At 45.1% G+C, this 72089-nt stretch overlaps 2 protein-coding genes across 9 annotated transcripts; both read left to right on the plus strand.

The window, feature by feature from the left end:
- Positions 1–16679: 16679 nt before the first annotated feature.
- Positions 16680–38312, plus strand: LOC142497859 (uncharacterized). 3 transcript variants are annotated; one of them, XM_075606241.1, is made up of 14 exons: positions 16680–16779; positions 16909–16968; positions 24521–24728; positions 25381–25599; positions 25914–25939; positions 26032–26326; positions 26431–26499; positions 27682–28499; positions 28586–28662; positions 28743–28850; positions 28928–29136; positions 29219–29284; positions 34698–34793; positions 34907–38312. In XM_075606241.1, exons 4-14 carry the CDS (start codon positions 25397–25399, stop codon positions 35178–35180), a joined length of 2241 nt encoding a protein of 746 aa, XP_075462356.1. In that variant the 5' UTR covers positions 16680–16779; positions 16909–16968; positions 24521–24728; positions 25381–25396; the 3' UTR covers positions 35181–38312. The 3 variants fall into 3 exon arrangements, with proteins under 3 accessions (XP_075462356.1, XP_075462354.1, XP_075462355.1); XM_075606239.1 differs by lacking the exon at positions 24521–24728; XM_075606240.1 differs by lacking the exon at positions 24521–24728 and having other exon boundaries at positions 16719–16779; positions 16913–16968.
- An 11542-nt stretch (positions 38313–49854) lies between these two features.
- On the plus strand, positions 49855–71872 carry LOC142497860 (uncharacterized). Of its 6 annotated transcripts, XM_075606245.1 has the most exons (14): positions 49855–49959; positions 55678–55772; positions 58376–58492; positions 62964–63187; positions 65201–65229; positions 65304–65598; positions 65692–65760; positions 65862–66679; positions 66768–66844; positions 67561–67668; positions 69408–69616; positions 69699–69764; positions 71346–71441; positions 71555–71872. In XM_075606245.1, the coding sequence occupies exons 4-14, from the start codon at positions 62985–62987 to the stop codon at positions 71826–71828; spliced, it is 2244 nt and encodes a 747-aa protein (XP_075462360.1). In that variant the 5' UTR covers positions 49855–49959; positions 55678–55772; positions 58376–58492; positions 62964–62984; the 3' UTR covers positions 71829–71872. The 6 variants fall into 6 exon arrangements, with proteins under 6 accessions (XP_075462360.1, XP_075462358.1, XP_075462361.1 ...); XM_075606243.1 differs by lacking the exon at positions 58376–58492; XM_075606244.1 differs by lacking the exons at positions 49855–49959; positions 58376–58492 and adding an exon at positions 49966–49993.
- Positions 71873–72089: the final 217 nt, after the last annotated feature.

A 72089-nucleotide genomic window follows, 5' to 3' on the forward strand; every position in this document is an offset into this window, starting at 1 on the left:
CCACCAGTCTCCTTATGTCTCTAACTCTATTCATATATCTCCATCTCTCCTTTCTTCCCCACTTCTCAGTTCACATGAACTCCTTTCTTACCTGCATCCTCTGTCACCACACAGCTATACACCCTGCACTAAAACACACCCCTATAAATCATCCTCACACATCCTTTTTCTGTCCATGCTTCTACTCCTTGCTTCTGGGGATATCTCTCCCAATCCTGGTCCCTGCCTTATTTCTACTTGCTCTCGTCCTCGCCTCCCACATACAACTTCTACTCCTTCTGGTGTTAACCCCTCCAACCTCATACCCATCCTCTGCCACCCTCCCTCCTCTCTCCCTTTCTCCTGTGCCCTTTGGAATGCTCGCTCCCTCTCTAACAAGTTCCTCTCTGTGCATGACTTCTTTCTCTCTCACTCTCTGCTTCTCTTTGCCATAACTGAGACCTGGCTCACTCAGTCTGACTCTGCTCTGGAAGCTGCCCTCTCTTATGGTGGCCTTTCCTTCTCCCACACTCCGCGCCTTGATGGCAGGGGTGGAGGTGTGGGGCTCCTGCTCTCCTCTCTCTGCCGTTACCGAACTATTCCTATTCCCCCCTCTCTTGCCTTTCCCTCCTTTGAGGTTCACACTGTCCAGATCTTCTCTCCTCTCCCTGTTCATGTGGCGGTCATGTATCGCCCACCTACCTCTACTCATCCCCCTTCTGCCTTTCTCTCTCACTTTGAATCCTGGCTCTCTTTCTTCCTCTCCTCAGACTCCCCTGTTCTTCTCCTTGGGGACTTCAATTGCCACATTGATGACCCCTCTCTCCGTTGGGCTTCCCGCTTTCTTTCTCTAACCTCTTCTTTTGGCCTTCAACAGTGGACTGCAGCCAGCACCCACAAGGATGGCCACTACTTAGACCTGGTTTTCACTAAAAACTTCTCTCTCTCTGATTTCTCCATTTCCCCTTTTCCTCTCTCTGACCATCACCTCATCTCATTCTCTCTATCTCGCTTCTCCCCTTCTCCACCTCCATCTACCCCCCGGTTCTGCAGAAACCTGCGCTCTATTCACTTACCTGACTTTGAGTCCACGTTACACTCCTCCCTCTCCTCTCTAAGCTCTGCTACAGACCCTGACAAACTGGTCAGGAACTACAACTCTGCCTTGTCCTCCTCTCTTGATCTACATGCCCCGCTTTCTCTCTGCCGCACTTGCCCTTTTAACCCTAGACCCTGGTTAAATTCCCACACGCGCATGCTGCGTTCCTCCACTCGTTCCTCTGAACGCCTCTGGAGGAAATCTCATACTCTCGCAGACTTCCTTCACTACAAATTTATGCTATCCTGTTTCAACTCTGCCCTCTTTCAGGCTAAACAAACCTACTTTTCTTCACTAATCAACATGCACAAGTCTAACCCACGCCGACTGTTCTCTGTCTTTGATACTCTACTCAAACCACCCTCAGCTGCCTCTCCTTCCTCCATCTCCGCTCAGGACTTTGCTGACTATTTTAAGGAAAAGGTGGAATCCATACGTCAGAACATCCCCTCTGTTTCTTCCTCCCATCCTACACTTCTTCTTAACTCTCCTCCTGCCTTCCTTGACTCTTTTTCCACTGTCTCAGAGGAGGATGTGTCGCTGTTAATCGCCTCTTCTCCCTCTACCACTTGCCCTCTTGACCCCATTCCCTTCCATCTCCTAAAACCTCTTGCTCCTACTATAATCCCTACGCTCACGCACATTTTTAACTCCTCCCTCTGCTCTGGAACCTTTCTATCCTCCTTCAAACATGCAACAGTCATACCATTACTCAAAAACAGCAAGCTTGACCCTACCTGTCTTTCTAACTATCGGCCTGTCTCCCTCCTGCCTTTTGCCTCTAAACTCCTTGAACGTCTTGTATTCGCTCGCTTGCTCCATTTTCTCAACACCTATTCTCTCCTAGACCCTCTACAATCTGGCTTCCGTAATGCTCACTCTACGGAAACAGCCCTCACTAAAATAACTGACGACCTCCATGCTGCCAAAGACAGAGGTCATTACACTCTGCTCATATTACTCGACCTCTCTGCAGCATTTGACACCGTGGACCACCCTCTTCTCCTTCACATTCTCCATACTCTTGGCATTCGGAACAAAGCTCTATCCTGGATCTCATCCTACCTCTCCCATCGTACTTTCGGTGTCTCTTCTGCTAATACCTCCTCCTCCTCTATTGATCTCTCTGTGGGGGTACCCCAGGGCTCTGTCCTGGGACCTCTTCTCTTTTCTCTGTATACACTTTCTCTAGGTGACCTAATAACATCTTTTGGGTTTAATTATCACCTCTATGCTGACGACACACAAATATATTTCTCAACACCCGACCTTACACCTACTGTACAAACCAAAGTTTCTGAATGTCTCTCTGCTATATCATCCTGGATGGCCCTCCGTCGCCTTAAACTCAACATGGCTAAAACAGAGCTCCTCATACTTCCTCCCAAACCTGGCCCTACTACCTCCTTCCACATTACTGTTGGAACTACGATCATTCACCCAGTAGCCCAAGCACGCTGCCTTGGGGTCACACTCGACTCCTCTCTCACATTTGCCCCTCACATTCAAAACATTTCTAAAACCTGTCGCTTTTTCCTCCGCAATATAACAAAGATACGCCCTTTCCTCTGTTGCTCGACTGCTAAAACTCTGACTCAGGCCCTCATTCTCTACCGTCTTGATTACTGTAACCTCCTGCTGTCCGGCCTTCCTGCCTCTCACCTGTCTCCCCTACAATCTATCCTTAACGCTGCTGCCAGAATCACTCTACTCTTTCCTAGATCTGTCTCAGCATCTCCCCTCATGAAATCCCTCTCCTGGCTTCCGATCAAATCCCACATCTCACACTCCATTCTTCTCCTCACTTTTAAAGCTTTACACTCTTCTGCCCCTCCTTACATCTCAGCCCTAATTTCTCGTTATGCACCATCGAGACTCTTGCGTTCTTCTCAAGGATGTCTTCTTTCTACCCCCTTTGTATCTAAAGCCCTCTCCCGCCTTAAACCTTTTTCATTGACTGCCCCACACCTCTGGAATGCCCTTCCCCTCAGTACCCGACTAGCAACCTCTCTATCCACCTTTAAGACCCACCTTAAGACACACTTGCTTAAAGAAGCATATGAATAGCACTGTGGCTATTCTGAACACATGGCACATAAAGCTTGGCCCCCTGCAGATGCACTTACCAGAACTCCCTCCTACTGTCTCTGTAAGTTCTCCCTACCTACCAATTAGACTGTAAGCTCCTCGGAGCAGGAACTCCTCTTCCTTAATGTCTAAAGCACTTATTTCCATGATCTGTTATTTATATTATCTGTTATTTATTGGATTACCACATGTATTACTGCTGTGAAGCGCTATGTACATTAATGGCGCTATATAAATAAAGACATACAATACAATACAATACAATGCTTAGAGGCAAGATTTATTTATTTATAAAATGTTTTACCAGGAAGTAATACAGTGAGAGTTACCTCTCATTTTCAAGTATGTCCTGAGCACAGAGTTAAGACAAATAATACATGGTTACAAATACAGTTACATAAATGAACAGGGTATACATTATATACAATACATTGCATGCACAGTTACAGATAATATATATTATAGGCTTATATAACAGTTACAGACCAGATTAAAAATGTGAGACAGCCTTAGATTTGAAAGAACTTAAACTGGTGGTGGATGTGAGAGTCTCTGGTAGGTTGTTCCAGTTTTGGGGTGCACGGTAAGAGAAGGAGGAGCGGCCGGATACTTTGTTGAGCCTTGGGACCATGAACAGTCTTTTGGAGTCTGATCTCAGAGGATAAGTGCTGCATGATAGTGTGAATGCTCTATACACTTTGCACTTTGTAATGTTATTAAATACTCCAGTCACCTCGGCTGTCTTTGTTTGACCTGATCCAGTACTGATCCGGTACTGTGATTTCCTGGCTCTGTCTACATGTTCTGGATGGAGTCCTCAAAGTTGTGCTGCTGTTCTAAGCATATTCAGTAGAGATTGGGCCAATCCGCCCAAATCCGTTTCCCAGATTTTCGCTGGCGTTATCCCCCAAAATCTGTTTTGCGGTGTGAAATCCGCCAACAGATTTGGTTGTCTTTAATCCGCCCGGATTCATCAAAATCCGCCTTTGGATACAACCCGTAGACGGATTTGTGGAATCAAATCCATGGATTCAGCGATCCGCCGACGGGTTCTAGAGCGGATTTTTAGGGACGCACATTGCACTCCGTAAACAGGCAGCATTTCCAAAGCTGCGCTTGGACCTTGAACTCTTGTATCAGTCTCTGCTTCAGCACAGGTGGCCCAATCAGAGGCTCAGTCAAAGACTGAACTTCTGATTAAGCCACCTGTGCTGAAGCTGGGATATGATGACTGATGACTTCAGTTGAGCGCTGTAGTAGAGGGCGGGCAGAGGGCGGGCAGATGTAGAAACCTCATTGCTCCATCCTCCTAACTTTGTAACTAGAAATAAGACAAAACCGTGCTTTCTTATCTGGTACAGATAATAGCACAAACTTCTCACGTTGCCTCATTTGCCACCAGAATAAATAAAGCCGTCTCAAACATTAAGTACAGCAACAACCATGGAAAATGTGAACCCCTGCAGGCTCAAATTCATTTTGCATATATTAACGGCAGCTAGGTGCGCTGTGGCAGCGGCGTGGAAACAAACACGCCAGAGGTTGGGCTCAACTTGCACCGTCGCCACCTGGCCCGGGACACCTGAGCCGGCTGTCCCCCCCCTGTCGGCGGCCCAGGGGAAAGCCCTGAAGAGCTTACAATCTAAGTACAATCCAATTAAAGTTGTATCCGTGCCCACTTGATTTCCTGATGCAGCTGTGTGTCCTGCAACAAGTCTCACTTTTTTAGTTATGAGAGGAGACGCTCTTTTTAAATGTAGGGGAAATGTACTGAAGTCCTGCAGCCGCTGACCCCCATTAAGTGACCCCTGAGAAATTATAACGGTTACTAGGAATACGGTGCTTATCCTCGTTGCTGGTAGTGGTGCGACGACGACAATAGTAATTTCAGGGCCGGCTCGTCCATTAGACGCACCTATGTGGTCGCCTAAGGCGCAAAGGTCCTAGGGGCGCATTAATAATAAGAATAATTTGGGCGCATTAATAATAAGAATAATTTTTTCCTCTTGTAATTTATTTATCTTTTTTTAATTATCTTTCTTTTTTTTTTTGTCCGGTATTTTGGCGCCCTATTTTTATTTTGCGTCGGGCTGGGGTGCGGTCGCAGCCCCGATAGCTACGCCACTGTTTATTTTTTTATTTTATTTATCTTATTATTTTTTTTATACAACTGGGGCGCACATTTGAAGTTTCGCCTCGGGCGCACGAAACCCTTGCGCCTGCCCTGGGTGCGACCGCCGGGATTACTGGCGTATTGTATCCTTTCTGTAAATCATTCAATACTCGTTCTGAATAGTTTTATTGGCGCCTCAAAGCTCCTGTATTAATTAAAAAGGTAATTTAAACAATATTGAAATCTTAAAGGGTCAGCTCTTGATATGGAACCCACGGGCACATCTGAGACATCAAGTATTACTTCAAATCAAAAGGTAGGATTCAGGCAGCGTGGTTTCATATCAAGTTCAGGTGATTGGAACGAGAAGACTTTCTAGCACAGAATGTACACACGTGGTCTGACATTAATCAAGGCCATACTTAATAATTTAGCAATTTGTGGAATGAAGCTTGAATTATATTACTCTGAAATAAGCTTTGGGGTCATCTGACTTTAAAGGGGAAATAGTAGCTATTTGCTGCATCTCTATATTGGTAGAAGTAAATGGCTTGTAAGAATATTTTGGGGTATGTATCAAAGGCGGCAATTTACCTATAAGGGTTTTATAAGTGTAGCCCCCTGTAAACAGCACAGGCTATACCGATCTCCCTTCTACTGTGGTAAGTCCTGTTAAGATCAGGCACTAGTAATCATCATGGGTTTTCCCCCTTCATAGCCCTGCCCTGAGTGGTAGATGCAGGCCTGGACTCTGCTGCAGGCGTGAGCAAGAGGGGAGGTTCTGCTGACATCATGAGAGGCGGGGCTAGCTCTATATTTAGCAGCCAACTCCTGTGAGTAGAGTTAGTTTTATGCCGAGAGCCTGGAGTTGCCGGTATGTTATGCTGAGAGTCTGGAGTTGCCGGTTAGTTATGCCGGGAGTATGCAGCTCAGTTAGTATGCCGTGAGTCGAATAGTCCTGCGGATCGGTCCGAGGAGTTGGAGGAGACCGCGGTCTCCCCTGCGCAGAGTGCAGGAGCAGAGAGAGAGGAGCGGAGAGATTCAGCTTCCTTTAGTTGAGCTGATAGAATTATAGACTTGGTGGACCAATGCCCTCACCCCACTGCCAGGGGTGATGGGGAGAATCCAAGACCCACCACGAGGATAACCTCGGGGGTGGGCCACGGGGTATTGAAGCCCTAGCCCAGACCATCCTGTCGGAGGAGAGACTTGGAGGGAAGGAGAGGAGGAATTATCTGTGTGGGAGGAGAGTGGAGTAATAAGTACAGCGTGGCTGTTGTTGTTGCGGCTACTGGACACCACTACCGTGGGGAGTTGCTGATCTGCTAATAAAAGAGACTATCCTTTGTTACCAAAGACTGTGTGTGAATTGGAAGCTATTACCCTGGGACCCAAGGGGTTCTTCTATACAGGTCCTGTCCCATATTCCTGGGAGTATAGAAGATGGAGGCGCTGCACCACTAAGAGATCATGGAGGCTACCACCCCAGAAGCCCGTCCTGGCTCCCCAATACCATCGCTGGAAGCTCAGGCCCTCCTGTTCCTCACAGGTATGCACCACACCGCATGTAATCTGCCCTCATGCACCTTAGACACCACCGTAGAGTCTGGGGGGAAGCAGGGTTACATTTGGAGGCACTGCTGAGATTTCAGACCTGGGGTGCCCCTCGAACCTAAATTGTGATCACCATGGCTTTGCCCACCCGTCACGAGATACGAGACTGGGCCTGTCAAGTACGCACGCCTACTCGTTGCGCCATAGCGCTGGCCCGAGTGCCCATGGCCTTACCCTTAGAGACTTTACAGACGGCCTTGCAACAACTCCTGTGTTTTGCCAAAGCTCGCCTGGTAGATGTAATGGTAGATCACGACTCCAAGTGGAATACCTTACTTGTGGACTGTCGGCGTAACCTGTTAGCGCTCAAACCTGCCGTTCCGCAATCCCTGGTCTTGCCTGATGCACCGCCCGGCGGTAGTCCTTTTGTTTACTCCCTGCGAGATCCCCTCGTACGTCCGTTGGATGAGGACGACCCCACCCTCCCTTTGATTCACTATGCCGCGAGTGAGGTCTGTAGTTGCCGCTCCGTGTCCAGTGACCCGGGATCCAGCACCTCCGTTGAGGCTGGAGTGAGTAGTAATATGCTGCAAAAGCTAAATGACAAGATAGACCAGTTATCTAGTCCCACCAGTTTGCCGCCGCTAGTCGAAGCGCTTACCTTAGCCAACCCACGCCCAGAACTACCAGAAGCTAAAAGCCTTCTCGGGGACCCTCCCTGTGCCTACCGGGGAAGATGGGGTAGAAACGTGGAAAGAGTACACGCGGGGGGTAATGGAAGAGTGGTCGTGCACCGATGTAGTAAAAAGACAAAGACTCATGGAGTGCCTGCGGCCCCCAGCGGCCACTCTGATCAGTATACACCGCGAACAGCACCCCGATCTAACCTCTCGCTTGATGATAGAATTCCTGGCCGAAGCCTATAGCGCGAAAGAGGATGACGGGGCATTGTGGGCCAAGTACTATGCCATAAACCAGAAGGAGCGGGAAGAGCTGTCTGCCTATATACACCGTGTGCAAATATCTCTCGGGCCGCTGCAGCATTATAAATATGTGCTACCCTCCCAGATGAATGAATATCTCCGGAAGTAGTACATCCGCGGATCCAGTCCTTCTCACCCCATAGCCAGCATGATTGTGATCACCTCACCCGGGGGACCCCCCTTCGTTCATCCAACTACTGCAACAGGTGAAGGAACACGAGACGCATCTAATGCTACACTCCCCTCAGAGGCCGAAAGCTAGCAGTAGCACTAAATCCAAAGGAAGTACGGAAAAGAAAGAGGAACCACCGGACCAGCCTGGCTCCGAGAAACCGCCTTTCGCGGGACGGTCGTCCCCTCCGCCTGATCGCCGGGCTACCCCCAGAGATATGTCCTGCTACAAGTGCGGGAAGCGGGGGCATCTATCCTACGATTGCCGCCTGGGCACTTCTTGACCCCGGAGCACCTCACCCCAGAAGTTCCCGTCCCAGGCTATGGTCTGCGGGGTGTATGCGACGGATGCCGACACAGATGGGACCCCGTCCGGAGGGGCCGAGCCAGTAGAAGATGGTAGTCGGGTTGGACCGGTAGCGTTGATCCGAGTTTTGGTGGATGGAATCTACTCTTCTGCACTACTAGACACCGGATCCCAGGTCACCATCATATACCGAGGGTTCTATGATCGTCATCTTCAAAAGCGTCCACTGCGACCGGCGGACCACATCAAGGTACGCGGGCTAAGCAACGACGACTACCCCATCGATGGGTTAGTGACCGTGGATCTGGAAATACAACAGCTCAACACGGGAAAATCTCACCCCGTGAAGGTGGACGTCTTGGTGTGTCCGGAACCCCGAGACACCCCCAAGTACCCTATTATCCTTGGTACCAATGCTGATATTGTACAAGCGGTCATCCGGGCCTATCTACATGAGACTAAAGAGCTCCCCATGTCCAGCCTACAGCTGCAATTGGTTCAAGCCGACCCAGCCCAGCCTTCCCCTCCTTCAGATGCCTACGGGCTGTTTTCTGTGGACGGAAGGGGTGGACGAAGCTTTTCCCCGGAGAAACGCAAAGAATTTCCGCTTGGTGTGCTTATGCGGAGCGCCTAGCCGAAGACCAGCAATTCTCGCTAGAGAGTACCCCCGGGGAGGATGTGAGGCGAGGGTATCGGCTCATACCCGAATTCCACCATTGGCGGGGCGCCATTCCTAGACGAATTGATGTGATGGTGCAGAATCTATCGCCCTTCCCCCTGGCCATCGATGTGGGGCAGCGGATAGGAAGAATCTATCCTGTTAGTTCAGTGGAAGAAGCCGTGCAAGTAAACACGACCCGAGTGGAAGAAACAGGGGCGGCCCTGGACTTCGATTTTGGGTCGTCCGAATTGCCTGGAGCCTGGAAGGAACGGTTACGGGTGCAACTGGAACAGAGACGATCCGTATTCTCTACCGAGGAGATGGATGTGTGGTGTAGTCGCAACGCCCAGCACACCATTCGCATGATGGATGAAAAGCCCTTCAGAGAGCGTTCGCGCCGACTCGCTCCCAGGGATGTGGAGGATGTGAGGGCCGCTATCAATGACATGGAAGCCGCCGGGATTGTCACAGAATCCCGAAGCCCCTACGCCTCTCCTATAGTGGTGGTGAGAAAGAAAAATGAAACTGTGAGACTGTGTGTAGATTATCGGACACTGAACAATTGGACGGTGCCGGATTAGTACAACCTCTCTCGCATAGAAGAGATCCTCGATACCCTACACGGAAGCCAGTGGTTCAGCGTACTGGCTCTACGGTCTGGTTACTATCAAGTCCCTATGAGCCCAGTGGATCAAGAAAAGACAGCCTTCGTCTGCCCCTTGGGGTTTTATCAGTTCACCCGCATGCCCCAAGGCATATGCGGGGCACCCGCCACCTTCCAGCGATTAATGGAGAAGATGTTGGGTGACCTCAACCCCCGAGAATGCCTGGTGTACCTAGATGACATCATAGTCTTCGGGAAAACCCTGGAAGAACATGAGAACCGTCTCTTAAAGGTACTTTATAGATTGTCCCGAGAAGGCCTCAAACTCTCTCGGGACAAATGTCGGTTCTGCCGGACCTCAGTAACGTATGTAGGACACATAGTGTCCGGCGCCGGAATCGCCACTGATCCCGCTAAAATAGAAGCTGTTGTTAACTGGCCTCGCCCAGAGAATGTGGGGGAGCTGCGCTCATTCCTGGGTTTCTGCGGCTACTATCGGCGATTTGTGGAAGGGTACTCATGTAGGGCCAAAGCCCTCAACAGCCTGCTCCGCATATACCCGTCTGAAACGGGCCAGAAGAACCACTCTGACAAACAGCCCTTCAGGGATAAATGGACCCCCGAGTGCGACCAAGCCTTCCACGACTTGAAGCAGAGCCTGACGGCTGCTCCGGTCTTGGCCTACGCCAATCCTGACCAACCCTACATCCTACACGTGGACGCCAACCTGAGTGGCCTAGGAGCAGTGTTGCATCAAAAATATCCCGAGGGGTTGCGACCCGTAGCATATATCAGCCGTAGTCTCACAGTCAGTGAGCAGAACTATCCGGTACACAAGCTCGAGTTCTTGGCCCTTAAGTGGGCAATAGTGGACAAACTTCGGGACTATCTGTACGGGGTGTCGTTCGAAGTACGCACCGACAATAATCCTCTCACGTACATCATGACCTCAGCCAAACTTGATGCGACCGGACATCGCTGGTTGGCCGCGCTCTTCAATTACAACTTCACCTTGAAATACAAACCTGGGCCTTTGAACATTGGAGCTGACGCCCTGTCGAGGTGACCGGGGTTGATCCCTACCACCGACGAAGATCAGTGGGAAGAGATTCCTGGGCCCGGAATAAGAGAACTCTGTGGCACGGCAGCCATCATAGATGAGCAAGTAACCTTTTCGGAATTATGGGTGGCTGACTCCCTAGGGTGCACCTCTACCGCTATACCTGAAGCCTATCGTGACCCGAGTGGGATGCATGTTACCCCCGATCAAATCATTGCTTGGGAGGACATGGTACGTTACCAAGAACAAGATCCGGTCGCAGGGACTATCTGTGATGCCAATCGACAAAAGCGACGGGGCCTGCTTCGCCAGACTCCGGGGGATGTCGGAGGTATACTGATGCGGGAGGCGGACAAATTTGAAATCCAAGATCGGCTGTTGTACCGAGTGGTGAAGTATCATGACCATCCGGGTCGCCGCCAACTAGTGTTACCAAAACGACTACAATACTTAGTGTTGAAAGCTCTCCATGATGAACACGGACATCTGGAGGTAGACAAGACTTTCGGACTAGTGAGAGATAGATTTTTTTGGCCAAAAATGAGAGAATCCGTGGAGCATCACTGTCGTAGGTGTGTGCGGTGTATCCACCGCAAGACTCTACCCACTAGAGCTGCCCCCATGGGCCATCTAAAAAGTACGGGACCTATGGATTTAGTCTGCATGGACTTCTTGTGCATCGAACCCGACACCCATGGTATAGGGAACGTGCTGGTCATCACTGATCATTATACTCGCTACGCCCAGGCCTTTCCGACCAAAGATCAAAAAGCTATTACGGTGGCTAAGGTGCTCTGGGAGAAGTATTTCATGCATTATGGGCTACATAAGCATTATTATTATTATTATTATTATTTAGGGATTATAGCCACGAACATAGTGGGAACGCAATGAATCTTCTTTTTTAGGCTGTGAGTGGCTCTGTGCATTGTGAGGGGTTGATCCGTGCGTCACAGTTTTGACATACAAAGGAAGGTAGAAGCGATACCTTTCACAGCTAAGCTGAGTCCCCCGTGCCACTGACTGCGCTGACCACGCAGTGCTTGACGAGGTAAATGCTCGCTATTTAAATTTGGCTGTCCCCGCTCAAGCGGGGTTCACGCAGGCACGAACGCTCACCCACGCTTGCCGCTTGCGTAAACAAAAAAACTGTCTTTGAACCGCGCTCATGTTGCCTGCAACGCCTTCCCGCGCGCGCTTGCGAAATAGCGCAGATACCCGTCGCTCATGCTTGGAGAGCTGGTGACGTCACCATGAGCGGTCAGCCCTCATTGGCTGAACCACTCACGTGACGCGGCCGGCGCCTGTGTAAACATTTTCATGTGTTTTCACCAGTCTGCCGCTCTGCAGTTCGGCGCTGCGTGGCCGTCGCGATAGGTATGTTTGGTTTCATTGGATTCATGCTCTTTGGTTTTCAGCCGCCAAGCGATTTTAGGTCACGGCCTAAAGCTACCGCCCCAGTGATCATTGCTGCACGCACGCCGGGCAGGCTGGCGGCGCGTGCACGGGTGAAAGCCGCGATCTGCGGTCTATTGTGGAGAGATCGCATGTGCTGAGGGGGCGCGGCCATGATGGGGGCATGGCCATGACGGGTGGGGGCACAGCCATGATGGTCTACAATTAGGTTTGTCAGGTGTCCGGTTTTGAAACGGACAGGCCGGTAATTGTGCAGTGTATCCGGTAAAAAATTTGCGGTAATGCTGGTACTGAGGGGGCGGGCTGCGGACGGTGGCCGGGAGCAGTGAGGAGACAAGTGCTGAGTGGAGGAGAGGATGACCAATCAGAGAACGGTGGGGGCAGAGACCACACCTCGCTGCCGCCGACACCAGAGACTCCTGCAGGGACGGGTTCCGGAGCAGTCTGCCAGGAGATAAGGCAAGAAGAAACACAATTCGGGTTGAGGAGATGATGATATTGGGGGGGGGGTGAGATGATGATGATGATTATGGGGGGGATGATGATGGTGGGGAGGAATGAAATGATGATGGGGGGAAATGAGATGATGATGGGGGGAATGAGATGGTGATGATGATGAGGGTGGTGAGGAGTTGATGAGGGCGGTGGTGGTGTGAGAGGACGATGAGGAAGGGGTGAGAGCATCAGTGGGGGTGAGAGGATGAGGGGGTTGTAAGGGGGGTGAGAGGGAGGATGAGGGGGGTTGCAACAATCTTGCAAGTAGTGGGAGAGAAACATTAAGATGAGTATTGCTCGCCATGTATGACTGCAGGTATGTTATTTATAGATTATCTGACCGTTATGTAATTTTTTCCTAAATTTCACTCCACATGTGCACCAATTTGCTCCATTTCATATTCTATTTTGTAAAACATGCTGGGAGGCTCAGTCCCCAACCCCCTCCCCAGAATATTTTACGAAACAGAATATGAAATGGTGCAAATTGATCGCGGCAAGGAAAGACAAAATTCTTGTCTTCCCTGCCATCGGAAGCGTCATCACGCTTTGCGCGCTTACACACGGCGACTGGGGCCCGCCCCATAAAGGGTTGTGTTGTGGTGCGTGGCGAGCACCACGTAGCGCGCGCTGCAGCCGCCACTGGGGACCTGGCTTTAGAACTGTGCTCTGGATTGCCTGACCAAGCCTGACCATGTGATACCTGGTTCTTGGTAAGGCTGCGGCCAAGGTGACACGATGAAACACATTGCGGCAATGTGTGTGGCCAGTATGAGCAAGCGCCAGACCATGCGCGGAGCTTACCTGCTTGCCAAGCAAGCAAATTTGAATGTGCCGCTTGCTTGCGCCGCCGCGCATGAGCACCTGCACGCTCAGCGCCACCCTGGCCGCAGCCTAAGACGTTATTCAATAAATCATAAACTGGTTAAGCTTGAGTTGAAGAACAATCATTCCGCGTCTCACCTTCATTCTGGCAACATATATAACTAATGTATTTATTGGGAGAAGAAAATATTCCGTCTGTTGCTGTGTAATCATTTTAAAGCAGCAGTTCCACCTGGTCACTTCTGTTTTTCCATTGATTGATTTATGTAAATGGGGGGGGGGGGATCTCCGGATGTACCCGAAAGCTGAAATTAGTGCGGTTCTGCTCCGGTGAACCCAGAGGTTCCAGTCTGTAAAAAAATCTATGTACAATTTTGCTAGGATTGCGGCTTTACAGGAATATTCACAAATCAATACTATAAATCCCTCATTGTTTAAATAAAGGTCCTAACATGCAGGTTACAGTCTTGTAGATAGAGAGGGGGGAGAAAGACAGATAGTCAGGGGGCTACTGTGCAAGGAACACCGAGACATGGGAGAGTTAAAGTGCGCAGAGAGAGCAGGAGATGGGAGAATATTTATTAGACTGCTGGAGAGTAGGAGCTGGGAGGGATGTGGGGAATATTTATTAGACAGCTGGAGAGTAGGAGCTGGGAGAGATGTGGGGAATATTTATTAGACTGCAGGAGAGTAGGAGCTGGGAGGGATGTGGGGAATATTTATTAGACGGCTGGAGAGTAGGAGCTGGGAGGGATGTGGGGAATATTTATTAGACTGCTGGAGAGTAGGAGCTGGGAGGGATGTGGGGAATATTTATTAGACTGCAGGAGAGTAGGAGCTGGGAGGGATGTGGGGAATATTTATTAGACGGCTGGAGAGTAGGAGCTGGGAGGGATGTGGGGAATATTTATTAGACTGCTGGAGAGTAGGAGCTGGGAGGGATGTGGGGAATATTTATTAGACTGCAGGAGAGTAGGAGCTGGGAGGGATGTGGGGAATATTTATTAGACTGCTGGAGAGTAGGAGCTGGGAGAATATTTATTAGACTGCTGGAGAGTAGGAGCTGGGAGAGATGTGGGGAATATTTATTAGACGGCTGGAGAGTAGGAGCTGGGAGGGATGTGGGGAATATTTATTAGACTGCTGGAGAGTAGGAGCTGGGAGGGATGTGGGGAATATTTATTAGACTGCAGGAGAGTAGGAGCTGGGAGGGATGTGGGGAATATTTATTAGACTGCTGGAGAGTAGGAGCTGGGAGAATATTTATTAGACTGCTGGAGAGTAGGAGCTGGGAGAGATGTGGGGAATATTTATTAGACAGCTGGAGAGCAGGAGCTGGGAGAATATTTATTAGACTGCTGGAGAGTAGGAGCTGGGAGAGATGTGGGGAATATTTATTAAACGGCTGGAGAGTAGGAGCTGGGAGGGATGTGGGGAATATTTATTAGACAGCTGGAGAGTAGGAGCTGGGAGAATATTTATTAGACTGCTGGAGAGTAGGAGCTGGGAGAGATGTGGGGAATATTTATTAGACAGCTGGAGAGCAGGAGCTGGGAGAATATTTATTAGACTGCTGGAGAGTAGGAGCTGGGAGAGATGTGGGGAATATTTATTAGACTGTTGGAGAGTAGGAGCTGGGAGAGATGTGGGGAATATTTATTAGACTGCTGGAGAGTAGGAGCTGGGAGATGTGGGGAATATTTATTAGACGGCTGGAGAGTAGGAGCTGGGAGATGTGGGGAATATTTATTAGACTGCTGGAGAGTAGGAGCTGGGAAGGATGTGGGGAATATTTATTAGACTGCTGGAGAGTAGGAGCTGGGAGAGATGTGGGGAATATTTATTAGACTGCTGGAGAGTAGGAGCTGGGAGAGATGTGGGGAATATTTATTAGACTGCTGGAGAGTAGGAGCTGGGAGAGACGTGGGGAATATTTATTAGACTGCTGGAGAGTGGGAGCTGGGAGAGATGTGGGGAATATTTATTAGACTGCTGGAGAGTAGGAGCTGGGAGAGATGTGGGGAATATTTATTAGACGGCTGGAGAGTAGGAGCTGGGAGATGTGGGGAATATTTATTAGACTGCTGGAGAGTAGGAGCTGGCAGGGATGTGGGGAATATTTATTAGACTGCTGGAGAGTAGGAGCTGGCAGGGATGTGGGGAATATTTATTAGACTGCTGGAGAGTAGGAGCTGGGAGAGATGGGGGAATATTTATTAGACTGCTGGAGAGTAGGAGCTGGGAGGGAGTGGGGAATATTTATTAGACTGCTGGAGAGTAGGAGCTGGGAGAGATGTGGGGAATATTTATTAGACTGCTGGAGAGTAGGAGCTGGGAGAATATTTATTAGACTGCAGGAGAGTAGGAGCTGGGAGAGATGTGGGGAATATTTATTAGACTGCTGGAGAGTAGGAGCTGGGAGAGATGTGGGGAATATTTATTAGACTGCTGGAGAGTAGGAGCTGGGAGAATATTTATTAGACTGCAGGAGAGTAGGAGCTGGGAGAGATGTGGGGAATATTTATTAGACTGCGGGAGAGTAGGAGCTGGGAGAGATGTGGGGAATATTTATTAGACTGCTGGAGAGTAGGAGCTGGGAGAATATTTATTAGACTGCAGGAGAGTAGGAGCTGGGAGAGATGTGGGGAATATTTATTAGACTGCTGGAGAGTAGGAGCTGGGAGAGATGTGGGGAATATTTTTTAGACTGCTGGAGAGTGGGAGCTGGGAGAGATGTGGGGAATATTTATTAGACTGCTGGAGAGTGGGAGCTGGGAGAAATGTGGGGAATATTTATTAGACTGCTGGAGAGTGGGAGCTGGGAGAGATGTGGGGAATATTTATTAGACTGCTGGAGAGTGGGAGCTGGGAGAGATGTGGGGAATATTTATTAGACTGGTGGAGAATTGGAGCTGGGAGAGATGTGGGGAATATTTATTAGACTGCTGGAGAGTAGGAGCTGGGAGAGATGTGGGGAATATTTATTAGACTGCTGGAGAGTAGGAGCTGGGAGATATGTGGGGAATATGTATTAGACTGCTGGAGAGTAGGAGCTGGGAGAGATGTGGGGAATATTTATTAGACAGCTGGAGAGTAGGAGCTGGGAGAGATGTGGGGAATATTTATTAGACTGCTGGAGAGTAGGAGCTGGGAGAGATGTGGGGAATATTTATTAGACTGCTGGAGAGTAGGAGCTGGGAGAGATGTGGGGAATATTTATTAGAATGCTGGGGTTGGAAATGTTTGAGTGTAAATCTGTGCAAAAAGGCAGCAGGACTACAACTCCCATCATGCTCTGAGCACATGAAATCACAAGACGTACCTCAGCCTATCAGAGTGCAGAGTGAGAGAGAGGCTTGGAACACACCCGACCTCCATGGTTAAAATCTGGTGCTCCCTGCTCGCGGCTGCACACAATGAACAGGTAGGGAAGTGTGTGGTGTGGTGTGGTGTGGTGTGGTGTGGTGTGGTGTGGTGTGGTGTGGTGTGGTGTGGTGTGGTGTGGTTTATCAATCCTTTTTCAAATAAACTTCATTTTTTTCCTCCCTCCCAGACAGGGTTGTGTCAGCTTTCACCTGTCTGTCGCCTAATCTTTTCCAGCTAATGCACCCAGGTAAGTAGTGCTGTGCAAACCTTGGTGTTCACTTTCTACATACTAATCATTATACAGTGTGGCATCTTCATTATCATTGTATAGATACACTCAATCATTACACTGCACAGCATGCTCATTATTAGTATATAGATACGCAACACCATTATACAGAGCGGCGTGTTCATTCTCCGCATATTATCCCCACACCGCCCCCCCCCCTAATCTCCATAACACAGACTCCCCATACACTCTCCTTTCCGCTCCTCCGACTTTTCACCTTGTAACCTTTGAGGTCTCTTCCCCATTACCCATACTCTGACATCATGCCAACCCACATGAACACAACACTGAGCTGCCAGTAAAACGGATACAGCTTTATTAACCTATAAGTATATTTTTTAAGCAGCAGTCCAAGCTGATGTTTCCCCCCCACCCCACCCCCTTTAGTATGTGCATCCATACAATCCACACAATGATAAGTAATTAGCTTAGTTGCTGATCGATTTGTTCTCCTGTTATCGATCAGCGAAGATTCGGCTCGGGGGTTCACTACATGACTGCAGAGGAGTATTGACTCAGTATCTTTGACTTTGTAAATGGTTGCTATAGAAACAAAAAAAGGCTTTTACATTTGTAACCCCCTCCTTGCCAGGATCTCTTAAAGGAGGGTCACAGGTGTGTGTGTGTGTGTGTGTGAGAGTGATGTGTAACACATTGAGACTCCTCTGTCCTCCAGGAGCCTGGGCTCTGAGAGCTTCTACAGCTCATTTTATACCCCTGAGGATGTCACTATCCTGCCCCTGTAACTGGGCAAGCAGCAGACATCACTGATCAGATCTTCCAGCAGCAAGTTCTGGAACTAGTGAGCGGCTGCTCACCTGACAGGGACTGGTCGGCAACATCACTGGTCACCTGAAATATGTTACATGAAATGAGCTACAAAGAATTGGTTACAGTTAGTTGGGGCCTTTCCTAAACATTAACCTGCTAACTCCCTATTAACCCTTGCTATGGGCAATAGTAGTAATCCCTCTAGGGGGCGTTACACATTATAATACATAAAAAATGTAATTCAGAGTGTGTGTGTGTGTGTGTGTGTGTGTGTGTGTGTGTGTGTGTGTGTGTGTGTGTGTGTTTTCATGGCCACATCAACCCTCCGCTCAATGGCTTATACCAGGGGTGCACAAACTTCTGGAGCTGCGCCCCCCTGCCCGGCAGCCGCACCATTTGTGCGCCCCCTCTCCAAGGACTCTGCGTCAAATGATGCCGCGGGTCATGTGACTTCACGTGACCCTGCTGCGTCATGTGACGCACGTTGCCATGGCGATGCGTCACATGAATATGGCGACGTGTCGCAGAAGACCCGGCAGAGAGCAGGTAAGGGAGTTGGAGCCTCACCCAGCATTTCATTTAAATGCTTTGGGGAAGAGCGTGGGTACTCTGTAACTGCCACGCCCCCCCTAGATATTCTCACGCCCCCCAGTTTGCGCACCGCTGGCTTATCCTACGCCGCACCTTGTAACTTAATCCACTCTCACAGGGTTTTATTCTACCAAATGTACCAAAATTGTCCTTGTATGTATGCATGTCTTTATTTATATTGCGCCATTAATGTACATAGCGCTTCACAGTAGCAATACATGTGACAATCATAAATAACAATGTAAATAACAGCTCATGGGAATAAGTGCCTCAGACATAAAAGTAACATTTAGTTAGAGGAGTCCCTGCTCCGAGGAGCTTACAATCTAATTGGTAGGTAGGAAGAACGTACAATGACAGTAGGAGGGCATTCTGGAAAGTGCGTCTGCAGGGGGCCAAGCTATATGTATCATGTCTCGAGTATTATTCACGGTGCTACTCGTATGCAAGTGTCTTAAGGTAGGTCTTAAAGGTGGATAAGAGGGTGCAAAATTAGGCCTGCTGCCTCCAGCTCCCTAATTGCATTCTCTAACACCTCATGAAACGTTATATTGAACAGATCCAACCCCAGGTCAGCAAGGTGAAACCCATCTGACCTATAAAAACCCACGTTTCCAGACTCAAATTCTGAATGTGCAACCACCAGACATTCCAATTGCCAAATATGTTTACCAATTACGTTATTGATCTTACACCTATCCGCTCAATTGGCCTTGTATCCCGAGCACCTCGCCGCACCCCTCCGAACACCATTTGAGACCAAATCAACTAGCCCCTGAAACTTAACCTGTAACTGCGCAAGATCCCTCTAAATTGAATTAATTAAATCCAATGACGGAGCTGACACCACATCGGTGTTCCTTAAATGGACTAGGATCGCCCACAGTGGCTTCCTATACCTTGGAAAAATTAACAACTCTGGCAACAACTGCCGCCACGTCATGCCCCTCTTACCCCACCAAAGCAACTCTGCTTGTTCCTTCCTTTGTCTTAAGGGCAAACCTGCCGCGTAGTCCTCACCAGGCCTTCCAACATTTTTGGCATGAGCGGCCTCCCATGCCGCGAGGCTGACAATCTCCATAATCCCACCACTGCTCTCCGAACCCTAAAGGTTTTTGATACATCTTCCAATCCCAATACTGTACTTTCAGTAAAAATAACACGTCCACCATTTTCTTTTCCCACTGACCCTCCAGTTGGTCCCTTAACCCTTATTCTCAACATAAAACTCAGCGCAGCACCCACACTATCTTATACCTCGCCCTTTTCCTGAGCCAACCCTACATATTCCTCCCAAGCTGCCACATGCGCTCTCCACATACCTGGAGTGACAGAACCCGCTCTGGAGGACACTGCTGACTGCACTGCACCATGTCTGGCTCCAGCTTTCTGAACTCAAATCAGCTATAAGCTGGACAAAGAAACAGCAATCCTGTTAGCCACCCCAGAACCTAACCTCACTGCTAGCTAGCTGCTCGCCCCACGGCTCCACTGCCACCACAAAGGGAAACGGCTCCAGAAAAGTCAAATTCCTAACATGCCCCGTCTTCTCCTAGAGGGCCGGCCGCGCCGCTGCACTCATGACCCCAGAAAGAACACCCCATAACTCACTGATCCAGCCGAATTATTAGTGAATAGATGGAGCACCTTATTATCCAACGCCGGGGCCTCCATGGGGTCCTCTCGTTATGGGAATCCAAGAAACCTTTCCAAACCCCTACATTTATACGGACATCCAAGACATCACTAGCATTATAATACAAATATGGACTTTTGTTTATGGGATATAAATAATATATGTTCCCATTAGGAATCCCAGCAAAGGATTTTGGGACTGACATGAATCTTGATGGATATTATGGCAAGAGAGGATATATTAGATACCTGATGATAAATATGTATGTTATAAAATGGAAGATGTATTTGTATATGCACCACCCTGAGGAAGATCCCCCTGTGGGATCGAAACGTTGGAGTTATGTGCTGTATTTAATACATTTATTTTCATTCACCTGAGTGCTGTCTCCCTTTTTGCTGCTATGCGGTAATGTATACTTTTTTTGAATATATATATATATATGATTTTTTTTTTTTACGTGTAGCTGTTGGTTACCATATAGTTCTGCAAGCTGTTGTGGGTAGAAAAGTATTTAGATGTAAGGTAAATATCTTAAAATATATAGGCCTCTGGGACACTGAGTGATTGCTGGGGATTATTAAGTGGTGAACCTATTGGTTCAGGGTAATCGGGTGATGTGGGATGACGCAAGTGCATACAGGCAGAAGAAATGTTTTCGCTTGATTGCGCCTGCGTGACCCAAAGTATGAAGTCAGGCGCCGTATCAAGAGGGTATATAAAGAGACGGCATGCAGAGTGCCGCTGATAGGACTATGGAAAGGACAGAGTGAGATCCGGGGCGCTAGTCCAGGGTTTGAGTGAAGCTTTCACGATCAGGTGGAGGTGTGGTCTCATATGATTGTATAGTGATTACTACAGTATTCTGTTAATACATTTTATAGATTTTTTTTTTTTTTTTTTTTTTTCATATCGGAGTACTGGAACTTCTTGATAGTTTTTAAGATTATTTGGCTATTCTTGTGGTGAGAGAATCTGTCCCTTGTCACCCTCCTTATTCAAGATCTCTCTCTTCTCTTTCTCTCTCTTTCTTTTCTCTTTCTTTTCTCTCTCTTCCTCTCCTCTCTCTTCCTCTTCTCTCTCACTCTTCTCTCTCTCCATCTCCTGCTCTTCCAGATGTGTATCCGCTTCAGACCAGCTGAACTCTCTGCTGGCTTCCTATTAATTTCCGTATAAACTACAAAATGATCCTCCTTTCTTTGGCTCTACACCTCCCATATATCTCAACTCTGATCTCTTGTCTCTTGCACCTTTTACCTCAACATCCTTCTCCCATCAAAAAACTTTTTACTAATCTCTCCCTACCTATGGAATATTCTTCAAGCATCTTCACTTTACACATTCAAAGCCCAGCTGATAATCTACCTCTTTAAAAGAATCATCTCGTTAAACGTTCTACGCCTCTTGAATGAACTCTAGATGCACTTGCCCTCCCCTGACTACACTTCTAATAATGCACTTTTACTCCTACTGTGATTTTGACAGCAATAATCAAGGTTACAGTCCATTATAGGACCTTCATCAGAGCTCCGCTCACCACGCTGCCCTTGATGATGGTCCCTTCGGGGACCATAACGTTGGTTATTGCTGTTTGGATAATGCAGTCTTTTGATGGGATTTTCTGCAATGCTGTGCCTTCTTCATAGAACCTGGTTTTGGGTAAAGTATTTCTGTATTATATTTTTTTTGACCCATTCACTTGATTTTATATCTTTAACTTGTCCCTTTTATTCTTGTACTTTTCCATCTATTTTCAAACTAGTTATTATTTGACCAATTCTTAAGAGTAACACCCTAAACCCTACCTTCCCTTCTAACTATTGCCCGGCTCACTCTTGCCTTTTGCTTCTAAACCTTGAACAAATTATTTCTCCATGTATACTTCACTTTCTCAACTCCCATACCCTACTTGACCCTCTCTAATCAGGCTTCTGCACAGCATCCTCAACAGAAAGGGCACTTACCAAGGAAGCTAACGACCTTCATTTTGCCACATCTCTCCAATGCTGAGGTGTGCGCTTTATGTATGTACAGTGGTGTGAAAAAGAAAGTACACCCTCTTTTTGAATTCTATGGTTTTACATATCAGAACATAACAATCATGTGTTCCTTAGCAGGTCTTAAAATTAGGTAAATACCTCAGATGAACAACACATGACATATTACACCGTGTCATGATTTATTTAACAAAATAAAGCCAAAATGGAGAAGCCATGTGTGAAAAACTAAGTACACCTTATGATTCAATAGCTTGTAGAACCACCTTTAGCAGCAATAACTTGAAGTAATCGTTTTCTTTGACTTTCAGTCTCTCACATCATTGTGGAGGAATTTTGGCCCACTCTTCTTTACAACGTTGCTTCAGTTCATTGAGGTTTGTGGGCATTTGTTTATGCACAGCTCTCTTAAGGTCCAGCCACAGCATTTCAATCGGGTTGAGGTCTGGACTTTGACTGGGCCATTGCAACAACTTGATTCTTTTCTTTTTCAGCCATTCTGTTGTAGATTTGCTGGTTTGCTTGGGATCATTGTCCTGTTGCATGACCCAATTTCGGCCAAGCTTTAGCTGTCGGACAGATGGCCTCACATTTGACTCTAGAGTACTTTGGTATACAGAGGAGTTCATGGTCGACTCAATGACTGCAAGGTTCCCAGGTCCTGTGGGTGCAAAACAAGCCCAAATCACCCCTCCACCACTGTGCTTGACAGTTGGTATGAGGTGTTTGTACTGATATGCTGTTTGGTTTTCGCCAAACGTGGCGCTGTGCATTATGGCCAAACATCTCCACGTTGATCTCGTCTGTCCAAAGGACATTGTTCCAGAAGTCTTGTGGTTTGTTCAAATGCAACTTTGCAAACCTGAGCTGTTATGCCATGTTCTTTTTAGAGAGAATAGGCTTTCTCCTGGCAACCCTTCCAAACAAACTATACTTTTTCCGTCTTTTTCTAATTGTACTGTCATGAACTTTAACATTTAACATGCTAACTGAGGCCTGTAGAGTCTGAGATGTAACTCTTGGGTATTTTGCAATTTCTCTGAGCATTGCATGCTCTGACCTTGGAGTGAATTTGCTGGGATGTCTACTCCTGGGAAGATTGGCAACTGTCTTAAATGTTTTCCACTTTTGAATAATCTTTCTCACTGCAGAATGATGGACTTTAAATTATTTGGAAATTTGTCTTATAACTCTTCCCAGATTGATGGGCAGCAACAATTGCTTCTCTAAGATCATTGCTGATGTCTTTCCTCCTTGGCATTGTGTTAACACACACCTGAATGCTCCAGACCAGCAAACTGCTAAAATTTAGGCTTTTATAGATGTGGTCACACTTGCTAAGTAGCAGACAGGTGCTGCTAATCAAATGCCCTTGATTAATTGATCATCAGCATCTTAATTCCTATGGAAGCAGTAAGGGTGTACTTAGTTTTTCACACATAGCGTCTCCATTTTGGCTTTGTTTGTTAAATCATGACATTGTGTATTATGTCATGTGTTGTTGTTCATCTGAGGTTGTATTTACCTAATTTTTAGACCTGCTAAGGAACAGATGATTGTTATTATGTCCTGATATGTAAAACCATGGAATTCAAAGAGGGTGTCCTTTCTTTTTCACACAACTGTATGTATGTACATAACCAATAAAAAGTTTATTTGTATAAAAAAGTTTGTTTGTAAAACTGTGCATACATTATTTAGAATTCAACAAAAAGTGAGGTTATTGGTAGGGGGTGAATACGTCTGCAAACAAACGTGCGTACGGTGGTTTTCAGACGTATTCGCCCCCTATCAATAGTCTCACTTTTTGCTGAATTATAAATAATGTATGCACAGTTTTACAAACAAACTTTTTTTTGTTTAATATAAAGCTGTAGTGGTTAAACAAAATACTGTTCTATGAGGATATGGTAAAATGTCAGCAAAGGAAATATGCAACCAGTAAATTTAATTTTGCACAAGTATTCTGCCCCCTAAGTCAGTAGAAATAATAACTTTATTTCAGATAGTGCTTTTCTCTCAATGGGACTGAAAGCGCGTCACAATCACAGCACAGTGCGCGCTACGCAGCACATAGCATTGTTACAGACACAGTCCCTGCCCCGTAGAGCTTACAATCTATGATTTTGTTGCCTGAGGCACAGTGAGATAAAGGGATTTGCCCAAGGTCACGAGGACCTGACACAGAGAGTTGAACCAGGTTCCCCTGATTCAAACTCTGTCTTCCCACCAGTACTTGGTAGAAGCCCCTTTTTGCAGCAATTACTGGCGAGTCTTTTTGAATAGGTCGCTACCAGCTTTGCACAGTCGGATGGTGAAATGTTTATGGGAAAATGGATCTAGTTCTGATTAGTGTGTTGGGGATTGTTGATGGACGGCAATCTTAGTCTCACCATAAATGTTCCATTAGATTAAAGTCAGGATTTTGACTGGGCCACTTCTTCAACCACTTGAGTGTGGCTTTGGCTTTGTGCTTCGGGTCATTGTCCTGCTGAAATGTGAATTTCCTCCCCAGTTTCAGAGTCTTGGCTGAACTGGAACAGGTTTTGCTCAAGGATTCGCCTGGGTTTTGCACCATCCATTCTCCCCTCTCTCCTGACAAGCTTCCATGCAGCCTAGGACATTTGGTTGCGGCCATTTTCCCGTGACCAAATGAGCACAGCACTTCGCTGTGACTCACCCCACTGCTGGGACATGTTGCCATCGGCTACTTCACCGCTAAGGTAACTGTCTAAACGCCCTACCCTAAGCCTAAAAACCCCTACCCCAACAGCTACAACGCCTTCAATTAACCTCCTAACCCGTAAAACCTACCTTAAAAGCGTCCGACAGCGGGGATTCCAGCGGCGGGGTCGGCTGTGGTGCAGGGTCCGTCTGCGGCCGACCGCCAGCAGCAACTTGGTCGCGGCGAACCAGCCACGGCCTAATATTCCATTCCACTTCCCAGTCCCCGCTGAAGAGAAGCTTGCCCATAACATGTTGCCACCACCATGCTTGACAGTTTGGGTGGTAATGAGTCGGTGTTTACACATCAACAATAAGCCTGTCCCTACACAAAGCTGGACTGTATGGACTGTATGGACGGGTGACAAGAACGAAGACATTACACACACACACACATGCGGAAAAAGGTTTTGTGATCAGACGAGACAACAATTGAACTTGTTGGTCTAAATTCCAAGCGTCACATCTGACGCAAGCCCAACACTGCACATTAAACCACTTTATATGCTTTGGCCACATTAAATGGTATCCAGCTGTTTAATTTGGGCAGTCAAACATACAGTACAAACAAGAAATAGAAAATAATTCTAATTGTTCAATATCCTGAAGACTTATTATCTGACCAGCAATTTAATGATTTTGTTTTCTCAGTTTCATCTTGTGAATCATGGCCCAAGTGATCCCGAAACGCGGCCGTCCAGTGCGGCTTTCACCCACCACAAGACAGAACCGGCGTAAGGAATCCATTAAGAAATCGCACGCCAGTCGTATCAATCTTGGAGGTGCTTTCGATGAATGGATGGCTTTAAAAGATGAGAAGGGTTTCATGATGCATGAAGAGTTAGCATTTTACCTAATTAATACTTTAAGGTACGAATTTCACATTTATTATCGCACTTATATATTCGTTTATTTATGTAATAAACTATATTAGGGTTTTTCTAAGTCCAGGAGTGCCTACATTCATTTTTGCTTGTATTCCAGTTTCTTGCCGATTACACCCACGTGTGTGTGTGTGTGTGTGTGTGTGTGTGTGTGTGTGTGTGTGTGTGTGTGTGTATCTACAGTATATCTGTCATACAATCAAATGTTCATTTTTTTTTAAATACTGTATAAGAATCGTGTAGATAAAAATGTATGGTTTTGTTAAATTCTTTAACATTTTTATTTCATTTGTTTTCCAGGAAATTTGAAGCACTGCAGCAAGATGGTAAGTTAACTATATTTTATTTATCATTATCACAGTATTACAATTTTTTTTCCTTTTTTATTGTTGTTGTTTTTTTTTCTTCATGTTAATAGTTAAACCAACAGGACCTGGATTAATCAACAACTCAGCGGAACTATCACAAGATATAAATATGACGGAGTCTGCAGATGGTATTAAACAGGAAGAAAGTGATTTCTCTGTTGGCTCAGAGCAAGTTATAGAGGTTTCTGACACGCCACCGTTGGAAACACACAGTGTGAAAGAATGTGTTCCCGGACCCAGTGGAATACCTTCCCCAACAAGTCCACAAGTACAAAGAGGGCCGTTGACCGTAACTTCTAAACCATTAGCAACATACATGATGAGACCTGTTTTGAGAAGTAACACGTGAGTGACAGTTTTTTGTAACTATTTTTGAAAAAATATTTGACTGATATTGTTACTTTTGCAATTCATGTTTTAAATATATATATATATATATATATTTTTAGCTGCAAAATTGAGGAAACGGATGATGAATATAATTCAGAAGATTATGATGACCCTTTGACGCCAGAACAGTATGTATGAGCAGGGCCGCCAACAGAAATATTGGGGCCCAGGACAAATTAAAGGAGCATGGTTTCCCCCTTCCCCCACCAGAATGACATGAGGGCCTGGAAAGGGTAGTTGTGGGCCTGGAAGGGGTAGTTGTGGGCCTGGAAGGGGTAGTTGTAGGCCTGGAAGGGGTAGTTGTGGGCCTGGAAGGGGTAGTTGTGGGCCTGGAAGGGGTAGTTGTGGGCCTGGAAGGGGTAGTTGTGGGCCTGGAAGGGGTAGTTGTGGGCCTGGAAGGGGAAGTTGTGGGCCTGGAAGGGGAAGTTATGGACCTGGGAGGGAGGAGGATGGGTAGGGAGAGGGGGTAGGAGGAGGTGGGAAATAGAAATAGAGTGAGATAAGGAGAAGGGAAGAGGACGGGGAAAGAGGGAGGACGGGAAGGAGGAAGGAGAGAGGATGCGGGGAGGGGGTTGGGATGGGGGGGGGGAAAGAGGAAAGAGTGACACACAGGAGGGCTGCTCTGGAGCACTGTGACCTACGTAAGTTGCCTCTAGATCTTTGTGCTGGAAGGTGCACACAGAGGAGCCTCCCTTCCACCTGTCTACAGCAGGAGTGCACAAACTTTTCTTGCTGCCTCCTCTCTTCCGTTCTTGCTCACCCCTTACCTCATGTTCGGCGTCAAATGACTTTGCGGGGTTGTGTGACGTCACGTGACCCACAGCGTCATTTGATGTCACGTTCCCATGGCAACGGTTCATGTGGCGTGACGTCATTTGACGCCGCGTTGCCATGGGGACGTGTCCTGAGCCGGCTGAATCTCGGTAAGTAGAGGTTGCAGAGGCCTTGCGCGGTCCCCTGGCATTTAATTTAAATGCCTTGGGGAAGAGCGTGGGACCTCTGCAACCACCCACGCCCCCCCCCCCCCCCCAAAAAAATCTCACACCCCTGTTCTACAGCATGCTGTTTTTGACAGGTACCTCCGAGAACACCTTCCAGGAGGACGTCTCTGGATCAGGACACATGGTAGGATTGCAAGCACGGGGCCCAAGCCCCTTTACACACCGGGCCCAGGACGGGTCCTGGCTGTTGTTCACCCCCCCAGCCCCCTCTGTCGGCAGCCCTGTGTATTATAATCAAAATAAGTCTCATCAATGTTATTTACTATAATATTTGAAATACCTTTCTATATATTTTTCTATTTTCAAAAGGATGCATCTACTAGACACTACGCTGGAGGATAGAGATCCGGATTTTGTCATTAGTGATGAAGACTCTGATGAGGACTCTGATGAGGACATGTCAGACTTATCCCCACCCCCCCCAAAAGAGTACTCTAAGTACTCATACCTACATTCAGATGTTCAGCAATTTGCAAAGATGAAATGCCACATTGTCTATGAGGAATGTTTGGTGGTTCTTCTGCGCATGGCTTTCCCAAGATGTTTCCATAAACCGTGTGATGAAGAAGTAATCATTACTGTGAAGACCGTGAGCACAGCAGCTCATGTGTTCGTAACATGTGCAAGTGGGCACCTGTGGGAGTGGTGGTCCCAGCCACTTCTGCAGAAATCTCCACTTGCCAATTTCATGTTGTCTTCTGCCATAGTGCTAAGCGGCAACAATTTTGCCAAGATTGCATTATTCTTCAAATTTCTAAACCTGTCATGTGTAGGACCAACTGCTTTTAATTCTTTTCAAAGACATTACATCGTGCCTTCCGTCAGCAAGTACTGGGCCAACATGCAGCAGGACATTTTAGGCAAATTCAGCAGGCCCATTACTATTATGGGGGATGGAAAAAACAATAGTCCTGGACACAGTGCAAAGTTCCTGACCTACACGTTCATGGAGTATGAGACCAAGGAGATTGTGGACGTCAATGTAGTGGATGTAAGAGAAGCCCATGGAACGTCGGCAAACATGGAGCTGATAGGTTTCCAGAGAGGTTTGCAGCACCTCCTTAATAATGGCGTTACGGTGACCGAGATTGTGACAGATTCTCACATCCAAATATTGGCTTTTCTTGGTAAGTTGGCTATATGGACATATATACTCTTTGCGTTCATAGATAAACTTGTAACATTCATGAAAGCTTTGTATTTTTTTTTAAAGGTAAAAATTACCCTCAGATAAAGCACCAAATTGATATGTGGCATGCTAGCAAGGCTTTGTGTAACAGACTGCTAAAGGTACGTTCTACGCTTTAATTTTTTTTATGCAACCATATAAAGTATTATTTTTTAGGACCATGCTTTATCTTTTATTACAGGCTGCAAAATGTAAAAACAATATGGATTTGCTGCCGTGGATTGACTATATTATCAATCATTTCTGGTATTCATGTTCCACGTGCCATGGAGATGTCATTGTTCTTGAGGTATGCTTACCAGATATACATTTGAGTATTTATTACTTACAAATACTTGGTTTAATGTCTACATACTTTATCCACAGTCTTGCTGGCGAGGTATCCTCTATCACACTATCAATGTACATGAATGGCCTACAACTATACCCGGAGAGGTTAATAAATGTGAGCATGATCCCATCGAAGGGCAAGAACAGAATTGGCTGAAACTCGAGTCACCCTCACACAGCGCATTGGCTGAAGTTGTGAACAATAAGTGGATAATGCGCAAGCTTCCCTATTTTACAAATGCTCGGTATGACTAGCATAAAAATAATTAATACCAGGACGAATGTTTTGTGAGGCAATTGTAAAATATCCTTGGTGCTATCTTACAGGTCAACAAGGGAACTGGAGTCTTATCACAGTCATTTACTGTACACGGCAAAGAAGATGGCTTTTGAGTAAGTTTGTTTTGTTTAATTTATAACCAAAACCCCCAAATAATGAGTGATTTATTGTATTTTTTTTTCTGGACATCTTCCCATGGCAGCATACACTATAGGATAATGCCCCTCTTATTGGAAAACCAGGAAAAGCATCTTCCATCAAATCTGCTAGAACTAAAAGCAGTACAAAGGGCCCAGAAGCTTTCCAATACCAGATAAGAGGTGGCTGTATAAAAATAGAATCAGACAACAGGTCAGTTGTCAAGTATATAGCCAAGCAAGGAGGAACCAGGAGCAGAAAGCTGATGAACCTCACAGCAGAAATCCTCTTTTGGGCAGAACGCCACTTGTCGGGAATTACAGCCATACATATCCCAGTATTAGAAAATGTCACAGCAGACTTTCTAAGTCGGAACATCATACACTCAGGAGAATGGGCATTAGATCCACAGGTGCTTCAAGAACTGGTAGAGCGATGGGGTCAGCCAGACATAGATCTCATGGCGACACATCAGAACCGCAAGGTAAGGAACTACTGTGCCAGACAGTTTCATCCAAGCGCACAAGGTACAGATGCTCTCAGTTTCAAATGGCACTTCAAGTTGGCATACCTGTTCCCTCCAATTCCCCTAAATCCGAAAACAATCAGGAAAATCAGGGAAGACCAAGCAGAGATGATATTCATAGCACCATACTGGCCAAGAAGGCTTCGGTTCACACACTTGGTAAATATGGCAGTAGATACACCATGGCACATACCAGATCGCAAAGGGCTAATGCGACAGGGTCCAATATGTCATCCGAATGCCAAACAATGGGCCTTGACGGCATGGCGATTGAGCGGGAAACATTGAGACTGAAGGGTTGTTCAGACAAAACAATCCAGACCCTTTTACAAGCAAGGAAAAGTTCCAAATCGAAAGTATACCATAGAATCTGGCTTTGCTTTCGCGATTGGTGTGAAAAAGAAAAAGAAAATTTCCTTTCACCTAGAATTGTATCTATAGTGGAGTTCCTGAAAAAGGGATTTGAGAAAGGTCTCAGTCTCAGCTCATTGAAAGTACAGGTGTCTGCACTATCAGCCTTGTTGGCAAGAAATCTGGCATTGGAAAGATTTGATCATCAGGTTCTTGCAGGCAGTTAAAAGATTAGGGCCTCAAATCAAGAACAGGGTACCTACATGGGACTTGTTCCTAGTATTGGATGTACTAACAGCACCTCCATTTGAACCTATACAGGAGATAGGCTTAAAATGGTTATCATCGAAAATGGCGTTTTTGATAGCAATCACCTCAGCAAGGAGAGTGGGAGAACTACAGGCTCTATCAGCCAAGGAACCATTCCTAGTCATACATCAAGACAAGGCAGTTCTCAGACCAGTGCATCAATTCCTGCCAAAGGTTGTATCACAGTTCCATATGGATCAAGAAATTGTGATTCCGTCATTCTGTCCAGAACCAAAGAACAAGAAAGAAGAAAGAGTACACAAATTAGACGTTGTAAGATGTCTAAAAGTGTACCTGGAAAGGATGCGAGATATCAGAAAGTCAGACAGACTATTCATCATACCAGAGGGACCGAAGAAAGGTCAAGCAGCATCAAAGACAACAATTTCCCAGTGGATAGTGTCTTGTATTATAAAGGCTTATGAAAGCAAAGGACAAGATAAACCTTTGAACATTAAAGCTCATTCTACAAGGGCCATGTCTACTTCATGGGCATTTAAAGCCCAGGCTACACCAGGACAGATATGCAAAGCGGCAGTCTGGTCCTCATTCAATACATTCTTGAAATACTACAGACTAGACATACAATCATCAGCTCACGCAAGCTTTGGTCGTAGAGTGTTAGAATCTGTAGTAATATAAAGTGTTAAGTGTATTAATAAAGGTCAAACTGATAAGGCATTAACTGGTGGTGTTTATTCTGGTGTATCCCTCCCTAAAATTTTCACTGCTTGGGTATGTCCCAAAGGTGCCCACTGCCAGGGTGATCAGGAAAGAAGAAAATTTAAAACAACTTACCGTAATTTTCTTTTCCTGGAACCGTGGCAGTGGGCACATAGGCATTAGACATATACAGGGAGGGCAACTATGTGCCCACTGCCATGGTTCCAGGAAAAGAAAATTACGGTAAGTTGTTTTAAATTTTCTTCTTCCCTCCCAATTGTGAGAGGTAGGAATTGCTACTGTGTTTAGGTGCCCTATTTTCTGTGCCTTCATTTGGAATCTGAATCGTTTTGAAAGATGTCTCGGGCTCTAGTACAACCAGACAATGTTAAAGACGCTAAGACAAGTGCTCCACAAATTTGCTCCTCGCTAAGAAATGCACAAAATTGAAGTTCAGTAAGGAATGTGGCTTGTTACCACATCATTATGTGGCTCAAAAATGCAGGCCTTGCATCAAGAATGATCTTTTCTGATCCCTTTTTGCTGGAGTCGGTCTCAGTATATGACTTTGTGCCATCAGTCTTTAATGTAGACTGCATTGATTATTGGTTATTCTTGCTGATCGAGGACCCAAAAAACTACCCTGATGGACGGCTGGTTAGCGTTATGAGACCCTATGGAAAGCAAAATGGAAGCTACATGTAATAAAAAATATTATGGACACAGAAGCAGGCCAGGCCAGGACACTCGGGCTTTTGGATGCAGAGCGTGGAGCAAGATTATCCCTCGGGAACATGTAGAAGATTGTTACAGACGTGACTAGCTTCCTTGAAACTTGCAATAGATTTCTATTGTGACTGTTCTAGTAATGTTATTTGAAGCCTGACGAAAAGGCTTGAGGCCCTGAAATGTTGCTTATTTGCAAATATGTGCCCTGACGTTTCTGTAAGCTAGAAACTTTGAGAAACATTTTTATCAAAATTAAGAACTTTAAAAAGAAGCCACAAGGATCATGTGAGTTTACTTTTAAATACTTACAGTATTATTTTGCTGAGTGCTAGTCCAACCTCAAACAAACGTGTTAAAAGCTTTTCTCCTACCGGTGTGGGTGCAGGACCTGAGCACCAGATCACAACAGTTGTGAAGAACAGCTGAGTGGGTGAGTGCAAGTTGAACTTCGTTCTTTTTGGGACACCAAAAATGTGGTTACCCAAAGGTTGTACAAACATTCAAAAGGATGGAGAAGTGACAGATGATCATCTTATTTTAACATTTCACTTTTGAGGCTTACAAATCGGATCCATTTGGGGGTACACGTTCACATGTGGTGTTCTCGCCTAACTGAAGCGGCACATTCCATGGTGGTTTAATTTATAAAGGCAGTGGAAAGATTAAAACCAGTAGTTTGACAATCGATAATGCCAGGAGACTTTGGACATTTTCAGAGTCCAGACATTACACTTGTTGAACAGAAGAATTTAGGAAGACGGACAGTTTCTTTTTTGGACTCTTAAGGCAGGTTTTAAAGCTGAATAACCATTACATCTAGGTGGATAACAGAATGCATTTGTCTGGAATATAGGCAAGTGAACCCCCAAAGTTTTGAATAATGGGTGCGAGGAATGTTTGTCATACAACAGCCTTTTATTCAGGTCCCAAACACAGGGACCGCACACCAAACTTTATACAACATTGTAATGTTTCTTTATTTCTCAATTGTATGCGCTTCTATGAATGCCCACTCTTATATTTCCCTCCGAGTGTTCTCTTGGTTGCTTAACTCTTCTGAGATCTGGTCCCCATTCGTTCTTCTGGTCGAAATATCCCTCTGTATTATCCCGGTAATGCAAGCCCATTGGGACTCCTAGCGGGACCTGGCCAAGGGACGCTAATACCTTTTTGGTCTTTGCGGTAACTGCCACTTCCCTGCAGCCGGAGTGGACTGTTAATGCAGATCCACGGTTAGAGCCGATTCGCCGGCACACGGGAGTCCTCGTTATGGAGGCCCGCTGTAGCATACCATTTGCATACTTCAAAGCTTATATTGGACTCCCTTAATCTTCTTATGCCTGACTTAAAAGGGCTATCCCTATCTACAACCTGATAAAAAGGGAGGCCTGGTCTGTGCTATTACTTTATAAACATTACTTATCCACTCTCCTGAGGCTCTTCTACTCTGTTCTCCTTGAACCTAACCTCGAACATCCCCTCCCTTTTTATATACACTTTGTGATGTTATGACCCATGACCATATAGGGTGGGGTCCGGTAGACGCTAACCTTTTAAAGGGGGTGGGGAGTGTTTACATGTATTATATTTATCTTACTACCATTTTTTAAGCTTTAATATTATACTGGTGCCCCTTTTGTATTTCTTATTTAGGATTATGATTTGGTTTTGAAATAACTCGATGCTACAAAGTACAGGGGTTCCTGAAAGGATATTCTCTCTGTGATGATAGGGGCAGCCAGGCACAGCACATTACATGTTAAGCCCACTGCTTGCTCATACCTGTCAAGATGGCGACCGAAGTATTGGATTAGAATGGCTGTCTAAGTGTAGCCAAAATGGCTGCCAAGCATGGTTCATATGTGTTCCCTAAGTTAGTCATCTCTAACGACACTTTTTATTTGGTGTTTTTTGTTCACTATGCATTTTCTGTAGGATTCATTGTATGTTGGGCCCGTGACCCACTTAGTGAGGCCAGCATACAATGAATCCAAAGACTGTCCATTACATTGGGCCAGGTGCAGTGTTTAGACAAAGAGGAGTTGAGCTGGAAGTGCTTTCCTGATGGGAGAGTGTACACTTAAAGCCGGAGTCTTCCCTCCCCAGTAGTAAGGCATCTTGCCCTCTGGGAGGTTTGGAGTTGAAACCGGAGAGCAATGCCTGTTTCTAGCCCCGTCGGCTCATACCCTATTGGCCAGTTCATATTGCCCCGACCTTGGGGACATTCTTCAGCAATGTACCAGCTACCAAGTCCTGTTTGGTACATTGAGGATAAGCCCCTTGCCTCTGATTTCATTCAGTGAAAACAAATTCTTCCCTGATTGGTTGGCACCCGGTTTTCCATGTTTTCAGATAGAGGCCGGGGTCCATATAAGCCGATCGGAGTTCCACACTCATTCATGGTTGACCTCTGTGTCATCGACAAACTGGAAATCCAAATAGTGACCCGAGATGCTGTGATCCCTCGTAACTGGTATAGCCTGAGACTGATGGATTGTGGAGACATCCTGGCTAAACTAGCTTCGGCAGCACCTAGTCAGCTTGGAGTCACCATAACCTAGTTTCTGGTGAGTTATGACTGCTTCTGTTGCTCAGTTGGCTCCGGACCGAATTAACCTTGTTTATTTAACGCCTTCATTCTGTCTGGTGATTGTGATACTGTTATAAAAGTTTAATCTCCCGAGACACAATTGTGTGCTGGTACCTACCTTTTAGGATGAGGGGGCATATTCCCATAGCATGTGCTGCCATGGGAGGCTGCAGGAAAATAACATAACATTAAAGTAAATGCTCTTTGTTTGTTTTTTTAGGAACAATGCATATCTGACTCACACCCTTTTAACAGCCATCGACTATAATCATCACCTTGGTCGTAAATATTTGCTGAACCCTGATGGATCTAAACGGTAAGAATGAACATATGAATTTGAGGACTAACCATTTTACAGGCTGAGTTTAAGCATATCAAACACAGAGAATGAAGGTTCCATGTTACATAAACAATTCTCTTTTCTTGCAGACATAGAAAATACTACTCAAAAAAGAGGAAGCGCTGGACTTCTGTGCCGCTGAAATGTGCCAAAACCTATGCCTACATTCCAGTTATTATGAATGACATCCTCCAGAGAAGACTGTCTGACAATGTACCAATTAATAGAGCAGCGCAACGAGGTGGAGATGATCCTCACAATACAATTCAAAACTGTGCATCTGTGCAATGTCCCAGTGTCAAGATCGAGCAGCGCAAACCGAAAATGTTTCCAAGATCACAACACAGTCAGGACAAAGCATAGTCTAAAATATCGATACAATGCGGAATAAACTTGAAAGGACAATGGTAGCTCTCCCATGGATTCTAATCGCATTTAATAAGCTTTGATAGCTTATTATCATAGCTGTATGGAATCTTACCCTAAAACTTGACATTTATTTTAATTTACCAATTATATTTAATTGTTTGTTTTTAGTCAACTGTTAAGTTTGTATGGGGTACAGAAATAAGAAGGGCCTTCGGTCACCCGTGAGGGACAGCAGCTATCCATCAGTCATGAGCTCATCAAAGTGAATTTTAGAAGCTTTATCTCTCGTAGGCTGTTATTTTCTCCATTGTCAGTATGTGCCCGACTTTATTTTTTATTTTAAATATGTACTTCTGGTATCAATTGCTTGTTCCAGCAAGTGGCTATACAGCATCTAACAGTGAAAAAAATTATATTATTAACGTATAAGATATTCTAAGCAGTCATGTAGAAGAGACAACCAAGAGTCAGTGTGGCAAGCACGGGACAAGACCACCAGGTGTGAGAGAGCCGTGCTGTCCACACCCACGAAAACATAACACAGAATTGGTGCCATTGATGGCGTTCGTACGCACAGGGGCAATGTACCATCCGAACAGCATCTTATAGGCATTTTCTTTGGTAACTGAGGAGAGAGGTAAATGTTGCTGCCTAACAGATGTCATTCGATTCCTCCAGCTCTGGGTTCATCCAACTCTACCTCCCACTTTAGCATATACTGTATGGGCATTTATTCTCTGGCGATGTATTCAAAAGTAGTTGGTAAATCAGGGAAATCAGCTGCTTCTCACGATCTAGAATCATCTACGCCTTCAAAATAGGTGGCAGTGGCCGGGAAATTATTGTCATGAGAAAATGATTAACTTGCAGATACCTGAAAATCTCTTTCAAAGGTAGTTCTTTATTCTCATGGAGGTCTGGAAACCTTATGATCTGTGGCCCCGCCATGCCTGGAAAGAAGGCTGCACCCACCCAGGAGCAAATTTAGCTTTGTGAAACTAATTCCTAAATTCTTGAAGGAACGTTGAAGCCTAAATGTATGATTATCCCAGAGGTCGAGGAGATGTTTTATCGTTGGACAGGACAGCGAGGACCCATGCCAAATATTCTTTTCCAACCACATTAGTTAATTATTGTTGGTAAGGGAGCTGATAGCATTCACTATGTCGACCCAGCTTCTTGTGTTGTTGTTAGAATTACAAAGAAGCAGCTGGGCCAGCTGAGATGCCTGCAAATATTTCAATTGATTTGGAATTGCCAATCCATCCACTGGTGGGACTCCATCCTAGCTCTCCTACCTCCCCATATAAATCTGGTTATGCTTCACTGCATATCCTTTTTCAATGTTCGCCACTGGGATCGGGAGTGTATGTAACATGTACAGTAGTCTGGGCAGCAGATTCATTGAGACCAAAGCTATTCTGCAATCCAGGAAATGCAGTATCTATTCTATGTTTCTAAGTTGGTCTTTAAGAGCCTCATGGGTGTGGGATAGTTTGTCCTGTCCAGTGGTGGAAGGATTTTGTCAGATTTATCCACAGATAGGGAAGGGAGTCTTTCTGCCATGATACATTGAAGTTATATTCAGCAGTTTGATCAGGTTTTCCAGAAGATTGATATTTAGGTTCAGCAATTTTGACTGATGTTAAAACCAGAGAGTGATCCAAATGGACATTTTGTAGTCATTGTTCCTTATTGGGATACCTTATCAAGACTGAGCCATCCTGTAAGTGAATAGCGTGGATATTATGCATGGTGAATGTACCTCTCAATTTTCTGGCTAGCACTGTATTTGCTTTGTTGCTGTGCTCATAAAATGTTAGGGAATCCCAGCACATGGCTTATTCTGTCTTTTAGATTGACATACATTGAGTTTTGCCTGGACTAATATTTTCTGTTAAAAGTGGCCACCCTAATGTCTTTCCTTCTACTAGTTTAGATCGAGTGAGCGTGCATTGATGCCTTGCAGTATGTGCTTTTTCCTGTATTAGGCCACTAATTATTTCCCCTCAGAAGAAAGACTTATGTGCCTCCCAAAAGGGTATGGAATTTCTGGGGAGCTATTTGTATCGGAAGAAAAACTTCAGATACGCCACAAGCTGCTGCACAACCTCTGGGGCACATAATAATGATGTGTATAATCGACATTTGGGGGTGGCGGAAGAGTCAACCGCAAGATTGGAGATGGATATCAATCCTGGCGTGGTGTGACCATGTGAGAATGGAAATACAAGCCTGAGCTAACTGAAAAAACAGACCTGCATCTATGTGAAACAAATTGATGTGAGAGTAGGCGTTGTAATGTGTGGAAAAAAATGTGTAGTCCTGGGCCGTAGGGTAAAGTGTTCTCCAGCGGAATCGGACATTTGGTCGCAACCATCTAGCCGTGACCAGGTCTTTGGATGTGGAAGGACCCTTCCTCGCCACCGGACACTCATCACTGGCAGCATTGCCAAGGAAAGTTAATTGAAGGGGTTTTAGCGGTTAGGGGGTTAATAGCGTTAAGATTTGGAGCTTTTAGGCTATGGGGTTAAGGTTAGGGACTTACCTTGGCGGCGAAGCGCCCCGGCGGAGAGATGTTCCTTCGGCGGGGTGAGTGGTGGCTAAACACTGGCTGAGATTTGGTTGCGGCAAAATGGCCACGACCACATGTCCTATGCCGTTCTCCAGATATCCAGAGCCGCAAATCCTTCATATGGTCTAAAAGAATTTTCGGGTCTTTGGGCGTTTTCCAGCCGGTTAGTGTTACTTCCCCTCCCGACCTATATCTAGTAAGGTCTGTCAAAGTCACCCCCAACAATCATGGTGCCTCTCGCCATGTCTCAGTGTGGGGAAAAATTGACCAAAAAAGGGGCCCTTTGCTTCGTTTGGTGCATGTAGGTTGGCCAATGTGACTTGCCCCTCAGAGAAATAAATCTGCCCTGCGTATCCTTAACCGCCTCTGGTTTGAAGGGAAGGGTGTTATTAAAGATTGCTACTGTTTTTTTCAGAGGCGGATGAAAGAAAAACCTGTGATAATTGTTTGTGAAAATATAATATATGCTAAAGACCAGCGCTAACAAGTATATACCAAATAAAACCTCAAAATGTAATATAATATACAAATATGTTGTTAATAAAGTGCAATGTGCAAAATTGTTTCAATCTACTGTGAACATCAGTTAGACATTAGTTAGACACAACATACATAATATTATGTCTAACAATATTACGATTAAGAATATCTCACTTCCCCTGCAGCTTTAAGGACAGTACTGTCATCACTACAAGACTTGGAAAAGTTCAATGTAGATCTTTAGAGCAAAAAATGCCTATAACGCCTGGCAGAGAAAGAAAAATAGTGCAAAAACGTATGTTCAAAGTGAAAATATTCTGGGGGGAAAAGAAATTGATATGTAACATTCACAAACCAATTTCTTTAGATATACTCTTGGATAGTATGAATGGATTCGTTTCAGGATATCCTCACAAGTCTTCGCTTGCGTCAACACTTCCTCAGGGGTACCTTAGGAATCATTGGTGAAACGCGTAGGGGAGGGCCAAGTAATGCGATAGTGACTGAGGCTGAGTTGGCCCAGCTGAAGAGCAAAGATCTCCCGGAGTGCCGCCCACAGATTCGGTAGCCAGGGTGCTGCAAAGTGAGATTAGCGGACATCACGTAACGCCAAAGTGGCTGAAAGACTCGAACAGCGTCGTTGCGGTGAAGATTATCATGGTTAAAGCCCCTATCCTACATGCTTGAATCTAATGTTTTAAATGCCCGTGAAATGGAAGTAGGTTGTACCACCATTTTGTTCTTTATAAAAACAGTATTATGATACAGTAGATTTTTCTTTCTCTTCCAATTTTTTGATTCACTTCGAGGAGTGAAGAATTGTGGGTATATCCTGAAACAAATCGGTTCATACTTTCCAAGAGTATATTTTAAAACCAGAGACAACATGAAACACAGACAGAGCTCAGTGCACATCCAGCGAAACTTATACACGGTACAGTGCCTAAATATATATGTATAGATATCAAATAAATAAAATGATCTTTTAGTTTAACATTTTGGCCAAATTGTTGTAAGCCCCTGAGCCACTGCACGGCAGACCACGTTTCAAGGGTCCCTAACACTCATATAGATTCTTAATAACCTGTGCATTGCCAGGAAGAATGATTTATAATAAATCTCAAATTTAGTTGCAAAGTTCTAAGTCTGATTGAAGCTTTTATTAACCTGTACATTACCAGGAAAAGCACTCTGTATTAGATTTGTCACAATCACACTGTAAGCAAGCAAGTTCCCCTGAGAGTGGGAGATGCTATGGAGTGAGCTTTTAACCATTTAACCATTTATTTTTGGGGTCCAATATGAGCTTGTAGGTGTCCTGTATGTATCCAAGAGTATAGCCAGAGAAATTGGTTTGTGAGTGTTACATAGAGAGAATTTTATCTTTTTTTTTTTAATGGCTTGTAAAAATATGTAGGGATAGAACATCTGCTAATGCAGGGGCGCAAAGGGGTGTGGGAGATTTCCAAGGTGGGGCACGGCGGCTAGAGGTCCCACGCTCTCCCCAAAGGCATTTAAATGCCCGGGGACTGCGCAAAGCCCCTGCAGCTTCTACCAGGTCTTTGGCACTGCGTCGCCATGGTAACACTGCGTCATGACCCCAGGAGGGGGTATGTATGTCTCCTGAATGAATAGTATATTAGCTGCTTCTCTTTTATCGTTTTCAAATGCTAGCCAACACTTCCGTGGGCTATTAAAGCCTTTCACATTGGGAGAAATTACCTTAAATGGGCAATCCACACATGCAATTTTTGGGGCGAATGTTGTTTATTTTGATCATTGGATTAAAGCAGGGGTTCCCGTTGCTTAATCCCATTAAGTTCCGCTCCAGTGACCCTCTTGTGGAGTTACTGACCTCCGTAATTACTGCCAGTAGCCGCTCCGCTTGGCTACCAGTGTTCATGTAATGTTGGAGTTTCAACATTCCCGCGGGCCAATAGGAAGCTGTGACATCATCGGGTTCAGCTACCTATTGGTCCACATGACGCAGGAGCTTTAAAATTTGCCGAGATACCGACACCCTTATCTTGGGAAGCAGGGTGGTCTCACAGCTGAAATGATGGGATTCAGGTCCGGGAACGACCTGCCTCAATCCTGTATCAAATAAAAATACATAGAAAAAAAAAGGGCGTGGATGGCTCCCTTAATTGTAGACATGAGTGTGAGAAATGGATAGTATACATGTGGACTCCACCCCTTGGGGGGGGGGGGAGGGCAGTTGATCCCAACCACCAGGAAAACCTGAGCCTGTAGAAATGAAAGGAGCGGCAAGGGATGGGGAGATGAAGTATCTTATATGACAATACAGTAAGTATCTCTCCGCCCCCCTCTTGTTAAAATATGACATGGTATATTACAGAAAATATTAACCCCTTAGTAGCCAAGGGATCAACTAGTCATGTAGCTGACTACAAAGGGATTAATATAAACATAAACATACATTACCTTCTCCCCCTTGGCCACCATCGTGGCTACTAAAGCATTGCCATGCAATACTTTACTAACCGCTAAGGTAACCAAGGTGTTAGCCCCTCCCACCACCTCCCTTGGAGGCCTAATCATCCTTCCCGGGGCAACTACCCCTATCATGCACCCCTACCCACACACCCCAAACAAACGTACCACCCGCTAGACTAATGACTAATAGCCCTATTAGTGGTGGCCAAGGTGGATCGATGGATACAACATATATATACTATCTCTCCCCCTCTCTCTCTTCCACTTCTCCCAAGTCTCTGCCTCTGTCACCCCTCTCCCTCCCATCTCCCTCTCTCCCATCTTTCACCCCATATCTCCTCTCTCCCTCTTTCTCCTTCCTTCCCTCTCCCTACTTCACCCTCTCTCACTACCATCGCCTGTTCCCCCTCTTCTCCACCTCTCTTCCCTTCCTCTCTATCCCACACTCTTATCCCACCTCCTCCCACTCTCTCCTCCACCTTTCTTCCCACTCCTCCACTCTTCCCCCTCCAGTCTCCCTCTCTTCTCGCCACTCCCTCGCTCTCCTCCCCCCCCCACTCTCCTCCCCTCCTCACTCTTTCCTCCTCCACCTCTCTCCCACTCCTCCCCCCACCCCCTTATCCCTCTCTATCCTCTCCCCATCCCCCCTCTCCCACCTCTTTTCTCCCTCCCACTCTCTCCTCCCTTCTCGCCTCGTATCTCCTTCCACCACATCTCCCCCTCTCCCCTCCAAGGCCTTATCGCCTTCTTTCCCTCCCCCACCCAACCTCCACAGGGCCATATCTCGTTCTCTCCCCTTGCTCCTTAATTTGTTCTGGGCCCCAAGAGTTCTGTGGGTGGTCCTGCTAGAACCCCACACTGGCGGCTACTCTGAAGGTTCCATGAGCAGCAGCTCAGCACTTGCAAAGTCTTTGCCTCCTCTAGGGCATTACAGAAGTACAGTCAAGAAAATGTTGTGTATGTTTTTCTGTAATAATTTTAGAGCAGCAGTTTCGCCTGTTTTTTGTTTTTTTATATTGATTCACGTATGTAAATGGAACGAGGGATACTCCGGAGCTAACCGTGTTATTTTGTGCTCTACAGAGCCCCGGGTTCCAGTAATACTTATCAATGAAGCGCCAGGTTTAAAGCTGCAGACCAAACAATATCCTACATGTGTTTTTTTTTTTTTTTTTTTAATAAATCAGTTCTGTACTATGAGAAAATACTTGTAGCATTTTTTTTAAAGAACTCTGAATTACATTTTCAATGTATTATAATGTAATAAGCATTTTTTGTTTCTATAGCAACCATTAACAGCCCTCCGCCCTGCCCTCTTTCTAGCAGTTCATCAATTCTATCTAGTGACTGCCTGGTCACATGATCTTCCCCACAGAACTTTGCATCTTTGGTCCTCTTTTGCTGCTCTGACAGCCATTTATTGAACCCCCGAGCCGAATCTCTGCCGACGATCACAGGAGAACGAATCGATCAGCAACTTATCTAATTACTTGTTGTGTGGAGTGTATTGATGCACATATTAAAAGGGAAATTATTAGTTTTTTTAAACGTCAGCTTGGACTGCTGCTTTAAAATGATCTCTATAAACCCAATATGGCCTCTAAATCTCGCGGACTCCATGGGCCAATAGGAAGCCGCAATCGATGATACTTGTGCCCATACTGAACTATCCATGGAGGAGCACTGGTATATTGCCCAGTAATGGAGGTGTCCAGTATTGAACCGGACTGTCCTGTATTTGGAAACACTGTCCAGTCACAAATGAGAGGAAATACTGGACATGTATGTGTATACCGGTATTACCTCTCTGGGTGTGTATGTGTATACCGGTATTACCTCTCTGGGCGTGTATGTGTATACCGGTGTTACCGCTCTGGGCGTGTATGTGTATACCGCTGTTACCTCTCTGGGCGTGTATGTGTATACCGGTATTACCTCTCTGGGCGTGTATGTGTATACCGGTATTACCTCTCTGGACGTGTATGTATATACCGGTATTATCTCTCTGGGCGTGTACATGTATACCGGTATTACCTCTCTGGGTGTGTATGTGTATAACGGTATTACCTCTCTGGGTGTGTATGTGTATACCGGTATTACCTCTCTGGGCGTGTATGTGTATACCGGTATTACCTCTCTGGGCGTGTATGTGTATACCGGTATTACCTCTCTGGGCGTGTATGTGTATACCGGTATTACCTCTCTGGGCGTGTATGTGTATACCGGTATTACCTCTCTGGGCGTGTATGTGTATACCGGTATTACCTTTCTGGGTGTGTATGTGTATACCGGTATTACGTCTCTGGGTGTGTATGTGTATACCGGTATTACCTCTCTGGGCGTGTAGGTGTATACCGGTATTATCTCTCTGGGCGTGTACATGTATACCGGTATTACCTCTCTGGGCGTGTACGTGTATAACGGTATTACCTCTCTGGGTGTGTATGTGTATACCGGTATTACCTCTCTGGGCGTGTACGTGTATACCGGTATTCCCTCTCTGGGCGTGTATGTGTATATCGGTATTCCCTCTCTGGGCGTGTACGTGTATACCGGTCTTACCTCTCTGGGCGTGTACGTGTATACCGGTGTTACCTCTCTGGGCGTGTACGTGTATACCGGTATTACCTCTCTGGGCGTGTACGTGTATACCGGTATTACCTCTCTGGGCGTGTACGTGTATACCGGTATTACCTCTCTGGGCGTGTACGTGTATACCGGTATTACCTCTCTGGGCGTGTACGTGTATACCGGTATTACCTCTCTGGGCGTGTACGTGTATACCGGTATTACCTCTCTGGGCGTGTACGTGTATACCGGTATTACCTCTCTGGGCGTGTACGTGTATACCGGTATTACCTCTCTGGGCGTGTACGTGTATACCGGTATTACCTCTCTGGGCGTGTACGTGTATACCGGTATTACCTCTCTGGGCGTGTACGTGTATACCGGTATTACCTCTCTGGGCGTGTACGTGTATACTGGTATTACCTCTCTGGGCGTGTACGTGTATACCGGTATTACCTCTCTGGGCGTGTACGTGTATACCGGTATTCCCTCTCTGGGCGTGTACGTGTATACCGGTATTACCTCTCTGGGCGTGTACGTGTATACCGGTATTACCTCTCTGGGCGTGTACGTGTATACCGGTATTACCTCTCTGGGCGTGTACGTGTATACCGGTATTACCTCTCTGGGCGTGTATGTGTATACCGGTATTCCCTCTCTGGGCGTGTATGTGTATACCGGTATTCCCTCTCTGGGCGTGTATGTGTATACCGGTATTCCCTCTCTGGGCGTGTATGTATATACCGGTATTACCTCTCTGGGCGTGTATGTGTATACCGGTATTACCTCTCTGGGCGTGTACGTGTATACCTGTATTCCCTCTCTGGGCGTGTACGTGTATACCGGTATTCCCTCTCTGGGCGTGTATGTATATACCGGTGTTACCTCTCTGGACGTGTATGTGTATACCGGTGTTACCTCTCTGGGTGTGTATGTGTATACCGGTATTCCCTCTCTGGGCGTGTATGTGTATACCGGTATTACCTCTCTGGGCGGGTATGTGTATACCGGTATTACCTCTCTGGGCGTGTATGTGTATACCGGTGTTACCTCTCTGGACATGTAGGTGTATACCGGTGTTACCTCTCTGGGCGTGTATGTGTATACCGGTGTTACCTCTCTGGGCGTGTATGTGTATACCGGTGTTACCTCTCTGGGCGTGTATGTGTATACCGGTATTACCTCTCTGGGCGTGTATGTGTATACCGGTATTACCTCTCTGGGCGTGTACGTGTATACCGGTATTACCTCTCTGGGCGTGTGTGTGTATACCGGTATTACCTCTCTGGGCGTGTACGTGTATACCGGTATTACCTCTCTGGGCGTGTATGTGTATACCGGTATTACATCTCTGGGCGTGCATGTGTATACCGGTATTACCTCTCTGGGCATGTATGTGTATACCGGTATTACCTCTCTGGGCGTGTATGTGTATACCGGTATTACCTCTCTGGGCATGTATGTGTATACCGGTATTACCTCTCTGGGCATGTATGTGTATACCGATATTACCTCTCTGGGCGTGTATGTGTATACCGGTATTACCTCTCTGGGCGTGTATGTGTATACCGGTGTTACCTCTCTGGACATGTATGTGTATACCGGTGTTACCTCTCTGGGTGTGTATGTGTATACCGGTATTCCCTCTCTGGGCGTGTATGTGTATACCGGTGTTACCTCTCTGGGCGTGTATGTGTATACCGGTATTAACTCTCTGGGCGTGTATGTGTATACCGGTGTTACCTCTCTGGGCGTGTATGTGTATACTGGTGTTACCTCTCTGGACAGAATGACCTGACCGGCTTGGGGCACCAGGATTTCCTCAAGAAGAGCTGTTGCTAGGGGGCTGGGCAGCTTCCACCATCCTGATTGGCTCAATTAGCCAGCAGCAGACAATCAGGAGAAGGTGTTAGGTAGGTGTAGCCAAAGAGAGGAGGAAACATTATGGAGTGGAGCGAGATGTGTGTGTGTGTGTGTGTGTGTGTGTGTGTGTGTGTGTGTGTGTGTGTGTGTGTGTGTGTGTGTGTGTGTGTGTGTGTGTGTGTGTGTGTGGTGTTAGACAGGGCTGCAGCCTGAGTCCCACACTTTTTAACATCTACATCAATGAGCTCGCAGCAGCCCTAGAATCCTCCTCAGCACCTGGGCTCAACTTGGCTGGAACTGAGATTAAGTCTCTACTATACGCAGACGACCTGCTCTTGCTGTCTCCAACAGAACAAGGCCTCCAACAGAAACTGGCAATACTAGAAAACTTCAGCCAGACCTGGGCACTCTCTGTGAACCTAGAAAAAACCAGAATAATGGTATTCCAGAAAAAATCTAAAAAACATCCAACCAGATCGCAATTCACACTGGACGACAATGCACTGGAACAGACAGCGAGCTACACATACCTTGGTCTAACAATCAGCTCATGAGGGAAATTCAACCTGGCCATAAATACACTGAAGGAGAAGGCCCGCAGAGCATTCTACGCAATAAGGAAACAGATGTACCACCTCAAACCACCAATAAGAATCTGGATGAAAATATTCAACAGCATCATCACACCCATCCTTCTGTACAGCAGCGAGGTGTGGGGTCCTGTAACATACCCAGACTCCACAAAATGGGATACCAGCCCAACAGAAATACTGCACCTGGAATTCTGCAAGTACCTTCTCCAAGTACACAGGAGTACATCAAACAATGCATGCCGGGCTGAGCTGGGCCGCTTTCCTCTACTGCTCACGGTACAGAAGAGAGCACTGACATTCTGGGCTCACCTAAACACCAGCCACCCACAGTCTTACTGCCACAGAGCAATGCGAAGCCAGGACCTCCTCACTAAACCCTGTGCCATCAAACAATTTGTCCTCTCACTCCAAGGACAAAACCCCACACAGATCAACAACCTGCCGAAAAAAGAAATCAACTCAATCGCCAACGAAATGAAGAAGCAGTATGTGACTATGTGGGAAAATGATATCCAACGCTCAAAGAAGCTGGAAACCTACCACAGCCTACAGAGAGAATACACTCTGGAACCCTACCTGCTGAAGGTAACAGACCCAAAACAGAGACAGACCCTGAGCCAGTACAGAATAAGTGCCCACAGCCTAGAAATAGAAACAGGCAGACAGACAGAACTGGAAGCCCCGGGAGATGAGACTGTGCCAAGGAGAGGTAGAAGATGAAACACACTTCCTGTTACGTTGCACACAATACTCTGAAGTGAGGAGCGCCCACCTAGAGAAACTCAATGCTGCTATCCAGAACTTTAATAATATAGAGGAGAACCAAAAAATAGCGATCCTCCTGGGAGAAGATGAAACCACAGCAGAACTGGCTGCATACTATATCAGCACCTGCCACAAGCTGAGAGACGTCCACTAACCCCCACACCCCTGTGTGAAACTGTTACCCATATACCCTGCAATCATTATACCCTACCCCCTAATATTCGTGTAATTATTGTCCCCCACCCCCTATTATTCACGCTTTGGCAATACTGAAATGTTCTTTCGTCATGCCAATAAAGCTGATTTGATTTTATTTTGTGTGTGTTTTCTATGGCTGTCCTGTGGTGGTGGTGAGAATGACAGGGAGGGGGTGAGAATGACAGGGAGGAGGGGGGGTGAGAATGACAGGGAGGGGGGTGAGAATGACAGGGAGGAGGGGGGGTGAGAATGACAGGGAGGAGGGAGGGTGAGAATGACAGAGGAGGGGGTGAAAGCGACAGGGAGGAGGCGGGGCTGAGAATAACAGGGAGGAGGGGGGGCGACAATGACAGGGAGGAGGGGGGGTGAAAATGACAGAGGAGGGGGGGTGAGAATGACAGGGAGGAGGGGGGGTGAGAATGACAGGGAGGAGGGGGGGTGAGAATGACAGGGAGGAGGGGGGGTGAGAATGACAGGGAGGAGGGGGGTGAGAATGACAGGGAGGGGGGGGGGTGAGAATGACAGGGGGGGGGGTGAGAATGACAGGGGAGGGGAGAGGGTGAGAATGACAGGGAGGAGGAGGGGTGAGAATGACAGGGAGGAGGGGGGGTGAGAATGACAGGGAGGAGGGGGGGGGGTGAGAATGACAGGGAGGAGGGGGGTGAGAATGACAGGGAGGAGGGGGGGTGAGAATGACAGGGAGGGGGAGGGGTGAGAATGACAGGGAGGAGGGGGGTGAGAATGACAGGGAGGAGGGGGGGTGAGAATGACAGGGAGGAGGGGGAGTGAGAATGACAGGTAGGAGGGAGGGTGAGAATGACAGGGAGGAGGGGGGGTGAGAATGACAGGGAGGAGGGGGGGTGAGAATGACAGGGAGGAGGGGGGGTGACAATGACAGGGAGGAGGGGGGGTGAGAATGACAGGGAGGAGGGAGGTGAGAATGACAGGGAGGAGGGGGGTGAGAATGACAGGGAGGAGGGGGGGGGGGTGAGAATGACAGGGAGGAGGGGGGGGGTGAGAATGACAGGGAGGAGGGGGGTGAGAATGACAGGGAGGAGGGGGGGTGAGAATGACAGGGAGGAGGGGGGTGAGAATGACAGGGAGGAGGGGGGTGAGAATGACAGGGAGGAGGTGGGGGTGAGAATGACAGGGAGGAGGGGGGGTGAGAATGACAGGGAGTGGGGGGGGGGTGAGAATGACAGGGAGGGGGGGGGGGTGAGAATGACAGGGGAGGGGGGGGTGAGAATGACAGGGAGGAGGGGGAGGTGAGAATGACAGGGAGGAGCGGGGTGAGAATGACAGGGAGGAGGGGGGGGGTGAGAATGACAGGGAGGAGGGGGGTGAGAATGACAGGGAGGAGGGGGGGGTGAGAATGACAGGGAGGGGGGGTGAGAATGACAGGGAGGAGGAGGGGTGAGAATGACAGGGAGGAGAGGGGGTGAGAATGACAGGGAGGAGGGGGGGTGAGAATGACAGGGAGGAGAGGGGGTGAGAATGACAGGGAGGAGGGGGGTGAGAATGACAGGGAGGAGGGGGGGTGAGAATGACGGAGTAGGGGGTGACAATGACAGGGAGGGGGGGGGGTAAGAATGATGGAGAGGGGGGTGAAAAGGACAGGCAGGAGGGGTGTGAGCATGACAAGGAGAGGGGTCAGAATGACGGAGGAGGGGGTGAAAGCGGCAGGGAGGAGGGGGGTGAGAATAACAGGGAGGTGAGGGGGAGAGAATGACGGAGGAGGGGTGAGAATGACAGGGAGGAAGGGGTGAGAATGAGGGATTAGGGGGTGAGAATGACGGAGTAGGGGGTGAGAATGATGGAGTAGGGGTGAGAATGACAGGGAGGAAGGGGTGAGAATGACGGAGTAGGGGGTGAGAATGACGGAGAGGGTGAATTAGAATGACGAGGTGGGGGGGGTGAGAATGACAGGGAGGGTGAGTGAGTGACAGGGAGGAGGGGGGTGAGAATGACAGGGAGGGAAGTGAGAGGATGAGAAGAGGGGGTGAGTGAGGATAAGGAGGCATATGAGAGGATAAGGGGGCATATGAGAGGATGAGGGGGTGAGGATGAGGGGGGCGGATGAGGATGAGGGGAGGGGGGTGAATAGATGAAGAGGAGTGCAGCAGTCTTGGAATGTATGGAAGAGGAGCATAAAGATCAGTATTGCTCACCATGGGCCTGTATGACTGCAGGTATGTTATTTATAAATGATCTGAGCGTTACGTCATTTTTTTTCTTCAAAACTTCACAAGTTTGCACCAATTTGCACACTTTCATATTCTATTTCGTCAAAAAATACTGTGGCGGGCTTCTGTCCCCAGACTTTTTGGATGAAATAGAATATGAAATGGTACAAATTGGTGCACACGTGCAGCGACATTTTTGAAAAATGACGTAACGGTCAGATCATTGATAAATAACACACCTCACCACCAACTTTTCTCGAGCGCGTCGCACCTGTCACCATTGTGTACAGTATTTTTGGAGAAGCCACCTGGCAACCCTAACCGGTAGGGTTCCCAGGTGACTTCTCCAAAAATACTGGACACAATTTTTGCATGCATGCACCCCTCTCCACTCCATGTTGTTTCCTCCTCTCCTTGGCCCCATCTCTTCCCGATTGGCTTCCCAGCCCTCTAGCAGCAGCCCTGCTCAGGGAAATCCCGAGCCCCAAGCCGGTCAGGTCACTAAGTCAAGAGTGGTAATATTGGTATTACACATACATGTCCAGTATTACCTCCATTTTTTACAGGACAGTGTCCAAACACAGGACAGTCTAGTTCAATACTGGACACCTGGCAACCCTAACCGGTAACTCGGAAATCGGGGGTCACCCGAGCTGAAATTAGTGCGGTTCAGCTCCGGTGAACCCAGAGGTTCCAGTTATGTAAAAAAAATCAATGTACAATTTTGTCAGGATTGCAGCTTTAAAGGAATATTCACAAATCAATACTATGAATCCCTAATTGTTTCAATAAAGGTCCTGACATGCAGGTTAAAGTAGATAGAGACAGAGGGTGGGGAGTAAAAGTGTGCAGAGAGAGTAGGAGCTTGGAGAGATGTGCAGAATATTTATTAGCCACCTGAGGATGCAAATATTTGTGCCAAAACGAGAGAAGGCAGCAGGACTACAACTCCCAGCATGCCCTGGGCATATCAAATCACAAGACATATATCAGCCTATCAGAGTGCAGAGTGAGAGAGAGGCTTGGAACACACCCGACCTCCATGGTTGAAATGCTGCTGCTCCTCTGTGGCGGGTGCACACAATGAGCAGGTAGGAGCTGGGTTCGTGTTTACAGCGGACACATGTAAGCAGGGAAGCTTCCCCGCGGCCTCTGATATGGGTGTATATGTGTGATATGGGTGTATATGTGTGATATGGGTGTATATGTGTGATATGGGTGTATATGTGTGATATGTGGAGGGGGAGAAGTGAATAACATTTATACCGACGTTTCGCCTCATTATGCATCCAAGATGTGAAACAGGCTCCCTGGTGAGCCCAAATGTCAATCTCTGCTGCCTGTCTTCACTTGTCTTTTATCTCCTAATATTTAGCAGCTAATACACCCAGGTAACTTGCAATTTCTAGGGGGGGGGGGGGGGGGGTGTGGTGGTGGTGTGTGTGTGTGTACCATAATACTGAGTTACGTTATGGTGAGTAAAAAAAGTGACAAAAACCCTCCACAGGAAAGCAAATATGCAAATACAACTGTATGCTCATCTGCATGTCTTAGGCAGGTCTGCAACCCCGCCTTTCCCCATTATCACCCAGCATACAGCACTTCCACTGCAGCAAGGGATTCTGGGAAATGACATGCAAATGATCACACAGTGTCACTTTTTGCCTCAAAAACCATTTTTAACATGGTTCCCTATAGGCTTAAGCTTGCTGCATGGTCACAGCTTTGAGCACAGCCAGGGTTAAGGTGCATACCCAGAAAACCACCCACAGACAGCTGTTTCGACCTTGATGGGTCTCATCAGTGTGGGGTTGATTTTAACTGGATATGCATAAGAGGCTATGGGATAGGCTATACCATAATACTGAGTTAAGTTATGGTGAGCATTTCCCAGAATCCCTTGCTGCAGTGGAAGTGCTGTATGCTGGGTGATAATTGGGGAAAGGCGGGGTTGCAGACCTGCCTAAGACATGCAGATGAGCATACAGTTGTATTTGCACCATGCAGCAAGCTTAAGCCTATAGGGAACCATGTTAAAAATGGTTTTTGAGGCAAAAAGTGACACTGTGTGCTCATTTGCATGTCATTTCCCAGAATCCCTTGCTGCAGTGGAAGTGCTGTATGCTGGGTGATAATGGGGAAAGGCGGGGTTGCAGACCAGCCTAAGACATGCAGATGAGCATACAGTTGTATTTGCCATTTCCCAGAATCTCTTGCTGCAGTGGAAGTGCTGTATGCTGGGTGATAATGGGGAAAGGCGGGGTTGCAGACCAGCCTAAGACATGCAGATGAGCATACAGTTGTATTTGCATATATATATATATATATTAGCGCCACACTAATAAATATATGTGAAAAATGATTGATTAGTGCTAAATGAATAAAAACCTTAGATGCAAAAATAAATACTGATACAAATACAAACATCAAAGTCCTGACAAATACAAACATACATTGGTCCCTTTGAAAGGGACAATCTGAAGACTTTGTATTTACAAAAGAGTTTTTATTTATTTTTTACAAACATCAAATACAAACAACCAGTCCCTTTCAAAGATAGTCCAATGTATGTAGATGGTTAGGATCCGGTGAGGGGGTCTCCGGCTGCTCTCAATGGATTAACCAGTTCCTATTTGGAAAACTAAGGAAAAAAAGAGAGGAGAGAGCGCACACCCCATAGCGTAAAATTGTACATTTATTGGATGAATAGGGAGGGACGATGGTGGGGGGGGCGGAGAGGGGGTGGCGAAAGAATATCACTCACAAGGGTAATAAAATAAGGCAATTGTGAACATATAGTGTCACCGCCAATCCGGAATGTCCTCGTGCAATCCACGACCCAGTAGTCACTGGACGATGCTGTCCGGGAAGCCAAAGATCGCCACTGTATTTGTTCAGAAAATCTGCACGACACATCTATAGGCGCTCCTGATGAAACCAGCCACAGGTATTGCTCCGCGCGTGTTCCGGCTTGAACACGCGCCGCGTGATGACGTATTCCTGACGCTTTTTCAAAAGTAGTGAAGTGGAGTCTATCAGTTTCCTTTTTAAGTCCACTGTTAGCCGCAACCCCCTTCCCTCATAGGTTGAGAGATAATTGTTCAACATATCTTTTTGGACATATGTGGACATCTTTTTAGATGGGAAAGGTTTAGAGGGATATACCAAATAAGTATACATGGGAAGGATGTTGATCCAGGGATTAATCCGGTTGCCAATTCTTGGAGTCAGGAAGGAATTAATTTTTCCCCTTAATGGGGTTTTTTTGTTTGCCTTCCTCTGGATCAATAAGTAAGTATAGATATAGGATAAAGTATCTGTTGTCTAAATTTAGCATAGGTTGAACTTGATGGACCTATGTCTTTTTTCAACCTCGTCTACTATGTAACTATATGAAATCACTTAATGGAATGCATAGACTTGAAAATAATAATAATAGCATGTTCTTGTATAGAGCTACTAGTTTTACGTAGCGCTTTACAGAGACATTTTGCAGGCACAGGTCCCTGCCCCATGTAGCTTACAATCTATGATTTTGGTGCCTGAGGCACAGGGAGATAAAGTGACTTGCCCAAGGTCACAAGGGGCCGACACCGGGAATTGACCCAGGCTCCCCTGCTTCAAACTCTCAGTGCCAGTCAGTGTTGTTACTCACTGAGCCACTCCCTCTCCAAATCATAATAGCGGACTAAAAGAAAACTAATCGAACAGAACATATGACAAAATCAAAATAGTTGTTAAGATTAAATAAAAAATAATGAATTATGAAGATAAGGAATATAAAAGAAAAAGTATTTAATATTTATAAATAGAATCCAATTAATTAAGAATTATGAATACAAACCCAAAAAGACTCAATAAAAATAGTATGGATTCAGAAGATCTATCTTAGGACCAGTTTCAGTATGATGATATGGTAATTATGTCTATAAAAATATATCTATAAATATATATAAAAAAGGATAATGATACTAATAAGAACTTTTTACATAGATGATCAGATATATTCATGCAATAACTATATAATAAATAGTAGACAACGCAGTGTATATGTTTTTATACAACTGTGTGTATATATATGTGTATATATATATATATATATATATATATATATATATATATATATATATATACACAGTTGTGTTTTATTTAGATTGTAGAATATATATATATATATATATAATCTAATTAAACCTATTAAGTAATATACTCAAATACACCTACGTGTATACTTGTAAATTAATATTCAGACCATACACACGATAACTAAAAATCTGCATATATTAATATAAAATGGAGAAACATGATGAAGTACAAAGTGTGACTAAAGAGAAGGAGATGGGAGAAGAATACAAGGTCTAGGACCCATTTGGGACGAGGAGGAAGAGTAATGCGAAAATTCACCAATGGGAGGCTCCAGAGGAAAAGGAGAACACCAGACTAGTCTAGCGTGCTCACATCTAGGCATTCATTTAACCCCCCAGGGGCAAGGGTCCCCAGTCGGTGAATCCAAAATGTTTCCTGACGACCAAGGAATTTGTACCGGTTCCGGATTTATTTATAAAATATTTTACCAGGAAGTAATACATTGAGAGTTACCTCTCGTTTTCAAGTATGTCCTGGATTGGCGGTGACAATATATGTTCACAATTGCCTTATATTTTTTATTACCCTTGTGAGTGATATTCTTTCCCCCCCCCCCCCCCCCCCTTCCCTCCCTATTCATCCAATAAATGTACAATTTTACGCTATGGGGCGTGCGCTCTCTCCTCTCTTTTTTTCTATTTATATATTTTCAAAGACTAATAGTGCATTTTTGATTATTAAGCTCGGCTAACACAGTACGGATACACAATATATATGTATATATTGTGTGTATCCTTACTGTGTGAGCCGAACGTAATAATCAAAAATGCACTATTTTTCCCCCCACCCTATGGTGTGTGTGTGTTGCTTTACCTGCACCTGCGTCTCACAGGAGGCCTGAACCTCCGCTGCTGGGCGCCTGGGTTGTACCTGGTCTGTCTGGTGACAGCGCCTCCACCTGTGAGGGATCCTGACAGCGCCGGATAACCCCTTCACAGGAACCAATGCAATAAGTACACACAGCGTATATAATGAAAGGTTTACTGACATGCATTTGGTAACACGATAATACATATAACTCAGGCCCCACACGGCCTTACCCACACACTGTACACCCCGGTGAGTGTCCCCCAACATACTGAGGTGCCCTGGGCACCTAACCAACCTGGTGTCCATAGTAGCCAACCCACCCTGAAGTGTGTGACAGCGCTGCCCACAGTGAGTACAGTATAGTTGGTGCACTTGATGACTTGTCTGATTCCTGCCAGGTACTCCAGCACCTGGTACCACTGACTAAAGAGAGGCCCCTTCTGTCGCCATGAACGAAGGTGCCCGCCTCCACGTGGGTTGGTATCCAGCTGGAGGGTCCCACCATTTAGAGTCTTATCTGTGGGGTGGTCTGGTCCCAGACCACAGGCCACAGGCACGGCACGATGTCTTCTTGCAGTGTCCCTGACACTATTCACAATACAGGGACAATGTCCCTATCTAGAGGGCTGTCCCTGTAGTATCCACAAACTGGTGCAGGGGCCACAGACACCCTGCACCCTCACCCTTCTGTGTCCCAGCTCCGACTAGCGTGGCTGCATGCGTGCCATAAGAAGCAATCTCCTGCCCCGTGAACCTGGCCTTCCCATTGGCTCTGTAGCAGCACATGTCTAACAGCCCCTGGGGCTGCTGGGGATTGTAGTTCCCCTGCGGACCTGCACTTGTAATGCCGCCACTCTGAGAGTGCTCTACGCATCATAATGCGCATGCGCGCACCTGATCAATATGGCGACCTTGTTGCCATGCTACCTGCCGTAGCTCTCCTCCGCACACCACCGGCACTGGTCCCTGCCTCCGCTGCGACTCACGGCCACGCAGGGAGGAAAGGGGACAAAAGGGTTGGGGCATATACACAAAAGTGACATTTATTGACTCAATGTTTCGGTCCCACTGGGACCTTTCTCAAGAGCAAATAAACAAGTGACAAGCAAACCCAGATCTACCCTACACCAAACCCAGTGTGATACCCAGATATACCCTACACCAAACCCAGTGTGATACCCAGATCTACCCTACACCACACCCAGTGTGATACCCAGATCTACCCTACACCAAACCCAGTGTGATACCCAGATCTACCCTACACCAAACCCAGTGTGATACCCAGATCTACCCTACACCAAACCCAGTGTGATACCCAGATCTACCCTACACCAAACCCAGTGTGATACCCAGATCTACCCTACACCAAACCCAGTGTGATACCCAGATATACCCTACACCAAACCCAGTGTGATACCCAGATCTACCCTACACCAAACCCAGTGTGAAAAAAATGGCAGATTTAAAGTGACGCCCCCAGTGATGTGACAGAGCAGAGAGGGGGGCCAAAGGTGTTAAGGGCAGGGCATCCTAAGACAGGTAAGCTCTGTTGGTAGTAAACCACAGAGGGTGGTGAACACATCAAACACGTAATAAGGGAACAATGTGTCAAAAAAATATATCAACTAGTGGAGTGCTAAATGTCAACACTGCAACCACAGAGGCTCAAAAGTGCAACTATAATGTAAACATAAGTGCTAGATGTGTGTACTAGAGGGTACCATAAACCCGGGCAGGGGGATCAGAACCAGGGGTGGTGGGGGCATCAATAGTAGCAGAGCAACCGCAGGTCAGAAACAAAGTGTAAATATGCAGCCCATATAAGATGGCAATAAGTCTCTTTCTTGTTATAGAAGTCCATGGGGTAGCAGCTCCGCAATCTGCTGCAGCCAGTCTCCTCCAACAGCTGCAGACAGAGAAATCCCTCTGCTTACTCCAGGGCAAGTTGGTAAGTTGTGTGCGAAACTAGCCTGTATAGTGAAGCTCTGTTGCGGAGCATAAAACGGCGCTGTGAGCCTAATAAGGAGGTACGTGCGGGGGGTGGAGTGGGTGCAGACCTGTGCCAATAAATGTTTAGCAGTGGCTGCCTGAGAATGTCCCGATTCCTAAGTATGAACTGGTATGGAGTGGCAAGTTACTCACGATTAATACCGGTCCCCCCCCGCGCCTCCTGGCTTAGCGTCGCACCCAGCACGGGTGTCCGGCTTCCCTCCTCGGCGTCCGTCCGATCGTGGTAGTGCAAAATGGAAAAAAAATGATCAGCAGTACTGCCGCTCCTAATCCAGATCAAAACTCACCAGTAAAGGAATGTAAAAATAATTTATTAAACTACATAAAACGGATACATCCACAGACAAAATAAAGAGAACCTCCTCCCACGCGTTTCAACCGAAATGGTCTTTCTCAAGGAGTGGAATTTGCAAAGGGGGGGGGGGGGGGGAGAGAGGGTACTATTTAAGCCTCTCCACCAATGATTTGATCAGGTGATGTAGAAAACATCTATTAAGTGATAAAACAAACCAGACATAACATGACGGGTGTATGCAGATAACCAACAAAAGAAAAAGAAACCCCTATAACGAGAGCACTCTAAACAGATTCATCCACTGATATCACCAGAGAAATCAAGTATTGTAATGAATTGATGAATTATTTAAAATAATCTTTATTGGGAGATACCTCAAAATTAAAATAATGCAGGTAAGTGAACCTATGCCTCCTCTGAGGCTAGCCTACAATCTAAAGTGCGAATTAAAATGAAGTGGGTATGAACTGGGGTATAGAGCCCCACTATATCGTATAAGTGGGACTATAAAGCCATCACGTATAATTACAGAAGCACATCTGAATAAGTGTAGCTAATCACCAGACTCTGAATGGTTAATAAGTGACCTGTGCAGAGTATTGTAAGGATCTACTGTCACAGAAAATCTCAATGCATACTGCACTGTGGGGGTACAATGCCTGTGACCAAATGTATAAGTGAGAGTGTCAATGTGTAACACTCATATCATCTCTGGCCTCCCTCGTAACAATCAGTGCAGTGTAGTGTGAACACATCAGTGCACACTGCGGTAAACGCCCAGATCCTTGTTAGATAGACATTTATGTTGGAGTGTTAATATCACTCATAGTGTAAATGTATGTTGTAGTTAACCACATATATGGTCAAACAGTTAAACATTATAGCTCCTGTGCAGTTTAAACATCATGTGAACACATTATGCCCACGGCTATGTGCATAGAGGAAATGCTGCACCTATATTAGGATGTGTAACAGTGGTATACAATCACTTCCAAAAGAAGTGAGTAAGTGTTAATGGGCTGCGAGTCTGGACAGATTGCCAAACAGTTAATGTTTGACAGAATGTCACTGCTGACAACGTGTTACGCCGGATAGAATTGAGAGGTATCACACAATAAACCTCACAGGTATATAGCAGTGTGCTTTTAAAGCACCACACGTGTCCAGACATTTCAGTCTTATCAGTCTCAGAGCTAGGTAACTGGACAGAATGACAGGCTTGGTATGTCTGACAAAATGTCTCTTAGTTAGCCCATATAGTAAATATATCCGGATAAAAGCTCTAGGTGGCTGCACAAACTTGGTAGCTTACAAAAAAATGTGTGACTGGACAGAGTGACAGACTGGTAATGTCTGACGCGGTGTCTCCTTGTCACGGTGGTAACTGTGGTATAACAATGAACTCATATAGAAACATAAATCCCAGAATCAGTTGTACCCCCTTCCTAAGATAAAAAATAGACGTGTTAGTACTTTGAAAAACGTCTGTACTCAAAAGCGGAGCTAAAATCATATAGAAGTTACAGCAGTGCTATTGGGTAGAGGACAGGCAGTCTCTGCAACCTCTCCCAGTGACGTCAGTACGTCCAATTGGACAAGTAGCCCAATGCTACTTCCAATTACACAGATACACAGTAAAGTACATATACATATATATATATATATATATATATGTACTTTACTGTGTATCTGTGTAATTGGAAGTAGCATTGGGCTACTTGTCCAATATATATATATATATATATACACACACAAAACTTATGGTCATTTAGTTTGATTCTTTGGCCAAAGTATCTTAAGCCTGCACACCAAACGTCAAGGTAGACCAAATCTGTGCAGGTCCTAACACTAATCAAATTCTTAATAACCTGTATAATACCAGGAAGAAAACTTTATAATAAAGCTGTTGTGATTAGCTGCATAGTTCTTAGTTTGATTGAAGCTCTTATTTACCTGTATAATACCAGGAAAAGCACTCTGAATTAGATTTGTCGCAACCAAACTAAATGACCATATGTTTTTAGTTTAGATATATATATATATATATATGTACTTTACTATGTATCTATGTCATTGGAAGTAGCATTGGGCTCTGTCTGTGTTCTATGTTCTGTCCTTGATTTTAACTATATATTTCCATGCCCAGTAGCACTCCCTTTTTGACACTCATATGCAAATATATATATTGTGGTTACTTTGGGGGTATATAAATTAGAAGCTTACTGGTTTTCTCTGTTTAACTTTAGAGCTGCCACTTCCTTAGTGCAAAAGGGGAGGGCACAAGGTCTGCACCCACGATTGGGCAACACACAGACCAAATCCCACCTCCACCCCTGTCATTCAAGGAAGCTGCATGGAGAGGGGTAAACCCAAGATGGGCCTAACACTGCCTGCATCTGCCAGGAGATTCGTGTTAGGGAGGGCAGCGGAGTAGACAGAACCAGCCATGGCTACACTGATATTACATGCATGAACAGATCTGATAAACTGACAGCAGATTCTCTGCATTTCTTTAATCTGGAGAATGTAGATCAGGAAAAAATATGTGCAGTAGTTGTGTACATATACAGGGGTTACAGAAGTATTCACCCCCTGCATAATGTCAAATTTTGTTGAATTACAATTAATGTATGTGCAGATTTTCAAACAAACTGTTTTTATTCTAAGCTACAAAGCTGTAGAGGTTAAACTGCACACTTTTATATGAGCACAGGGTAAACTGCACACTTATATGAGCACAGGGTAAACTGCACACTTATATGAGCACAGGATAAACTGCACACTTATATGAGCACAGGGTAAACTGCACACTTATATGAGCACAGGTTAAACTGCACACGTACATAAGCACAAGGTAAACTGCACACTTATATGAGCACAGGGTAAACTGCACACTTATATGAGCACAGGTTAAACTGCACACGTACATAAGCACAAGGTAAACTGCACACTTATATGAGCACAGGTTAAACTGCACACTTATATGAGCACAGGTTAAACTGCACACGTAATAAAAGTTCAGTCCGCGCTCTGGCTCTTTAAACCTGGAATGTTGATCCCTCTCTGTTCTTTTGCTGCTCTCGTGTTTTGAGGTGTCTCCCCCACCTCCAAATGTGGATTCCACCGGAAGACTCCGACGGCGATCCCAATGTCAGCAAAAGAGAAAAAAACACAAAAGCGCACCAAGATGAGAGATGTAATATATATTACCTTAAATAAAAATAGTAATAACTTACATATAAAAATTCTTTAATGATCCCCGATTCTGACGTTGATCACAGGAGTAGGGCATCACATAGGGAATATATGTGCAGTCTCAGTCCTGGGAGATCAGTCCCGCGCGCTGGGGCTGTCTCCGTTGTGTCTCCTATCCTCCACGCTATTACACGTGGAGGATAGGAGACACAACGGAGACAGCCCCAGCGCGCGGGACTGATCTCCCAGGACTGAGACTGCCCATCTATCCCCTATGTGATGCCCTACTCCTGTGATCAACGTCAGAATCGGGGATCATTAAAGTATTTTTATATGTAAGTTATTACTATTTTTATTTAAGGTAATATATATTACATCTCTCATCTTGGTGCGCTTTTGTGTTTTTTTCTCTTAAACTGCACACGTATATAAGCACAAGGTAAACTGCACACTTATATGTGTATCCATCCTAGTATCATGTCTTTACATTGCCGGGGTGATATTACTGATTCTGGATTTTATTGTTTGCTCACGGCAACATAATGGGCCATGATCTCTTCTTAGGTCTACTATGTACACGTACACAGGATGATTTCTGGGGTGTCATACAACCATCTCATATATCCGGTGTCCACTGCTATACAAATCACTGAACTGTGTTCAAAAAATGGGCATGCTGTGCTCTATAAGAAATACTGATCTAGCAATCAGCAGCTTGTCTCTCTGCCAGACCCGATACTACAACGGGATTGGCACAAACCAACATGACACACCCACAAGGGAGTGTACTTAAACAATATTGCAGCTGCGCATTCTTAACTCCTCCCCCAGAAGAAGTATGTTTTACATACGAAACGTGCGTAGGGTACTGACGTCGTGACGGTGGCGTCTCTTAGGGTGTCGGTTCGTGTGACGCATGAGGGCTAATCTGCGGCTGGCAATGTTGCACACACACCAGGCAACACAAGTTGTATAAGTGGCTCTTTTGCGGATTTATGCAATATCGGCTATTTAATGCTACATGTTTGGCAGCCAATTACTGACAACGCTGTATAGGTGCATGTGCGCTACCACTTACCAACACTGGGATGAGTCTTTTTATCCAATACTAAGTATGGTGATTTGAGCTACAATCACGAGTGTATTCATGCATATTCAGCGACCTTGCCTGATTATTGATAGTGTTGTTACTAATACCCGTTGGCCGCAGTTTTCACGCATATGATGTGATTTTGCTGTGTGTTCATTCTGAGTTATGAAGATTCATGCTGTAGTGTAGTAATTATATCATATATAGCAGCGTCATTTATCTCGGAGTGTCTTCATTATACCACAAGACGTATAATCAATTGTGGTTACATACAGTATTCATTACGGTCCTATGGGGCACTCACACAGAGTGGGCTATTGAGTACACTGGTCACGTTTTGGTTGTAGTGCCTAGACTGGACCTAGACTAGCAACCGTTATATACTACTCACTGCGTTCACTGACCTAGACTGTTACTAGATATAGAGGGGAGAACACCAGTACCATCTACAACTAGGTTGGACTAGTATTGGTAATATACCACGTTACAATCTGATAGTGTGTACCATTGCAACATATCTTCTCCTATTAGCTTAGTTTTCAGTCTGGTTCTGTCACGAATCACCCCATAGGGGATTTTTAACACCTTTGTTTTGTGTTATGTACAGTATAGATTTTTAATGTCGTCGCTGGTGTAATTAATAAAATGTATTTATTTTTGTTTTGTGAGATTATACTCACTCTAGTGCAGTGATTCCCAACCTTTCTTGTCTGGAGGAACCCTTGAAGTATTTGGAAAAATCTCGGGGAACCCCTATCTGGCTGACACATATTAGGTTCGACAGGGGTAAATCACAAAATGTCACACCTCCATGAGCCACCTCTATTTCCCACCCTCTACCCATGTATTTATTTCCCATCCGTCTCACTCACTTCCCCCCCCCTCCTGCCTCATGTATTTATCCCCTGCAACTCACTCGCTCTTTTTTACTCACTCACTCCCGCCCCCTCTCATTCGCCCCTACCTTCCGCCAATGACCCCATTGTCACACAATCCACCCTACAAAATACTTACCAAAAAAAAACACCCCCGGGAGGGGGGGGGGGTTGTGGTCCATAGGAGGAACCCTGTGACTGCTTCAAGGAGCAACGGAACCCTGGTTGGGAATCACTGCTCTAGTGTGCCGTTGGGCGGGGGTGTTATACCCCACCTAGTGGGACAACTGGTATCCCAGGCTAATTTAGCTGTTTAACTATACTTTGAGTGCAGCTCACTGGGTTCTTCCTGTTAACCTTGAGTTGACTTGTTGTGTTATATACACTTATATGAGCACAAGGTAAACTGCACACTTATATGAGCACAAGGTAAACTGCACACTTATGTGAGCACAAGGTAAACTGCACACTTATATGAGCACAAGGTAAACTGTACACTTATATGAGCACAAGGTAAACTGCACACTTATATGAGCACAAGGTAAACTGCCCACTTATATAAGCACAAGGTAAACAGCACACTTATATGAGCACAAGGTAAACTGTACACTTATATGAGCACAAGGTAAACTGCACACTTATATGAGCACAAGGTAAACTGCACACTTATATGAGCACAAGGTAAACTGTACACTTATATGAGCACAAGGTAAACTGCACACTTATGTGAGCACAAGGTAAACTGCCCACTTATATAAGCACAAGGTAAACAGCACACTTATATGAGCACAAGGTAAACTGTACACTTATATGAGCACAAGGTAAACTGCACACTTATATGAGCACAAGGTAAACTGCACACGTATATGAGCATAGGGTAAACTGCACACTTATATGAGCAGAAGGTAAACTGCACACTTATATGAGCACAAGGTAAACTGCACACTTATATGAGCACAAGGTAAACTGCCCACTTATATAAGCACAAGGTAAACAGCACACTTATATGAGCACAAGGTAAACTGTACACTTATATGAGCATAAGGTAAACTGCACACTTATATGAGCACAAGGTAAACTGCACACTTATATGAGCACAAGGTAAACTGTACACTTATATGAGCACAAGGTAAACTGCACACTTATGTGAGCACAAGGTAAACTGCCCACTTATATAAGCACAAGGTAAACAGCACACTTATATGAGCACAAGGTAAACTGTACACTTATATGAGCACAAGGTAAACTGCACACTTATATGAGCACAAGGTAAACTGCACACGTATATGAGCATAGGGTAAACTACACACTTATATGAGCAGAAGGTAAACTGCACACTTATATAAGCACAAGGTAAACTGCACACTTATATGAGCACAAGGTAAACTGCCCACTTATATAAGCACAAGGTAAACAGCACACTTATATGAGCACAAGGTTAAATGTCCACAAAGGAAATGTACAAAATGAAATGTACTGGTTGCATAAGTGTTCAGCCATGTGTGTGTGTGTGTGTGTGTGTGTGTGTGTGTGTGTGTGTGTGTGTGTGTGTGTGTTACACAGCTGTCATTTGGGCCGTCAAACATACAAACAAGAAATTGAAAATAATTGTAATTGATCAATAACTTGAATACGTATTATCTGACCAGAAATGTAATGATTTTGTTTTCTCAGTTTCATCTTATTGTATGAATCATGTCTCAACTGATCCCAAAACGTGGCCGCCCGGGACGGCTTTCACCCACCACAAGAGAGAGCCGGCGTAAGGAGTCGATGAGGAAATCGCAAGCCAGTCGTATTAAAATTGGAGGTGCCTTCGATGAATGGATGGCTTTAAAAAACGAGAAGGGTTTCATGCTGCACGAGGAGGTTGCATTTTTCCTAATTAATACTTTTAGGTACGACTGAATATTTGTGTGAATATTCATTTGGACACTTGCGCTCATTTTTTGTTTACATTTGTTATAATTATGTAGGTATGTATATACAGTATACGCACACACACACACACACGCCTTGATAAATTACCTAAAAAGCTACCCGCCACCTGGCCCTTCCCCTAATTTTTTTTTTAATGGAATAAATTCCTAATATGAAAAATTCTGCGTCTCTGCAACATTTTTTTTCCATTTTATTTTTCCAAAACAATCTGCCACATCTGTAGTGGCACATGTCTACAATTCTGCATCCCCTCCCTCCTCTCTCCCCTGCACGGGAGGCTGCAGCAATAGCGGAGTGAGGTGACAAAAGAAAAAAAGTGCGCAGCAAATGACTGGTGTATATGTATTAAAACACAATGGTGAGTATAATGTGCAATAAACAAATGATATGACCTTATAGAACACTGATGGTGCGTCTGCAGCCTTTCTTAAGAGGTGGCTCAACACCCCCAGAACTGGAAAGACAAAACAAGAAAAAGGCGCACAACGCACATAGTGAAGTACAATATAAAAAGTGTGCTTTACTAAGGAAGAATAAGTTCTGCGTACATCAAAATTGATCAAATCAGACAGAGGATAAGTGGGGTTACCACACAGCAGGACGGCTGAAGTCGTCGCTCATCACCCGATGTGAAGGGAAGAACAGCATATATATTCCCTGATGAAGTAACTTAGTGTTACGAAACGCGTTGGACAGTGTTTCATGCTCAATTCGTATTCCCACATTGTGTTTTATATCTTCGTTTGAACCCCTGTTGTCCCCTGTGGCAGCTGATTCCCGTTCTGACAGCCTGCGTCTCCCTGTGAGCCGAGCGGTGCCGCGCGCCTTTGCTGTGACAGCCGTGAGCCCTGCACTGGTAGTGAAGCCAGTGACGTCATCAGCGGGTGTCCCCACGTGGCACAGCGGCGTGCTATCGGAATGATACAGCGGAGTCACTGACGTGGACTGCTGTATACTACTCTGGGACTTGTGTGTATTGATTCACACCGTGGACTAATCATTTAACCACCTCAAGACGGAGTTAGTGTGATCTATTGATCCAGAGGGCTCCCCCGCCGGGTTTGATGATCGCTGGTCTGCTGTTCTTCCCTTCACATCGGGTGATGAGCGACGACTTCAGCCGTCCTGCTGTGTGGTAACCCCACTTATCCTCTGTCTGATTTTATCAATTTTGATGTGCGCAGAACTTATTCTTCCTTAGTAAAGCACACTTTTTATATTGTACTTCACTATGTGCGTTGTGCGCCTTTTTCTTGTTTTGTCTTTCCAGCGGAGTGAGGTGCCTGCTGCAGGGGTGGGGGAAGGGGGGAGCAAAACTGAGGCCCGGCAGCCGGACATGGAGCTGGCGGCGCCAAGACAGCTGAGGTCAGGAACAACTGTCCGCACTGGCCGGGCCTTTCGGCCCGGGACAACGTGTGTGTGTGTCCCCTTCCCCCGGTACCTGCTCCAATCGCTGCCTCGCCTCATGTCTCCTCCGGTCCCACAATGCCATCAGCAGCACGTGCGCCATCTGTCACCCGCTGCCACAGTGTGCAGCCACGCCTCCCGCAACACACTCCTAGTGGCTTCTGCCTGATGGCGCCCTGCCTCTCCCACGCTCCTATTGGATGAGGCCTCAGCCACACAAAGCTCCTCTTACCCTGCGCACGCAGGCGCACTGCTCTATGCTCTATTCTTCCTACGCTACACAGATAGCGCAAGGAGAATACGGGTGAGTGGGTCGCCTGCGGCTAAAATGCACACACCCCAGGCGAGTATTGAGATATATATATATATATATATTTCTATATATATATATATATATATATATATATATATATATATATACACTGTATATAGAAAAAACAAATGTATATTTTTAAATACTGTTGTAAGAATTGTGTAGAAAAACTTTTTTTTTTAAATGTATTATTTTTATTTATTATTATTATATATTTTTTTAACATAATTATTTCATTTTTGTTTTCTAGGAAATTTGAAGCACTGCAACAAGATGTTGGTAAGTTAACTATATTTTATTTATCGAGATCACAGTATTACAATTTTTTCCTTATTGTTTTTTCATGTTAATAGTTCAACCAACAGGACCTGGATTGATCAACAACTCAGCGGAACTATCACAAGATATAAATATGACGGAGTCTGCAGATGGTATTAAACAGGAAGAAAGTGATTTCTCTGTTGGCTCAGAGCAAGTTATAGAAGTTTCTGACACGCCACCGTTGGAAACACACAGTGTGAAAGAATGTGTTCCCGGACCCAGTGGAATACCTTCCCCAACAAGTCCACAAGTACAAAGAGGGCAGTTGACCGTAACTTCTAAACCATTAGCAACATACATGATGAGACCTGTTTTGAGAAGTAACACGTGAGTGACAGTTTTTTGTAACTATTTTTGAAAAAATATTGGATAACTCTTATCGCGACTTTTGCAATTCATGTATTAAATAATTTTTTTTAGCTGCAAAATTGAGGAGACGGATGATGAATATAATTCAGAAGATTATGATGACCCTTTGACGCCAGAACAGTATGTATGAGAATCAAAATAAGTCTTATCAATGGTACTTAATATAATAATTTAAATACCTTTTTATTCTTTTTTCAATATATTTTTCTAATTTCAAAAAGGATGCATCTACTAGACACTACGCTGGAGGATAAAGATCCGGATTTTGTCATTAGTGATGAAGACTCTGATGAGGACTCTGATGAGGACATGTCAGACTCATCCCTATCCCCCCCAAAAGAGTACTCTAAGCACTCATACCTACATTCAGATGTTCAGCAATTTGCAAAGATGAAATGCCACATTGTCTATGAGGAATGTTTGGTGGTTCTTCTGCGCATGGCTTTCCCAAGATGTTTCCATAAACCGTGTGATGAAGAAGTAATCATTACTGTGAAGACCGTGAGCACAGCAGCTCATGTGTTCGTAACATGTGCAAGTGGGCACCTGTGGGAGTGGTGGTCCCAGCCACTTCTGCAGAAATCTCCACTTGCCAATTTCATGTTGTCTTCTGCCATAGTGCTAAGCGGCAACAATTTTGCCAAGATTGCATTATTCTTCAAATTTCTAAACCTGTCATGTGTAGGACCAACTGCTTTTAATTCTTTTCAAAGACATTACATCGTGCCTTCCGTCAGCAAGTACTGGGCCAACATGCAGCAGGACATTTTAGGCAAATTCAGCAGGCCCATTACTATTATGGGGGATGGAAAAAACAATAGTCCTGGACACAGTGCAAAGTTCCTGACCTACACGTTCATGGAGTATGAGACCAAGGAAATTGTGGACGTCAATGTAGTGGATGTAAGAGAAGCCCATGGAACGTCGGCAAACATGGAGCTGATAGGTTTCCAGAGAGGTTTGCAGCACCTCCTTAATAACGGCGTTACGGTGACCGAGATTGTGACAGATTCTCACATCCAAATATTGGCTTTTCTTGGTAAGTTGGATATATGGACATATATATACTCTTTGCGTTCATAGATAAACTTTTGATATTCATGAAAGCTTTGTATTTTTTTTTAAAGGTAAAAATTACCCTCAGATAAAGCACCAAATTGATATGTGGCATGCTAGTAAGGCTTTGTGTAACAGACTGCTAAAGGTACGTTCTACGCTTTTTATTTTTTATGCAACCATATAACGTATTTTTTAGGACCATATTTTATCTTTATTACAAGTATCCAGGGTGTAAGACGATGGCATGGGAGAAAACAGTAGTAGCTGGACTGCTCCAAACAGGTACAAAAATCCTTTTATTAATGGCACATAAAATAGCAAGGAGATAAACCCCTCTGACGCGTTTCGCGCAAAACGCACGCGCTTTATCGTCGCGCGAAACGCGTCAGAGGGGGTTATCTCCTTGCTGTTTTATGTGCCATTAATAAAAGGATTTTTGTACCGGTTTGGAGCAGTCCAGCTACTACTTTTTTCTCCCATGCCTGTGCATCGTCTTACACCCTGGATACTTGGATACTTTTAAAGACTGGAGTACGCTGACTGTTCAACATAAGACTTCCAACTGAGTGAGTACATATTCATTCCAATTACTCACCAATGTCAGTTTCTCTAACACTAGCCCACACAGTCTATACAGGGTAACTTATTTGGTGCCTAATGGAATAGGCCAGTTGAACCTGTGGGTCTAGTGTAAATTCTGAGATCAGAAACATGTTAAAAGGATTTAATCTTTCATAAGTGTTTCTGTGACTTATATTCTGCCGTCTGGGATTCATTTTCTCAAGAATATTGATACTGGCATCTGCCTGTGGATAGCATCGCTTGGGGGTGATTCACTGCCACCTTTATCTTTTATTACAGGCTGCAAAATGTAAAAACAATATGGATTTGCTGCCGTGGGTTGACTATATCATCAATCATTTCTGGTATTCATGTTCCACGTGCCACGGAGATGTTATTGTTCTTAAGGTATGCTTACCAAATATAAATGTGCGCTACTGAGCATGGCAATATATATTTAAATCCAGAGACAGAACATGAAACACAGACAGAGCCCAGTGCTACATATATATATATATATATATATATATCTCATCCCAGCCTCTGTCTAAAAGCTGTGTTTAAAACGGCATGCATTGGCTTGAGGATTTGCTTGTGTAATACGAGCTTGAGACAAAAGGTGGCACTGAGTGCTCATTTGCATGTCATTTCCCAGAATCCCTTGCTGCAGTGGAAGCGCTGTATGCTGGGCGATAATGGGGAAAGACAGGGTTGCAGACCTGTCTAAGACATGCAAATGAGCATACAGTAATATTTACAGTGTATATATATATATATATATATATAATGGTGCAGAACGTCTGGTTGAAACAATGTGGGTGCAAATTCTGTATGGTATAAAATAGGCAATACGATACCGTTTGAAGACGAATATCAGAGGCAGCACTCCAGGTAAGTGGTCAAAAGAAAATTGTATTAACAAGACACCTTATCCAACGTTTCGGTCCTCGTGCGGGACCTTTCTCATCACCTTGAGAAAGGTCCCGCACGAGAACCGAAATGTTGGATAAGATGTCTTGTTAATACAAATTTCTTTTGACCACTTACCTGGAGTGCTGCCTCTGATATTCGTCTTCAAACGGTATCGTATTGCATATATATATATATATATAAATTATAATGCTGGGCGATAATGGGGAAAGACAGGGTTGCAGACCTGTCTAAGACATGCAAATGAACATACAGTAATATTTACAGTTGAGATATATATAAAATCTCTTTTGAATAAAATGGTCTTTTAGTTTAACTCTTTGGTCAAAGTGTCGTAAGCCCATGAACCCCTCCATGGCAGACCACGTCTCATGGGTCCTAACACTAATATAAATTCTTAATAACCTGTACATTACCAGGAAGAATGATTTATAATGTGTCAAAATTAGTTGCATAGAGCCACCCTCCAAATCAGCTGGGAACAGCTGAACAGAATTGCAAAACATACAGAACCCCTGTAACCTCTGACACATATATATATATATATATATATATATATATATATATATATATATATATATATACGTTGTGGTTATTTTGGGGGTTCAATATGAGCTTACAGGGGTTCTGTATGTTTTGCAATTCTGTTCAGCTGTTTCCAGCTGATATGGAGGGTGGCTCCTCCTTCCCAGGTTTGAAGCTCACCCCTCTCACTTTTAAATGGTTAAAGCTCACTCCATTTCACCTTCCACACTCATGGGAATTTGCATGCAGTTTGATTGCGACAAATCTAATACAGAGGGCTTTTCCTGGTATTGTACAGGTTAATAAGAGCTTCAATCAGACTTAGAACTATGCAACTAATTTTGACAGATTTATTATAAATCATTCTTCCTGGTAATGTACAGTTTATTAAGAATTTATATTAGTGTTAGGACCCATGAGACGTGGTCTGCCTTGGAGGGGCTCATGGGCTTACGACACTATGGCCAAAGAGTTAAACTAAAAGACCATTTTATTCAAAAGATATATATAGATATATATATATATATATATATATATATATATATATATATATACTGTACCGTGTATTTGTGTCAATGGATGTAGCACTGGGCTCTGCCTGTGTTTCATGTTTTGTCTCTGATTTCAAATATAAATGTTAGCATATATTACTTACAAATACTTGGTTTAATGTCTACTTACTTTATCCACAGTCTTGCTGGCGAGGTATCCTCTATCACACTATCAATGTACATGAATGGCCTACAACTATACCCGGAGAGGTTAATAAATGTGAGCATGATCCCATCGAAGGGCAAGAACAGAATTGGCTGAAACTCGAGTCACCCCCACACAGCGCTTTGGCTGAAGTTGTGAACAATAAGTGGATAATGCGCAAGCTTCCCTATTTTACAAATGCTCGGTATGACTAGCATAAAAATAATTAATACCAGGACGAATGTTTTGTGAGGCAATTGTAAAATATCCTTGGTGCTATCTTACAGGTCAACAAGGGAACTGGAGTCTTATCACAGTCATTTACTGTACACGGCAAAGAAGATGGCTTTTCAGTAAGTTTGTTTTAATTTATTACCAAAACCCCAAAATAATAATTGATTTATTGTATTTTGTTTCTGGACCTCTTCCCATGGCAGCATACACTATAGGATAATGCCCCCTCTTCCTGTAGGTACAGATCAGCACATCACCGTTTTGGTAGTTTTTTTGGTCCCTAACTCTGTAAGGGTTCCAGCAGGGTTATTGTCTTTATCCATCCCCCTTCCATTGCACTCACCTGCTCACTCCCTGAAGAAAGAGAAGCTGGAGAGTGTGCTCCCCCGGAAGTGTGGGCAATGAGGCCTGTTGCACGGTATCAACATTTTGCAGGGAGCGGAGACGAGACTGCTTTGCCATTACCAGCATAAAGCCATACAGCACACAAAAATCTGCGTCAAATTTGAAAGTACGCATTCTCGCTTCAGACATAAGGAAGCCACGCGCCCCAGCAGAACCCTTAGAATGACAGAGAGGTTCTGTTGATGGTTCAAAACTTTGCTTAAGGGAGACTGCAAGGTTAGTACTTTAGGAGCAGTGGCTAGTAGTGATATTCTGTATTTAATAATTTCATAGCACTTCAGATTCCACTTTAACCAGGGTGTATTGTCTCTGATATATTTGTTTTTTCTTCCCTCCCAATTGTGAGAGGTAGGAATTGCTACTGTGTTTAGGTGCCCTTTATTCAGTACATTCATTTGGAATCTGAATCGTTTGGAAAGATGTCTCGGGCTCTAGTACAACCAGACAATGTTAAAGACGCTAAGACAAGTGCTCCACAAATTTGCTCCTCGCTGTGAAATGCACAAAATTGAAGTTCAGTAAGGAATGTGGCTTGTTGCAACTGGATCATTATGTGGGTGAAAATTGCAGGACTTGCATCAAAAATGATATTTTCTCATTACTTTTCGCTGAAGTCAGTCTCAGAATATTACAGTCATCTGACGAAACAAGGGAACATTAGATAGGAGGGATATGTCTTTAATGTATTATTATTATTATTTAATGTTACATTATAAGTTTTTTTTTTTTTAATATTTATATATTTCATGCAAACTAGAATAGCAGAGGGCTTAGAAATATTGTATCTTCCATTAAGTATCCATTTAAAATTAGATATGGATAATGCAAAATATCACTCACAATTGTTTAATTTTATAAAAGGACTATAAATAGCCGATGATGACAAAGGAAAGTGTGAAGTGCGCTAAATGACACAGTGAGTCAATTAAAGAAAATAATACCTTAATAAAGTGTATGTAATTAGAACATAAGTGTTTAATTTAAATACACCAATAATTGGGCTACAGTATTCAAAGTGCATGCAAAGGGTGAATACGTGTGTGGATGTGGTGACTGTTTCTGCTTGTGTTGTTCCTTATTGGCTCTGGCCAGTATAAACCTTGTTAATTTAACTCCTTCATTCTGTCTGCTCATTGCATCCCGGTGTAAAAGTCTGGTCTCCTGTGACACTCTCCAAAGCATTTGTGTGCTGGTACCTACCTTTAGGATGAGGGGCATATTCCCATAGCATGTGCTGCCATGGGAGGCTGCAGGAAAATAACATAACATTAAAGTAAATGCTCTTTGTTTTTTAGGAACAATGCATATCTGACTCGCACCCTTTTAACAGCCATCGACTATAATCATCACCTTGGTCGTAAATATTTGCTGAACCCTGATGGATCTAAACGGTAAGAATGAACGTATGAATTTGAGGACTAACCATTTTACAGGCTGAGTTTAAGCATATCAAACACAGAGAATGAAGGTTCCATGTTACATAAACAATTCTCTTTTCTTGCAGACATAGAAAATACTACTCAAAAAAGAGGAAGCGCTGGACTTCTGTGCCGCTGAAATGTGCCAAAACCTATGCCTACATTCCAGTTATTATGAATGACATCCTCCAGAGAAGACTGTCTGACAATGTACCAATTAATAGAGCAGCGCAACGAGGTGGAGATGATCCTCACAATACAATTCAAAACTGTGCATCTGTGCAATGTCCCAGTGTCAAGATCGAGCAGCGCAAACCGAAAATGTTTCCAAGATCACAACACCGTCAGGACAAAGCATAGTCTAAAATATCGATACAATGCGGAATAAACTTGAAAGGACAATTTATTTATTTATTTATTTATAAAATATTTTACCAGGAAGTAATACATTGAGAGTTACCTCTCGTTTTCAAGTAGGTCCTGGGCACAGAGTAAAACAAAATAATACATGGTTACAAATACAGTTACATAAATGAACAAGGTATACATTATATACAAGGCATTGCATGCACAGTTAAAGAAAATATATATTATGAGCGTATGAAACAGTTACAGACCAGA

Source organism: Ascaphus truei, chromosome 6 (assembly GCF_040206685.1).
Source record: "Ascaphus truei isolate aAscTru1 chromosome 6, aAscTru1.hap1, whole genome shotgun sequence".
Lineage (NCBI taxonomy): Eukaryota > Metazoa > Chordata > Amphibia > Anura > Ascaphidae > Ascaphus > Ascaphus truei.

Excerpts from the sequence above, each read along its gene's own strand:
- LOC142497859 (XM_075606241.1), top strand. The coding sequence starts at position 25,397 with ATGGCCCAAGTGATCCCGAAACGCGGCCGTCCAGTGCGGCTTTCACCC. Across the intron at positions 28,500-28,585 it reads CCAAATATTGGCTTTTCTTG|GTAAAAATTACCCTCAGATA; the intron begins GTAAGTTGGCTA and ends TTTTTTTTAAAG. Across the intron at positions 29,285-34,697 it reads GCAAAGAAGATGGCTTTTGA|GAACAATGCATATCTGACTC; the intron begins GTAAGTTTGTTT and ends TTGTTTTTTTAG.
- LOC142497860 (XM_075606245.1), top strand. The coding sequence starts at position 62,985 with ATGTCTCAACTGATCCCAAAACGTGGCCGCCCGGGACGGCTTTCACCC. Across the intron at positions 66,680-66,767 it reads CCAAATATTGGCTTTTCTTG|GTAAAAATTACCCTCAGATA; the intron begins GTAAGTTGGATA and ends TTTTTTTTAAAG. Across the intron at positions 69,617-69,698 it reads CCCTATTTTACAAATGCTCG|GTCAACAAGGGAACTGGAGT; the intron begins GTATGACTAGCA and ends GCTATCTTACAG.